The sequence below is a fragment of the Natator depressus genome, chromosome 1 (assembly GCF_965152275.1).
Source record: "Natator depressus isolate rNatDep1 chromosome 1, rNatDep2.hap1, whole genome shotgun sequence".
NCBI classification, from domain to species: Eukaryota; Metazoa; Chordata; order Testudines; family Cheloniidae; genus Natator; species Natator depressus.
Window position 1 is genome coordinate 179,337,470 of NC_134234.1, and position 72,089 is coordinate 179,409,558.

The window sequence follows — 72,089 nt, forward strand, 5'->3', positions numbered from 1 at the left end:
GTTATTAGTGTTAGCCAATACATGCATGTTAAGCAGAGCATATACCTTATTCGTGGCTATTACGCACTCAGTATATATATGTAATATATATATATATAACTATATATAAAATGTTGGGAAGTTGTGTTAACTAATGCATTATGCTCTCCCAACAATTCTGTTCACTCATGTCAAGTATCCCACAACACTTTTCAAAGCTTTGGCATTAGAAAGTAGGAAGCCTGGCAAAGACAAGCTACATGAATGATGTGTCCTACCGCAGGTTGGGATGTACCTCTACACCCAACTGGCTTGGAATGTAGAATCCAAAACAGAGATGAGCAAAGTACACAGCAAAACAAAAAGTTAAAAGAACTGATATGAACTAGTGCGTTGGATTTTAGTGACATGTAAAGAGTTGTGTAACTTATAAAGTCCTATTTTAAATACAATTATCAAATACATATCTTGAAGCATTCCTTGTGTAAGGTGAACATGCTGCAGGATAAGAATTGCTTCCTGGAATAAGGGAACATATGTCTCCTTTTTGTATTGCACTGTTTTATCTTTAGATAATATATTTGGCTACGTTTAATTATTTTGTCTCTTAAACATCTTTAAGAATGAACTGAGAGTGCAGTCAAACAATTGGCTATACCTTTTAGTCAATACAGGATAGAGTTTAAGGCTTTGATCTATGAAGATGCTTAACAGGAGGAAATAGGAGGAAATTAACAGGAGGAAATTAAAATAATTTCTGAATGGCATTTTAAAAGTGACCAGCTTGACATTGCCAGAGCGAAGAACCATCTGCCGGAATGAACTAATTACACCTGGTGAGAACTTTGTTTCACCAAAGATTAGGAGCTTTGTTATGCTCTGCACCTGCTGAGAGATACAACCTAAACAGCACAGCCTTGAGGGGGTGGGAGGGAAAATTGACTTTTTTACATCACTTTGTGCTCTATGGAGGCAGTTAGAGAAAAAAGACATTTTTTTTAAAAAATGGGAAGTCAAATCCTGCTGAGGAAAATAGAAAGCAGCAGAAACAAGTGTAGAAGCAAGTCAAGTGTAAAAGTATAATTAGGCAGGCCAAAAAAGAATTTGAAGAGCAACTAGTGAATGACATAAAAACTAATAGCAAACTTTTAACTTCATCAGAAACAGGAAGCCCACCACACAATCAGTGGAGCACTTGGATGATTGAGATGGTAAAGGTGCACTCAAGGAAGATAAGGTCATTGTGAAGAAGCTAAATGATATTTTTTTCATTGGTCTTCACTACAGAGGATGTGAGGGAGGTTCCCACACGTAAGACATTCTTTTTAGATGACAAATCTGACTACCTGCCCCAGACTGAGGTGTCAATAGAAGAGGTTTTGAAACAAAATTTATAAATTAAACAGTAGTAAGTGATCAGGAACACATGATATTTATTCAAGAGTTCTGAAGGTACTGAAATATGAAATTGCAGAACTCTTAACTGTGGTATATAATCCAGTGCTTGAATCAGCCTTTGTACCAGATGACTGGTGGATCACTAATGTAATGCAATTTTTTTAAAAGGTTTCTGAGGTGACCCTGGCAATTACAGCTCAGTAAGTCTAATTTCAGTACCAGGTAAATTGGTTGAAACTATAGAAAAGAACAGGATTATCTGACACCTACATTAACGTGATATGTTGTAGAAGATTCAACATCACTTTTGTAAAGAGAAATCATGCTTCACCAATCTATTAGAGTTCTTCGAGGGGGTAGGGATCAAACAAACATGTAGACACATGTGATCCAGTGGATACAGTGCACTTGATCTTTCAGAAAGCCTTTGACAAGGTCCCTCATTAAAAGCTCTTAGCAAAATAATTAGGGATGTCATGGGAATCAGGAAGGTCCACTACTGGATTAGTATCTGGTTATATGATAGGAAACAAGGGTAGGCATAAATGGTCAGTTTTCACAGGGGAAAGAGGTAAACAGTGGGATCTCCCAAGGATCTGAACTATGACCAGTGCTATTCAACTTCTTCATAAATGATCTGGAAAAAGGGGTAAACTGTGAAGTGGTGAAGTTTGCAGATGGTACACTCAAGAAATATTTTGAAATCATTGTGATTAGTTCTCTGAAAACTTCTGCTCAATATGCAGCAGCAGTCAAAAAAGTGAACAGAATGTTATGAACCATTAGGAAAGGAATTGATGAGACCGAAAATATCATAATGCCACTATAAAAATCTATGGTATTCCCACACCTTGAATACCGCATGAAGTTCTGGTCACCCTATCCCACAAAAAAGTTATATCAGAATTGGAAAAAATAAAGAGAAAAGCAACAAAAATGATTAGGGGCATGGAACAGCTTCCATACAAGGAGAAATTAAAAAGACTGGGGCTGTTAATATCATATTAGTAAAGAGATGACTCAGAGGGGATATGATAGAGGCCAATACAATGATGAATGGTGTGGAGAAAGTGTATAAGGAAGTGTTATTTAGCCCTTTCACATAACAGAACCAGGGGGCACCCAATGAAATTAATAGCAACAGTTTTAAAGCAAAAAAAAAAGGAAGTACTTCTTCATACAACACACAGTCAACTTGTTGCCAGGGGATTTTGCGAACGGCAAAAATATAACAGGGTTAACAAAAGAATTAGACAAGTTCATGGAGGGGTTGGATCACAGAAGCCTGTGAGGGGTTGGATCACAGAAACCTGCCACCTGATGTGCCTAGACGACCTCTGAGCCTGTTTTCCCTGCCAGCTTGGGACTTCAGTCCCTTGCCCGGTTCGAGTCAGACATGCTTGCCTGCTGCAAACACAGACCCAAGTCTGAACCACGTCCCCCACAAGCTGCAGGCTTAACTGAAAACAGCTTAAGAAGTGCTCCTGTCTCCAGCACTCAGATACCCAACTCCCAATGGGGTCCAAACCCTAAATAAATCCATTTTACCCTATATAAAGTGTATACAGGGTAACCTCATAAATTGTCCACCCTCTATAAACACTGATAGAGATATGCACAGCTGTTTGCGCCCCTCCCCGCCAGGTATTAATACATACTCTGAGTTAATTAATAAGTAAAAAGTGATTTTATTAAATACAAAAAGTAGGATTTAAGTGGTTCCAGGTAATAACAGACAGAACAAAGTGAATTACCACGCAAAATAAAATAAAACACATAAGTCTAAGCCTAATATAGTAAGAAAACTGAATAAAGATAAAATCTCACCCTCAGAGATGTTTTAATAAGCTTCTTTCACAGACTGGACACCTTCCTAGTCTGGGCACACTCCTTTCCTCTGATACAGTCCTTGATCCAGCTCAGGTGGTAACTAGGGCATGTCTCATGACTGCAGCCCCCTTTGTTCTGTTCCACCCCCTTATATATCTGTTGCATAAGGCAGGAATAATTTGTCCCTTTCTGTGTTCCCACCCCTCCTTCTAAATGGAAAAGCACCAGGTTAAAGATGGATTCCAGTCCAGGTGACATGATCACATGTCACTGTAAGACTTCATTACCCACTTGCCAGCACACAGGTATACAGGAAGACTTACAAGTAAACAGAGCCATCTACAACCAATTGTCCTAGTTAATCGGAGCCATTAAGATTCCAAGCCACCATTAATGGCCCACACTTTGCATAATTACAATAGGACCTCAGAGTTATATTTCATATTTCTAGTTTTAGATACAAGAATGATACATTTATACAAATAGGATGACCACACTCAGTAGATTATAAGCTTTGTAATGATATCTTACAAGAGACCTTTTGCATGGAGCATATTCCAATTACATTATATTCACTCTCATGAGCATATTTTCATAAAATCATATAGAGTGCAACGTCACAAAGACCATTAATGACTATTAGCCAAGATGATCAGGGAAAGAGCTGACTGCTAGAAGCTGGGACTGGACAACAGGGGATGGATCACTCAATGAATTGCCCTGTTCTGTTCTTTCCCTCTGAAACATCTGACACCAGCCACTTTCAGAAGAGAGGATTATTGGGCTAGATGGACCATTGGCCTGACACACAAAGGCCATTCTTATATTTGTATGGATGTTGGGCTGCTGTAAGGGTCAAAATTAACCCTAATTAGAGAACCCCTAGGGACTTCTCTACTATATGGCAACCTCTTCATAGCTAACTACAGGATTCTCTGCAACCCAGAAGCTCTGTTGCACTGAGCACTATGAGCATGCACCCTCCTGCCCCTACATTTGAGTCTGCAAGCTGGAGTAATACAGAGCAACTTATGTCAGCCCTATGTTACTCCTACACTGTGGCCCCTTTATGGTCCATATTTGCCACCGGAGTCCAACCTTCCATCTTTCACAGTGGACAGGATATAGCATTCCCTTATTACTGCTTCACTGAGTCTCTTTAAATACTGGCATGCCCATTTCTTTTCACAACACACCAGTCTGTTGGTTCAGCTATGTGCTCTTTTATATCCTATTCTCTATTCTAATACAGATCTTCCTTCATTTTGGGAAGCAGAGAGATTGCCACTCTTCTGGCAGGTCTGTGTACATAGGCTCTGACCTTCACTTTCAATAAAATCCACAGAGGCACTCCTTAAAGCAGGTCATTTTTCTGAACACCATCTCAGCTTTCTCTGTGTCTTTTTGGGTTCAATCCAAAATCCACTGAAGTCAATGAAAAGACAGGCCCAAATCAATGGCTGTGGTTTTGTATCAGAGGTTGCTTGCCAAGGCCCCATTATTGACAGAAGTGTTAAGCATATACTCCTGGTTTCTGATGCTGGTATTGTCTTTAACTGATCCAGATAAATTATCTGCATCAATTTTGAGCTTAACAAGAGTGTTGAAAATCCTGAGATTAACGCTCCAAGCTTGTTCACAAGTGTTGTCTTTGACACAGATTCCAGGTGATAGGAATTTCTCCACCTTGACTGGGCTACATCTCTGAATCGTTTGCTGCAACAAAGGCATTTCAGAGTCACGTCCCACTCTGGCTCCTCTGTGTACTCAATAAAAAGACCAGGTCAGCATAAAGGGGCTCCAAACATATTGGTTCAGGCCAGGGGAGAACTAAACTGGTGCAAATCTGTGTGACCAACCACAACAGTAAACCAAACTTTTATTCAAATACAATATAATCTTTAAAGTTAATTAGTCTCTCACTGCTTCTGTCTAGAAAACCCTCCAGCCAAGCTTCCTACTCCAGCTTTCAAGTATCATTCCATGTATTCTCACAACTGCTAGATGCACCACTGCAATCCCCCAAAAAACTGGAGCAAAGAAAATTCAGCATTGCACTCTAAGGTAAATTGCCTCACTTAAAACAGAGGCTGGAGAGAGAATTAACTGCCATAATGGACAGTCCTCAATGTTTTTATAGTCCATCATCCAGTTATTACAATTATAGACACTACAAAAATGTTTGTAGTAGAATAAATGCACCATGTGAAACAAATGCAGAGTAATCTGTGCATTGCCCTTAGCAGTGTCATGTCAACACATGTCAGTGTCTATGTCTTACAGTTTGCTCAAACTAAATCTGATATTGTTAATTTAGCATCATATGAAAAAATAAGTCATATAAAACACCATAAACAGGACTGAGGTCAAAACAATGCATAACAATTCAAAACAGTTCTGTTAAAGAAGTTTTTTTAGGAGTTTTGTGAGTGCTTTTCCAAGAACCTTTGAAAGAGGGCACAATCAAATGTGACTAAGTACATTCGGAAGAGCCTATCTCAAGAGTCTTTACCAACTCCTCAGGTGAAGAAAACTTTCCTTCCTGATCCCACCCATGGTTGGCTGATTTTTTCACTCCTGCTGAGACTGGTTAACTCCTTCCCACAAAATAAAGCCAATCTGGGACCCTGGCATTTTTCTCATGCCCCAAAGATGGCAGCTCTAACACATGAGAAAAAAGGCTCATGGCTGTGCCTCTTTGGGCCAACCCTGCATTAGCTGTGGTGTGCTGGAATTCATTCTTCACCCATCTTACACTGACTGCTTTCAAGACCTTAAAAGGTAGGCACATAATATCTGTATATTTACCAAAATAATAGGAGTACTTGTGGCACCTTAGAGACTAACAAATTTATTTGAGCATAAGCTTTTGTGAGCTACAGCTCACTTCATCGGATGCATTCAGTGGAAAATACAGTGGGGGGATTTATATACACAGAGAACATGAAACAATGCGTATTATCATACACACTATAAGGAGAGTGATCACTTAAGATGAGCTAATACCAGCAGAGAGCGGGGCAGGGGCGGGGGGAAGAAAACCTTTTGTAGTGATAATCAAGGTGGGCCATTTCCAGCAGTTGACAAGAACGTCTGAGGAACAGTGGGGGGGGGGAGGGGAGGGAAATAAACATGGGGAAATAGTTTTACTTTGTGTAATGACCCATCCACTCCCAGTCCCTATTCAAGCCTAAGTTAATTGTATCCAGTTTGCAAATTAATTCCAATTCAGCAGTCTCTTGTTGGAGTCTGTTTTTGTAGTCTTTTTGCTGTAATAATGAGACTTTTAGGTCTGTAATCAAGTGACCAGAGAGATTGAAGTGTTCTCCAACTGGTTTATGAATGTTATAATTCTTGACATCTGATTTGTGTCCATTTATTCTTTTACGTAGAGACTGTCCAGTTTGACCAATGTACATGGCAGAGGGGCATTGCTGGCACATGATGGCATATATCACATTGGTAGATGTGCCGGTGAACGAGCCTCTGATAGTGTGGCTGATGTGATGAGGTTGGTATTATTAGCTCATCTTAAGTGATCACTCTCCTTACAGTGTGTATGATACCCATTGTTTCATGTTCTCTGGGTATATAAATCTCCCCACTGTATTTTTCACTGAATGCATCTGATGAAGTAAGCTGTAGCTCACAAAAGCTTATGCTCAAATAAATTGGTTAGTCTCTAAGGTGCCACAAGTACTCCTTTTCTTTTTGCGAATACAGACTAACACGGCTGCTACTCTGAAACTTACCAAAATAATGTAATTTGCTGACACAATAAAATAGACAAGTTATTAAAATTTGAAAAAGCTTCATCTATTTTTCATAACCATTTAAATATGCATTGTGTTCCCTTCTGTGTCTCATACTCTACACTGATTGTAAACAGGCATTCTCTACTGGAGCTTATACTGTAACTCTCTCCTCGGAGCTGTTCCAGTGTGTCATCTGGCTGAATCCCCTACTCCAGGTTGTGGCCTGGGCTTCTTTTATAGCTAGTGTGTTGAAGACAGAGTTGTTTCTCTTGCTATAAGGCTGCAATATGAATTTGCTGCTGCTGCTGCAGTTATTGTTCTGTCAGCCGTTTCAGGATTTCTTCCATTTTCCCCCTTGGTGCAGCGGGTGCTTGGAAATTCCACTTCTGGTGCTAATGTGAATGGGATAAGTCCCTACCTTGGTCTCAATGGAGCACAGAGACCTTGAGTTAATGTCCAAATTTACTGCTCAACCTGGGGTCTGGCTTCATTGGTATCTCAAAACCACCACACCCAAACACCCACACATGCTATAAACCTCAGATGAAGCAGTCTCTCTAAGCTTGACTATGCCAACTGTAATGGGACCAGCTTTTGTTGGTGAAAGAGACAAGGTTTTGAACTCATACGGTGCTCCTCTTCAGATCTGGGAAAGATATTCAGAGTGTCAGAACCAAATACAAGGTGCAGCAGATTGTTAAGCATAAGGCGTTAACACATGGTCAGAGGAGGAGTTGGAGCTGGAAGTCAAGCCAGGGGTCGGAGCTGGAGTCAAAACCAGGGGTCAGGCCTAAGGTCAGAGCCGGAATCAGGAGGCTAGCCAAAATCAAAGCTGGTGTCAAAGTGCAGGCATCAAGCCAAGGGTCAGATTTAGTCAGGGGTCAAGTCAGGAATCAGAGTCAGAGATGAGATCTGGAGCCCAAAGGAGAGAATGAGAGTGGGGTCTATTGTAATGACAGGCTGCATACTGCTGGGTTGCCCAGACAATTTACTGGAACTCCCTCCATGCTTAAATAGTACACCTAGACCAAGTAAAGGTCACAGGTGGTGTTGCTTGTCATGTCTTCCATAGGCAGCACTTTCCTGTGCTGCTTGGTCCCCCCAGGGTTTACACACATGGATTGCAGCTCTATCATGGGTGCCAGGTGACAATGTGGAATCCTGTAAATGTGGGTTCTAGTGCTCCCGGATCCGTACACTAAGGAAGGAAGGCAAAGCAGGCCTGCTTAGACAGTCTGACCTGCTGGGGGAATTCTCAGTGCAGGCAGGAAACTGTGTAGCCTAGAAATTCTCGCATGTCTCCACCTAAGAGCGGTAATGGCTTGGAGCCAGAAGCTTGACAAAGGGTGCACTTGCTAGCCTATATAGGGTGACTACAGGTACAGTTGCCCTGAACTGTGACACCATTGTGTCACTCTAGGATCCATAGAGACACTCCCATCCTCATGGTATTAGATCCTAGTTGTAACTGAACCCTCTTACTTAGGGTTGGCACTTGTCCAGGTTTTCCCAGGATCAATCTTTTAGTCGTAGCTGTCTCAGGAAATCTGTAAGGGTGCTCAGTACGCACTGCCATCTGTCCAGTTTATGGGCTCAGGATCATCCATGATGTCCCATTTTTTGGCAACCCTTCACTTACCACTGTGACTTAGCAGTAGAGTTAGACAGAAAAATTGAAATTTCGAAATTGTTTATTTTCAAAATGTCAATGAAAAAAAAATGTGAAATTTTCATTAAAAATGTTTTGCTTTATCCACCTCTGCTCTGCAGTAAATTATTATCCTGAATCTTAATGTAGCAGCACGTAACTTAACTGAATATCTCTGCATTCCAGTAAAGAGCTTTGAGTTTGCAGCTCTGTTATATAATAGAAGACCTTTCACTGGAATTCTGAGAAACAAGAATTTCAAGTATTGCCAAAGAAAGGGCTATTTAAAAAGAAAACAAATGACAACCAAAATGATGATTTAATACAAAATTAGGAGCCTCCTGACAGAAAATGCCCAAGGACTGCTTTCTCCAAGGCTTGTAAATGCTCTTCCTCTACCCTGAAGTATCAGGAATAGCATTATTGTTTCAGCTGTTCAATGAAACCATTATCTGTAATAACTTATTTGTGCCCCATCCCCCCTACTTCTCTTTCTTCCAGTAGTTCAGAATTTTTGTATCTTTACCTAACGATCTTATCTACGTTATCTTGGTGAATTGATAAACTGTACATTTCTTTTGCTCTATTAAGTTCCTTTCTCATATTCTGCTGTTTAAAGGGAAACTCAAATGAAAGCTCTATGAACAAGAAGAGCTTAACTCAAACAACTGATGGCAGTAACATTCCCATTTATGGCTGCCAATCCAATCTTAACTAACTGTCTTATCTAGCTACTTCAGTATATCTATAGCCAAATTATATGTTCTATCCCAAGACCCCTGTCATAAATGGAGTAGAAACAGGCCCTAAAGAATATTTCCTGATGTAGGAGCAGAACCCTGGCTGGCACAGAACTGTCAGTACAGGTTTATGCCAGCTCTCTCCCAGCATAGGTGGTGTGACTGGAGCACACAGCACTGCAGTAATCTCAAGTGGCAGACTGCCCCAAGGAAGTCACTGCAGCCTAGGCTGTACTGCGAGATTTAGACAGGACCCTTCCATGGCCAAGAATTTGAGAGGTCAGTGTGATTCCACCTCTAGTCCAGGAATAGTGGAACAGAGATTCATAGTCTTAGAATTTTAACTCATTAATTGCTGATCTTCAGGCTTGTCAATAACATCATATAATGGAAGTCTTAATTAGGAGCGATTTTCCCTTTATCTGTTCAATGCATTATTTTCTATTTACTGGTCTACAGTTGAGCTAGACTGGCAATGCTCCTTGCTGTGGACAACACTGATAAAGTAACATATTACCTGCATTCCCCTCAGAACTGTGCTTGTTTCTCTCCAGTTTTATTTAGGCCAAATTAAGTATCTACAAGGACTAGTTCAAAATGACTTTCACCTTTCCTATTCCCACACATCTCTGAGGGATATCTTTTTATAAGTCAAGTCCTGCTTGCTTTTCTCATGAAAGTCCTCAGAATTACTGCAATGGAAGTTTTGTATGACTATGACAATCCCAGTTTGGTCCTGCAAGGGAATGGGGTGAGCGAAATAATGTAACAGACAGTTGAAGGAAGTCATGAAGGTCACTAAGGCCCTGAGTCAGCAAAGTTAAGTATGTGCACAAATGCTTTTCTAAATGAGGGCCTAAATGCAACAAACAATATATAAACAGAACATCTTGACCCATAACTACAACCTTTGTGTAACAATCAATAAAATATACAAGAAAGTATTCAAACACCTCAAACTGAAAGCAAACATCACAAAGATGATTTATTTGGGGATTGTCCTGCTTTGAGCAGGGGGTTGGACTAGATGACCTCCTGAGGTCCCTTCCAACCCTGATATTCTATGATTTTATGAAAGATTTAATTTATTGCCTACAAGAAATGGAGAAAATTTTAGTGAGCAAAAAGCAAAATTATGCCCATGCTGGCACTTCCACTAGCTGTCAGTGTTAATCAGATCCAGTTTCAGTGCCAATTATAATGTGGATTTATAAAAATAATTCAGCACATCATATGACATTCAATTCTACAACTAACTTCAGTGCACAAGGAAGGTCTGAAAAGTGGTAATGTGATTTCTGTGTCAAGCAAGCTTTGATTAGTAACACCCAATGAAAAAAGAACCAAGATCTGAAAACATAAGCATGTCAATCACACCACAACTCAAATCACTCTGAAGCAGCTAAAAGTACATAGTAAGAGGGGAAATAAATGAATAGGAGGAAAAACAGGTAAATAAATTAAGTTTGATGGTAAATAAAATGATCAAACTTAAGAAAACAGAAACGGACAGGTAGAAACTAGCAGAAATAAGATAAGCAATTGCTCCTGACTAAAAGTGTACCATTTAACATATAAATATAACCCTAAACACAAGATGAACATCACATGTTATTAATGACATGTGATAATGTCAATTAACAGGAGACGGTGTCTATAATAAATGAGAGCCACACAGGAGTGTTGATAAAATACTGGTCTTCATTTTCTGGCCCCCCGCCATCTGATGTGGGTAAGGAATACAAAAGGTCACAGGAAGGTGTGAGTATCCATTGACTCCTGGGGCTATTGTACCAGTAACACTGGTGGGTTCAATCAATCAAGAAGCACTGGTACACTAGAGCTTGAACTGTTAAGTAACAGCAGAAAGGTCAAAATTTATAAGGAGCAAGGAGAGAGGATTTTTATATCTAGCAGTCAGAAATCCCAGTCTATTTAGCTAAGGATTAAGGTAATAACCTGAAACATCTTGGGAAAATTTCTATCAAGCATAATACCAGTATGGAAAGGGCATGTATCTATTCATATACCTATTGAATTTATAATTGCCCAAAAGAAATCATTTGTATTTTAATCTGATTATCTTGATTCATTGCTGATACATTTTTTAGAATAGCTCTTTTAAAAAAAATACAACCCTGTTGCAGACAGAGTGGAATAAGTGTTAACTTGGAAAAATCAGTGCCAGTGTTGCTGCATGTTGTGCACTGCATTACAGATTCAAGTCGGGCAAGTTCCTTCAGATGGTTTCAGCACTGCTTGATTCCTGGGTGTAGTGGAGACTGTATTTCATTAGCCTCTTACCTTGCCTTTCAGAGTAGCAGCCGTGTTAGTCTGTATCCGTAAAAAGAAAAGGAGGACTTGTGGCACCGTAGACACTAACAAATTTATTTGAGCATAAGCTTTCATGAGCATGCATCGGATGCACTGAGCTGTAGCCCATGAAAGCTTGTGCTCAAATAAATTTGTTAGTCTCTAAGGTGCCACAAGTCCTCCTGTTCTTTTTACCTTGCCTTGTATACTGTCAGCACACTTATTCTTTTGACTAAAGTCAACCATGCAATTTTATACTGGGTTTAAAAGGCCTCAAGGGATGTGCATGTTTATGGAGGAGGGGAAGAGAGGGAGGACTAGTCAGAACAGAAGAAATCAGAACTGTAAAGGGTAAATTTTCTAAGTAGGGCATGGTAGGTATGAACACTTAGTGTGAAATCTCAGCCTTTTTAAAATCAATGGGAGTTTTGCCATTGACTTCAATGGGGTCAGGATTCCACCCCTTTTTAGGTAAAGTGTTGTCAAATAAAAATAGATGTGAGAAACAGAAACACATTCAACTAGTCTAAAGAACAGAGGAAAAGAAAAGGTGTCAAGCAGCTAAGATCATGAAAGGTGATGCAGTGCACAACATGTGGTTAACATTACAAACTCTTTAGCAATGCAGAGCAATTCAAAAGAACATATGTAGATTCCTGTTAAATAATTCATTCTGAGTGAACATCAGCCCAACTCAGGCTGGCTAATTCCTTTGCTATAGTTCTCTGGCTAGGAACAAAGGCAGCTCTGCGTTCCAATGTCTGGCCCCTTCAGACCTGTACACTTGATTTTCACTACTTATTTATAGAGGGGGACTTGAGCTAATATCCAGGTAGGGACTGCAGTAAACATGCTCTTCAGATTTTTCCCTGCAATATTTCAGTTGGCTTACTATAGTGATTTGGTGGTTTGGTTTTTTTCCAAAAGGTCTAGATTGTGACTTGAACTACGTACCCATGCAAAGGTGTTAGGGGGAATAAGAACTACATTTATACCCCTGTATGAGTTACCTTGTCCTTGGGCCCAAACATGCAGATATAAGCAGATGTGGTGTTCTTCCTAATCCTCCCACAGAGCACAAGAGCAAAGAGGGGTGGGGGGTTGCCAGCGCCTTAGCTCATCTCACTCAGCAGCCCAAGTGGCACACTACAGCTGGTTTGTGTGAGTTGTAGTTTGCAGGGGCTATATACCAGGAGCATATTATTAGCCATCAATCCCTTGGAGCAGGGGAGCAACTGTGCCTCAGGGACAGTGCCACACTGCCTCCTGGGGCTACATTCTGGGGTACTGGGGTTTACATGGCTGTAATCAAAGGCACAGTCTAGCCCTTCACTGTTACCTATTGGGATATTAGAGGAGTGGCGGCAGACAGCTCGCACAGGTGTGACTGAGGGCAGAATGTGGCCGAGTATTTTTATGATACTGGTTAACATTGCTGTATCTACTATGAGATGTGGTTTTGAAACAAGTGGGATTCCAAAAAATATGGCTGCCACCTAGCACTGGCTTCTATATGCCATTCCTTCCAAAACATACTGCAGCTGTACTTTTAGTTATGTTTCTATACACAAATCAGTGCAACACTTTTCTGTTACTACATGTTTATCTAAAGTATTTGCAGTTCTCTTGACTAATGAATGCATTCATTTGAATATCTGCAAACTGGGCTGAGCCCCAATTTATTTGAACTGTTTTACCTTTTTCCAACTAGCTTTCAGCATTTGCCATATGTACTAATATCTTCCATATTTAGGGAGGAAGTTCTTTAATGCTCTGCTCCCCTGAAGTGCAACTCACTTACCCTATCATAGCTGCTGAGTGCCAAGGTCTAAAACCAGCCTTAAAATGGATTGAAGTCTTGCTAGTGAATAATGGATTATGTTAAAGTGTGCCATGAACCTCAATGCTTGCCTGAGGGGAAATATACATGTGGAAGAGTGAGATAGTTGCAAAACTATTTCTGGGCAGTCATTCAGAATTTACAGTATGTCAGTAGGTCACTAATAAAAAAATGTATAGCATACCATGACTATGCTTTTTTTATCCACTTGATATAAGAAAGGGAGCCAGGAAGTGTGCTGGCTTTTAATGCAAGTCATCCTTAGGCTATGTCTACACTGTAGATTTTAGCTATGTTTTAACATATTAATTAGCACATGGTAGCTAATAAATGCTATACAAACTTTTGTTCCAGGACACATGAGTTTTCTGGGTTAATCACAACAAGCAACAAATGTTTGTGCCTGTCACAGCCCTAGTTGAGCTCCCCCTTCTGGATGCTCACCAGGCTGGTGTGTTTGAGTCCCCTACTCTGGACTCATGCGCTTTTAAGGTTTCCTTCCCTTGGGTAGGCTCCAGCCTGGCTCTTTCTTTCGCCTCTCTGGCATAGTTCCTAGGCACACACTGTCTGTCTGTTACCTCTCCATGGAAGGAGAACGTCACAGTCCAGTTACCATAAACCCTCAGGGCAAGTGCTGATGCTCCCAACCTCCATCACCCCTTCCAAGAAAAAACTCAGGTAGCTTAAACACAGCCTTTTCAGAGCACCAACCCTTGTGGACATTTTGTTTTACAGCTTACCTCTCCAGGGACATGTGATAGTTGAAACACATAACACACAAACTTTGCAAATAGGGTTGCCAACTTTCTACTGGCACAAAACCAAACATGCTTGCCCCTCCCCCTGCCCCACACCTCCACTGTTTCCAAGAGCTATCCGGAGCCATGGCAGGCAGGGAGCCTGCCTTAGCCCCACGATGCCGCCAACCGGACTTTCAATGGCCCAGTCAGCAGTGCTGACCAGAGCCTGACCGGGTGCTGACCGGGCATTCCAGTCAAAAACCAGACACCTGGCAACTCTATTTGGAAAAAGGAATTATAAATTAAATGTTGCTTACTGTAGACAGTACAAGAGACATATAGATCCAGACAAAACAATAAAACACCTAAACACTATTCCCTGTCTTGGTTTCCTCCCTACTGTGAGGTGTTCTTTGGGCTGAGGTCAGAATCCTCCAAGACATCCAGGATCCACCCTCTTTTCCTCCTTCACAGCCTTCCCTCTGCTTCTGATTACTTTTCCCTTTCTCTAAAATGCATGATAAGAGAGTCCTCCTTTATAAAGCTGTAGTTCCCTCTGTCATATGTTCCACAATCAGTCTGGTCAGGTGTTCAAAGTCTCCCACCAGGTATTTTGTTGGCTGGTTTCTAGTTCATCTGTCAGAACCAGTTTTCTTGGTTTGGCAACCTTTTTTATCTAAGGGTGTTTCCATTTGAATCAAGGCTAAACCACAGAAGGCAGACTAGCTTTAGAGTCAATACGCAGTTTGTACTTTGATAAATATATATATATATATATATAGGGAGTTCATTATCTCAAACAGAATTAATAAATTGTACATAAGAAAGATTATGTGAATCCTCATATCACCCTGTTTTGTTCATTAGGAAATTTTGCAATCTGACTTTTCATTCCAAATCAGACTAAAAAGAAATTTTGAAATGTCAGAATTTCCCACAGAATGGAAATTCTATTTCCTGGCCACCTCTACTTATTCTACAAATATAAATGCATACCCAAAAGAATTTTTTTAAGAGGAGTAAGCCAGCCAGCATCAGTAGTGGATTACCCACCCACCATGCTATAAATATTTTATTAAAAGGCTGGAAATTATACTTAACATCCTTTGCAAAATGCTTTGAGCTCTGTGAAAGAAAAATGGTACATAGCCCTGATTCAGCATTTGAACATGTGCTTAATGTCAAGCAGGTGACAATACCATTGATTTCAGTTAGACTATTTTTGTGCTTAAAGTTAAGCACATGGAAAAGTGCTACTCCTGAGTGCATTCTGCACCAAAAAATTAAAAATTCTCCACACAATATTTTAAAATTCTGCAAATTTTATTTGTCGAATAAATGTGGAGGCTCCAGCATGGCATTGGGGAGTACGGAGGTGGGAGATCACTGTGCAGCTTCCCCCCTCCACCCCCAGGACACTGACTCAGTGGTGAGGCTGCACCCAACCCTGACACAGCGCAAGGACCAAGCCTGCCCCTAAACACGCCAGGGCCCCACTCCTCCATGCCAGGTGCACCGGATGTGGGGAGGCAGGCTCAGCAAGGCAGTATCCAAGTGTGAAGGGGCTTAGTGTGGGGGGTTCAGGGTGTGGTGGAGGGGGTTCTGTGAGGGGCAATCTGGGTGTGGGCAGTTTAGTGAGGGATCCAGTTGTGGGGAGGATCTGGATTCACAGGGGCTTGATGGGTGCAACAGTAATGGGATTCTGCGGGGGGGTCCAGGTGAGGGTGGTGGGGCTCAGCAGGGTAGGTATGGATGTGGAGGGGATAGAGCTCAGCAGGAGAGTCTGGGTGTGGGTGTCTCAGTGTGGGGTCCAGTGCTGGGGGAGTGGGACTCAGTGGGGTGGGGATCAGTGGGTAGGGATCCGGGTATGGGTGTCTCGTTGGGGTGGTCCAGGGGGAAGAGGAGCTCATCAGGGGGTGGGGTTTCTGAGTGTGTAGGGGTGAGGCTTGGTGGGACAGTCTGAGTATGAGGGAGTCTGGATGCATGGGGGTTGGGTGGATGGGGGAACTGCTTCCTGTAGAGGCATTCCTCCCCCTATACCTGAGGAGTGATGTGTGCAAGGGGCGGCGGGGGGGAGTTTGCAGAGCTTTCTGCAGCCAGGGGAGAAATCTGGGGGTGCCGTGAAAATGAAGAGGAAGTTCCATCCTCCCCAGCCCAGCCAGACTAGCAGCTGAGCCTGGCACAAGGTAGGAGCCACCAGCCAGGTCTTCCCCAGTCCTGCCTCCTGCCCCACAGTGATTTATCTCTCTGCTGGATGCCCTGGGCACCCAAAACATAATGCTGGGGAGGGTCACATGACTGCTCTTGTGGCTTCCCTTTGCTTCCCTGTGAGAAAGTCATTTTTTCTGCAGGAAAGCGAAGAAATCTGTGGGGGACATAAATTCTGCACCTATGCAGAGGTGCAGAATTCCCCCAGGAGTAACTAAGTGCTCTGCTGAATTAGGGCCTATTAAAGTATTATTGTTATTTATTTATTATGAGAAGGCAATTAGCCATAGTTGTTTGAAACAGGTACTTCTACTTATGGACAGAAGTAAAAACTACTGTTTGCTGGACAATGAATAGTCTTCAAATATATATTTTTATATACAACATGGCACTGTAAAATTCTCCTGCCTCTTTTCTCCAGCTGTCATATCATTCCCTTTTTTGAAAATTTCTTATATATTAGTCATGTACTCTATTCAGTCACCTTGGCAACAAGAATTATTCCCTTATGGAACATATTATATTTTCAAAATTTGTATAATAATAATGTGTAGCTATTATTATTATCTGGAAACTGAAAGTGAAGCAGAAGTTGTTTTGTGTTGGAGATTTTCATGTTGCATGGAAGATTAAAATTTCTAATGATTATAGTGAGTTTACTTACATTTATATAGCTCTTTTCATCCAGAAACATCTCAAGGCACTTTACAAACAAATTTTCAGACTACAGTGCACCTATGCATGTTTGCAGATATGCTTGGGGTAAAACAAAATCCATTTAGCAGTGGGTATGAACAGTAAACAACAGTTTAGACCAGGAAATGAAGAATAATATTTTATACAATGAAAATGACAGGTGGACTTTAGGAGAAAGAATATAATTATATAAACTAGAATTTAGCAAAAAAAAAAAAATAGGGTTAAATGCCCTTACTCCAGTGAAAAATACCAAAGAGTCTTTAATGACCTCAAGTGACCAGGCCCTCAGTCTTTTGTCTCATTCAGAAGATAGCATGGCATACACATGATATTTATATAATCAGTGACAGGAATTACGGTATTTGCTTGCCAGTCATGCAAGCAGAATTGCTAATGTTTTATGAGATAAAATAGATTTCAGGAGAGACTGGGGAGTCCAGACTCCTGGGTGAGTGCCAGAGGGTGCCACTTCTAATGAGACTGGATTAGATAGGTAGTAAACAGAAAAATAGGAAAAGAAAAACAAGGTGTGGAAAACAAACAAAATAAACAAGGCGTGACCAAGAAAGGGGAATAGATGGTAACAAGAGCCTTTGTCCCCTCCCTTTTCTTCGCCAAATCTTTAAATTACTTCAGGAATTCATTTTCTATTTAATGGGGGAAATTTTATTAATAGAAATGAGCCCTGCTATCCAAAAACAAGAAACCAAAATAAAAATTTAAATGCATTTAAAATAGAGTTAACACCCAAAGTAATAAGATTGTGGAGATGATAAGCCTACCTCATTTTATTCATATTACTGAACCGCCACATATAATTTGGCAATTTCAGCTGTCTTTGATCATCAGAGGATGAAGATTTATCTATCATAGAAGCTAATTACTGTTATCGTCTTCCATACACAGTGGTCTCTATAGGCCCTGCTTGTACTTTTTGATGGAAAGAAGAGGGCCAGCCTTTGATTATATTAGACCTGCCTCATCAAAGAGTCAGTGGGGCACAACTCTTATTGCTTTCACTTCTGAAGAGACACAAGAAACACAGTCATCTGCTTTACACCATAAAACTCCAGCAACAATGCTTTGTTAAATGAAGACATCTCATCCTTCATTAGGACTGTGGACACTGACTCCTGAACATTTAAGAAAAAACAATTAATAAGGGAATAAGCAAAGGAGGTTATGAATATTGCCTTTGTGCCCTTATAGCAGAATCTATCCTGTCTAACCCTTCTGACATCTGTATGTTTGTACTAATTGCAGCATTTTCAGTTTGGAAGTATTAAGATTTTATATATATATAATCATATATATAAAGCATGGTGCATTTAACTGCAAAAATAAAAAAGCAGTTTTCTAATTAAATATAGAAATAACAGTGTATCATTGATTGGATTTACATTTTGCAGCTGAAAAGAAATTAGTGAACAAACAACCTGAACCAAGCTGTTATAAACAAAACACTCAAATACTCACAAAAGTAGTTTCTGAAACCTAAATTACCTCTAATTCCTAAATAAATTAAATAACTCATTTCATCTTGTTTGTGTTATTTAATTATCTGATGGAAATAAGAAAGCAGGGAGCAAGACTGAATCAGAGAAAAGAAAGATTGGCTTTTTGTCTCACAGTGAGACATTCAGCTTAGTTGTTAACAATAAAATGCTATAAGCCATATGCTTTGTGTGGTTTTCTTTTAATCCTGAAATTAGAATGTGCTAATTAGAGTGTAGGCCACATATAAAAATATAGCACTCCATTGCAATTGTGCCTGTATGAGGACTACATTGTTGATGACTGGAAGAATGGTGCTATAATTATCTTACAATCCAAGAAGTAATGCACCTTAGTAATTTTTGAATATGTCAAGAGTCTGGTTCACAAAACACTTAATCACTTTTTATGCACTCTTTGTGCTGCAATTTACTGTATATGAGAAAAGTGACTTGCGTACCAATATCATATAATTTGCTTCAAATTCACTAACCCTCCAACTCTCAGCGTGGAAACTAACTGTATTTAATTTCAGCTCCATTTCTCAGGGCGCACTAAAGGCCCACAGAGATGTGAAGCTGTCAATGTTTCCAGCTGCAGGCAAGTTACATGTATTCATAAAGGGAGTTATACAAAATTTCCCAGAATGCCAATGGATAAAATAGTCTTGCTAGCTTGAATAGCATTCCCCAAAATTGCAGATTTCTTCAGTTTTTATTAGCGCATAATCTTTGTTTTCCCACTGGGAAAATTGCAAGAAAGCTAGGAAGTTTACTGAGCAAAGATTGCTGATTTTACTAAATTATATAGTGCTTTTCTGATGTGTTCTTTTCTAAGCCCCTTGTATACTGGACTTAGAGCATCAAACTCATACTATTAATGACCTACAGTACACTAAACCAACTTGTTTCTACTGCATTAGTCAAATTATCCAGCAGATATGGTTGGGAATTTTCTGCTGAAATGTTTTGTCACAGAAAATGTGCTTTCTGCAAAATCAACATTTTTCCTGCAGTAAATGTCTATTTTGCAGAAATGAAATTTTATGTTTCACGTCAGCCCAAATTGAAATATTTTGGTTTGTTGAAGCAAACCAAAAAGTTTTGTTTTGGCTTTGTTTGAATTTAAAGCCTGTCCTGTTTAGTGTCAGCTGGGTTGGTGTGTTTTGTGATGTATTTTTTGAAAGGACCCCTTGGGAGATTTATTTCTAATGATATCGCCCCCATCTCAGCATAGTGCCAAATCCACCTGCCAAAGATTATGTCTTTGGGGCTCATAAAGATACTTCTGAAGAGTAAATAAATTGCCTTGGAAATGGACCAGGCTGTACAGGATTTCAATTATTTTTCTTTGAATTTGTCCGGTAAGATACTCTCTCTGCCTACAAGGTCTTCCTACACATACACATAATAAACCCCCATTCCAAATTACATAAGATGAATGCTGTGCTTCACATTCAATATAATCAATATAATTCCAGCTACAAAATACATAGATTTCCAGAAAAGTGCAGTTAAAATGAACATATTTTTCAGTTGGTGTTGCCTCACTCTTGGGTTATAGCGAAGTTTTTTTGCTTAAATTAGTAAAAAATGAATAGGTTCCCTGATGCCTCATCTCTTCTCTCTGCAAACCACCATGGAGTTTATCACAGACTAAGGGGTCAATTTTTTTTTAATCCTTTGTTAAAACATCGACAACTCATCACTGCTTATGTAGTCACCTCTCCCCTGGGATCTGGGTTGACCACCAAACCCAAGACTTAATCTGAAATCCATTGAAATCAATGCAGATATTTCCATTCACTTCATTAGGTGTTGGTGTGATGGGCTCCCCGGGGTGCAGTCTGGAACTGGGGTACTGCTAAGCCCTCTGTCTCACCAGCCTGCGCTCCCTCACTCACTGTATTGTTATGACAAGCTGCAGACCTCTCCTGGTCCTGCACTCACACAAACATTTACAGGCAGGGACACACCCAGCTGAGTTACATGAATGTTTTTGCCAGCCACTCATGAACCAACAATAGAGAGGCTTCAGCCAATTCCCCACAGCTCCCCAGCCTAGGATCCCAGAGCTGTACTATCTTGCCCTGGTCAGAGGCCTGAACAGTGTAAATTTGTTACACCATCTGGCCCTCTCAATGTGAAGAGGACAATGCACCAGCCCCTGTTCCTGAGCAGATTTACCTTTGCACGTCAAACAACATACTGTTTTAGGTAAAAATATGAAACAGATTTATTAACTACAAGAAGATAGATTTTAAGTGATTATAAGTAATAAGTGTACAGCTCAAAGTAGATTACCTAAGAAATATAACAAAATCCCAATCTGAGTTCTATTAACTAGACAGGATTTGACTCAAGCAGTGTCTTACCCTGGTGGTACAAAAGTTTACCAATCTTCCATACATAGGCTGGGATTCCTTCTTTCCTACTGGGACCACCTCTCCTGTTCAGTCTTTGCTTCTGACATGTTTCCAGGTATTGAGTTGTGGGGGGAGTGAGGCCAAGTAGTGATGTCACTTCTCTCTTTTATAGTTCTTCCATGTGGAGGGAACTTCATTGTTCCAAGCAAAGTCCTCAGCACAGTGTGTGAAAAAGTACAGGCACAAGATGAAGTCCAGTATCACATGCTCTAGTCACATGCCTGTGCATGCTTTGATGAGTCATAGCAGCCATTATCCATATACTGGCTGCAGTGCCACAGGAAAGCCCAACATGTGGGGATAAGCTTCTTCTAAGGTCTATTGTGTTTCTTAATGGGCTATTACCTTCAATGGTTCAGCCACAATGTGCTGGCTAGATGATTTAAACTGACATGTGGGTGTTACCCAGGAGCAAACACATTTAAAATACTGGTACAAAGTGAATATTCGTAACTTTATATACAAAAATGATACATGCATACAGATAGGGTAATCATATTCAGAAAATCATAACTATTCCATTGATATCTTACATGACATACTTTGTATAAAACATGTCATAATCATATCACCATGGTATACATTGGGGTCCTAGGATACAGAATGTCGCAGTTGGATTAAGCCTATATTGGATATACAATAGCCATCTGATGATAACTTTCAGTTACTACCTATCTGGGCTGGCTTTGAACCAACAACCTTCCATCTAAGTACCCCATTACCAAACTTAAGTCACTGAGACTTTCTTCCAGAGGTTGGTCACCAGATATATTGATTTGTGAAGATGATGACGATACACAGCATAATAATTAATACATTTTTATTTGTAAATAAAAGTGAGAGGTGACTATTTGACACTCTAGGTGCCCTTATCAGTTGAGTAATACTAAAATAAGTCAGTATATCAAAAAGAAAAACAAACAGCAACCATGCAAAAATATGAAACATGATTAATAGCTATGTATCAAAATGGAAGTCAAATAAATTCCGCATTTTGCTTACACATCCCCTTCAAATAACATTTGTTTCTTCAGCAGCATTCATCTCAACATCTTGCAGCCCACCCTGCTAGTCTACAGATTAGGGCTATTACATCTTGAGATACCATATTGGGACTCAGGAGATCTGCATATAATTCCTGGCTGTCCCACATTGTCCCTGTGTAACCATGGACAAGTCACATAACCTATGTGTGCCTCAGTTCCCTATCAGTAATGTAGCAATAATACTTTCCTGACCAACTTGAGGTGTTGTGAAGATACCTTACAAAAATTATGAATGTTGTGTAAATACTGTAGTGATGGAGGCCACATAAGATGATAGATAGTAATAGATAAACTATGGGTCAAGGTTTATGGCAAAAGGGAATTTTATGACAAAAGAAAGGAACCCTCACAGTGAACATCCTCTGCCAGCAGTCCTTTCAAATCATACTGAGCAGGGCCTAATTCCAAAACATGCAGATGTCAAAAACTGCAATATGGCACAGGGGAGAGATATTGTCCACAAGGGAAGCTGATCCTAAGGATATGTCTACACTAATATGTTGTGCACTAACTGGCCCGTGTAGACCCTGCAGATGAGCACTAAAAGTTCCCTAATGTGATTTATCATTGTAGAACATTAAAGAACACTAGGGAACTTTTAGTGTTCACCAGCAGGGTCTACACAGACCAATTAGTGTGCAACACAGTGCACTTTAGAAATCACACCCCTGTATCTATTTTCCAGAGTGTTTGTCGTTGAGCAGTTGTTTGTGTATATATGTCTCATCCATTCACAGAAGTGACTAATTCTCCAACATTGATTCTTCATCACCTTTGCTGAAAGGCTGGGAAGACCTGCAAGCTCCAGTACAAATTTGGCTATTTTACTTTGCTACTTTGCACCTCATTTTTACTCATAAAAATGTTTAATGAGAAAGTTATCTGGGACTTGTACATTGTGATAAAAGCAGGTCCATGGCTTGGCATCATATTGTGGAGTGATAAGCAGGACTCCATTATATTATCTCTGTACGAAGGCCAAGAGCATGTTGATTCCACACAGTTTTGTAGGTAGCGACATGAAACATTAGTTTTTTCTACACAAAGCTTAATATCTTCACCTACTAGAGTGTTTTTAGTAAGAACACTAAGGTAGGTGAATTTTTTTACTGTGTATTTATTATTGATCTTGATGTTTGTTTCAACATAATGGCACTGTTTGTTTGAGGCTGGTTGATACATAACCTTATACTTTGAAATGCTAATTGTTAAGACAAAGTTTACCATGGCAGCTGCATAATGAGGTATCATTATTTCCAGGTTTTCATCTGAGTGAGGCACAAGTGCACAGCCATCCAGAAAGAGTAATTTTCTAATAAGGTTTCTGACAGCATTGCTGAGGCACACAAAGGAGCTAGATTAAAAACTTTGCCTTAGTGGAATCTATTCCTTATTTGTTTTGGTCGATTATGAGTTGCCGCATCTTCTCTTGCTGTGGAAGTAAATCCAAACAGCAGTGTGAAACTGACACATCACTTAACAGCATTTCTGATGCTAGAAGGAACAGATATCATTTCATTCACAGAGTCTAGTCCACCTATAATATCATGGTGTTGAGGCATGATGTTGGCATTTTTTGTGAGCATCTATATTTTCTCAGAAACATTCAAAGTCCAGGAAGGCTGAATGAAGCAAAGATTTTGTCAGGCTGATAAAGATTATGTAGCTATCTCCATTTTGATCCCTGGACATTTTCTTTCATGTCAATAACTCTGTGTTGTAATCAAAACTTCACTGTGTCTCTAGGAGTCTGGGGTGTGTTAAATTGTCCAGTAGTCAGTTGAGAAGAGGGCCTGTCAATATTTTGCCTGCAACTGACAGTTAAGGGATACCTCTTTAATTACAACAGTCAGTTTTTTGAGTCATTTTGCTTGTAACAGTGACAAAGTTGAAATCTTGTAACTTTTATGGTATTATTTCTTACACCCAGATAGCCCAAAGAAATGAGGTTATATTGTCCTGTCAGTGTATCACATCTGTATATAAAGATCTTGAAAGGTATTCCACTGGGCCTGAGTGTGTTACCATTTTTTCTCCAGTGCTGCCAAGCCTTTGTAAACTCCTTAGCAAGTAAAAGCTACATTGAGGTTATAATTCTGCACGTGCCAGCGCCTTCTTTGTGTTGACATTTATGATTAAAGTCAGTTAATGTTCATGGTATCAGTGATGGGTGCTTGCTTGGTAAGCAATTCAGTGCCCCTGTTCCATGCAGTGCTGGAGTCATAATATCATCCTTGTATAGAAGACAAGGTGTGCTTCCTCCCATATCAGATATAAAATCAGAATTTAGTTACAATGTTGCTTCAAAATGATCTGTTCAGAAATCTTCTGATATGGAGATTGTCAGTCAATTGTAGAAGATTTGTATTCTTTTTTTCCCCGTACAACCTTCTAACAGCTAAACCATTTCTATGGTGAAATTCAGGGAGTTTTGTTATTGACCTCAGTGGATCCAGGACTTCACCCTGTCTAAGCAATCTTGATTTTGTTTATTCTTCAATCCAAAATGTCTCATCTGCTACCAAGGACATTTGTTCATCAAACATAGTTCAATTTTTCTGCAACATCTTCTGGAACACTGTTAGTCAAGGTATATTTTGTTCCCAGTGAGACCAAAAAAATTAAGTGAATTCAATTCAGGACTGAAGGCCTATCAATGTCACACTTCATATGTATGATTTTGAAGGTCAATATGTGCACCAATAGGCACCATGAATAGTTCCTGTTATATGAATATCTGAGGCTCTCTCTGGTTTGGAGCTTGGGACAAACACTTAATCTAGTGTACACGAAAGAAATGTTTCAAGTGCGGGTTTATCAAGTTTTATACTTGGTGAAATTTAGCATATATTACTAAACTGTGTACAACATATTTTGAGGTTAATAGCAAAGCACTAAAATTTTCACTTCCAGATCCATGGTACTCAATAACATTTTTCCTTGTGCTGCTAAAGAATCCAAATTGTACAGTGGTCACACTTTAAGTTTCTTCCATTTTTGAAAGATTCTGCTTGTTTGAGAGATATTCCCTATATAAGAGAGAGCTCCCCTATGACTCCCACGGTCATAAAATGGGTCAATGATAGAGCTGGGAAGAGTACCCACAATAACTAACTCCTAGTCCCACCCTGCATCTTTAAGAAACTACCTGTGGGTCAGAGAGGAAAAAGAGGGATTAACTGTCCTCCCTTCCATTGACAATTTAAAAAAAAATATTCGTATGGGCTAGCTAGACGGAAGAAGGTATAGGTCTATGGGCTATGACTGGTAGTTATTAATGATAGATGTACATGACAAGTAAAGGTAAAATGTGCTAAGCAAAATTTGATTTTTTGTCGTAAAAATCTTATATTGTTAAATCAAGAGTCAATGCAATATAGAACAGTAAATACACAACTAGCAGAGAGTGAGATGTAGGCTTTATAGATGGAATGCTTTCCTCTCCCAGGACAGGTTTTCCAATAATTATGGTAAAGACAGCAGATGGAAAAGCATAATTGGCAAAAAAGGCAATAGGGGTTGAGATGTTATAAACAGAACAGCATTAATAGCAGGCATATACAGAGAAATACAAGTCAATTCTTACGTTAATTAAAAATAATGGTGAAGCAACCGAAAAAGCATGTGTTAGTTTGGTGTAAATTGGCACTGTTCAGGAAGCAGTTCATATCAAAGTGAATTATACTGGTTTAATGTGAAATTTCAATGAAATTCTCTTTAAGAGGATCTGGAACAATGTTTATTTACTCGTATTATCCATGATACTCATACACTATTCTTGTTGTACACATAGTAACAGTTTAAAGATAGATTCATCTACAGGACAACTAACTATGAAAGAACAGAGAAAACAGTTCATCCAAAACAAAACACTTTTAAATGAATGTACCTGTCTTGTAGGATGTGGAAGAAAGGGAGGGCAGGTGAAGGTGTGTGATGGATATTCCTTTCAACAACTTAAATAAAAAGAAAATTTGGAGGACATAGATACAACAATTCCCATTAAAATGGAGCAGATACTACAGAAAAAATAGTATCTGATTATTTTATGTCATCTCACCATGAATCAAAAGGCAATTAGATACATTATTCAGAAAGAATCTGTTAAGGTTCCCATATACACTAAAATATCATAATGGATCCAGCTCATTATAATCAAAACCTGAGCTGGATCTTGTTGACACTGTTCCACTGTGTATAAATACCTATCCACTGAACCAGAGAGGGAGTGAGCATGACTCTGTAGCCTTGTGATTAGGGCATTATCTAAGAGGTGGAAGACCCAGGATCCAGTTCCCCAGATCCAATAAATATATAAATATTTATACACAGCAGAACAGCTTCAACAGGAGAGGTTGAAAGAGACCTGCCCCAGAATACCCCATAACCCAGGGGTTTGGCCACTCTCCTGGGACAGGGGAGACCTAGATTCAAGCCTCTGCTCCACAACAGGCAGAGTGGGCACTTGAACAGGGTCTCACATCCTGGGTGAATGCTCCAATCCCTATGCTGAAGGTTATAATGGGGCCAGTTCCTCCACTTGTGTCTTTTGCATGGGTTCACGTGTGCCCAGACACCTACTGGATTGGGCCCATAGGTGGAGCAACACCTAATTTGAGAATCTTGCTAGGGCCTAGGCGTGAGTTAGGCAATGAGCTGCTGGGCAGTGTCAGGACTGATGCAGCTGTGCACATACCCAGCCACTGAAATGTAGGCACCTAGGGGACTTGAACAGCAGGAACTTAGCCCTGGTCTACATTAGGACTTTACGTCGAATTTAGCAGTGTTAAATCGATGTAAACCTGCACCTGTCCACACGATGAAGCCCTTTATTTTGACTTAAAAGACTCTTAAAATCGATTTCCTTACTCCACCCCTGACAAGTGGATTAGCGCTTAAATCGGCCTTGCCGGGTCGAATTTGGGGTACTGTGGACACAATTCGATGGTATTGGCCTCTGGGAGCTATCCCAGAGTGCCCCATTGTGACTGCTCTGGACAGCACTCTCAACTCAGATGCACGATTGTCTGTGGTTGCTCTGACGCAGGGAGGGGCAACTGATGACATGGCTTACAGGGTTGGCTTACAGGGAGTTAAAATCAACAAAGGGGGTGGCTTTACATCAAGGAGTATTTCAGGCAGGACTTCACGGAGGGTTCCAATAAGAAATGGTGCACCTAAGTTATTGTTCTTATTGGAACAAGCAGGTTGGTCTGGCCTCTGATTGATACATGGCTAGATTTACCTCACTGCACCTTCTCTGTGAGTGACTGCAGTGTGACCTAGAGGAATGAGTCCCCTAGATGGGGGGCGGGGGGGTTGCAAATGAGTACAAAACAAATCTGGTCTATTTCTTGTTTTGATACACTCCATCTATCTTTTACATCTTTGGCTGGCAGCAGATGGTGCAGAAGGACTGCATGCCATCCACATCTCATGGCTGCTCGGCAGAAGATGGTACAATAGGACTGCTAGCCATCCTCATCTCTTGCCTGCCCAGTAGAAGATGGTACAAGAGGACTGCTAGCAATCCGTATCGCCTGCCTGCTCACCATAAGATGGTTCAATAGGACTGACTGCAGGACTAAAGAGAATGACCTGATCAAGTCACTCCAAATTTAGTCCCTGCGCCCATGTCTGCCCAGGTGCTCCTGATTGACCTCACAGAGGCGACCAGGAGCACCTCGGACATGACGATGACAGCTACCAGTCCTACTGTACTGTCTGCTGCCATAAGGCAATGGGTTGCTGCTGCTGTGTAGCAATGCAGTACCGCGTCTGCCAGCACCCAGGAGACATACGGTGACGGTGAGCTGAGTGGGCTCCATGCTTGCCGTGGTATGGCGTCTGCACAGGTAACCCAGGAAAAAAGGTGCAAAACGATTGTCTGCCCTTTCTTTCATGGAGGGAGGGAGGGAGGGAAGGGGGGCCTGATGACATGTACCCAGAACCACCCGTGACAAGGTTTTAGCCCCATCAGGCATTGGGATCTCAACCCAGAATTCCAATGGGCAGCAGAGACTGCGGGAACTGTGGGATAGCTACCCACAGTGCAACACTCCGGAAGTCGACGCTTGCCTCGGTACTGTGGAAGCACTCCGCTGAGTTAATGCACTTAATGCACTTAGAGCATTTTCTGTGGGGACACACACACTCGAATATATAAAACCGATTTCTAAAAAAACGACTTCTATACATGTGACCCAATTTCGAGGTGTAGACATACCCTTAGGTGCTTACCTAGTTAGGCAGCAGCTGAGCAGGGGTTTTATGAATACCAGTGCTGCCTAAATGTTGGTCTTACACGCCAAAAGTGGCAGTTAGATGCCTAAGGGTATGTCTTCGGATCGACCCCCGAGTGCTCTCCCATTGACTCCTGTACTCCAGGGCCATGAGGGGGGCAGGCAGAGTCGACAGGGGAGCAGCAGAAGTCGACTCACTGCGGTGAAGACACCACGGTAAGTCGATCTAAGTACGTCAACTTCAGCTATGTTATTCACATAGCTGAAGTTGCATAACTTAGATCGATCCCCCGCCACCCCCCAGTGTAGACCAGGGCTAAGTCTCTTTGTGAATCTGGACCTTGGTAGACATTCACACCTGAGCCAAGTGCACTACTTTAATGATGTTTCACACTCACTTTGCACAGATGTAAATTATTACACGAAGTACAAGGCATTGGGGAATCAGAGTCTGGCTCTTTGGCTAGTCTCCAAGACGATGACAACCCTCCTGTGTTTGACCTCATTTATTAGTGTGCCATACCAGCTATTTTTCAACTTTCCTCTGATATTTTCATTTGGGAATTTTGCCCACTGCACATTTAGTGCACCTAATTCAAAACTGAAAACTACAAAATAACAAAATGGGTCAACTGAAAGATGGAGTCAAGTGTCACAAAATCAAATAGGACACATGAAATACTCCCCTTTGAGGTAATTTCTACTGGTGCATTTTTAATGTGTAGTCAAATGAAGAACAAACCAACTACTGTGTTCACTACTATGTTTGTATGTACCATTTGACATACAAAATGGCCACCTAGAGATGTATATCTCTTCAGTAATTGATATCAAACAAATATTATTCTGTCAAGGATTTAGCACAGTGATGGGCAACCTGCGGCCTGCGGGCTTCATGCAGTCCATCAGGATAATCTGATTGCGGGCCACGAGATATTTTGCTGATGTTGATCTTCTGCAGGCATGGGCCCCCTCAGCTCTCAGTGGCTGCGGTTTGCTGTTCCCAGCCAATGGGAACTGCGGGAAGTGGTGGGCCATAAGGGCCACTTCCCGCAGCTCTCATTGGCCGTGAACGGTGAACCATGGCCACTGGGAGCTGCAGGGGCCATGCCTGCGGATGGTCAACGTCAGCAAAATGTCTCATGGCCCGCAATCAGATTACCTTGATGGGCTGCAGGTTGCCCACCACTGATTTAGCATGACATTTGATGGAAAACCATGCCAACAAATGCCCATCAAATGCCACATATCTTCTCAACAGGACAATGAGTTATGTCCACTGGCAATCATAAGCATCCAAAATATTGAGAAAAGCATGGTTATGTGTTGGAGGTAAAAATAAAAGTAAATATTTGTGATGAGAAGGAGAAGTATCATACAACAGTATATATCTGATGCCAAGCAATTCAACACCAAGAAGCAAATACGATACACAGCATTTTAGTCAGTTATTGAGCAAGAAAAAAATGAAACAAATAGTTTTTGTTTTGCAAAGTAAAAAGCACATTTTTCCATGGCTCTAAATGGAGCAGATACTTCTGAGTTGAGAATAGGAGAATTAAAAGGTAGCGAATAGTAAATTTAAAGCCTCGGCCAGGGCAAAGTCATCAGCTGCAAAAACAGCAATACCATCCGCACTTTCATGAGTTATGTATCTGAATATAATCCTCAGCATCAGTTCTTACTCAGAAGCTCTACTTCTGCAAATCACCTTTGGGGATGATGTCAGGTGCTGAGTCGAATAGCACATCCACTGATTAGCACCTGATAATGAGCAAGATTAGTCATCAGTACTTTTGGTGGCAAACTTCCAGAGTGTCATGATTAAGGCTACGTTTTAGTCATGGGTATTTTTTGTAAAAGTCATGGCCAGGTCATGGACTGTGAATTTTTATTTACTGCCCATGACCCGTCTATGACTTGTACTATATATCCCTAACTAAAACTTGGGTTGGGGGGTTGCGGATGCTCTGGGGGGACAGTCCAGGGGTGCTGCAGGTGCTGGGGGGTGGCCGAGGACCTCCGCTGGTGCTGTGGGGCAGGCAGCGCATGGCCCGGGACCCCTACTGGTGCTGGGCGGGGGGAGGGTTGGCGGGGCTGGCAGGTTCCCTACCTGGCTTCGCATGTCCCTGCATCTCCAAGGGAGAGGGAAGGCTAGCGGTTCTCCATGCACAGCCCCTGCCACAAGCTCCAGCTCTGCAGCTTCCATTGGCTGGGAACCGCAGTCAATGGGCACTTCAGGGGCAATGCCTGTGGGCAGGGGCAGTACACAGAGCCTCTCCACCTAGAAGCTACAGGGACATGCTGGCCACTTCTGGGAACTCTTTCCCCCCACCACTGAGGTAAGACCCACCCCACACCCCAACCCACTGCCCCAGCCCTGAGCCCCCTCCCACACCAAAGCTGCCATTGTGCCTGGCCTAGGGCTGCCTGATCTGCTCGGGTAGCCCTGGAACCAGCCGCACCGATCACTGCGGAAGTCACAGAGGTCACAGAAAATCACAGAATCCGTGACTTCCGTGACAGACACACAGCCTTAGTCATGACCGTTGCTCTCCCAAAGAAAATCCTACTGCTGAAGAGCCCCTGTATACAGACAACCATTCTAAATGCTGTGGCTTAACACTATTAATTATTATTAACTACACGGTAACTGCCTTTCCAGATTTCAGTAAGCATCCCCTAGGCAGCTGCCACTACAGCAACTACCCCTTTGCTGATCAAAATAAGTGAAGATGGTTTCTGCCTTCTCAAGGAGATTCAGTACCAAAAATTAACTGATTCTAGGAGCTTATAATTATTTTAAGGAAGTATACTTTCCTCTATAGAGAGAGATGCAGAATTTGTTGTCTGTCTAGAATAGAGCTGGGCAGAGCCCAATAATTCCATTCTGTGGAGGATTTCAAGATTGCAAAAATTGGTTTCACTCAAACTTGGAACACCTCCCCCCCCAAAACAAACAAACAAACAAACACAAACATTTTTTTTAATTTCTCTCCAAGATATTATTGGTCTCTGCCCAGCTCTACTGGGCACTCTGGCTCTCGGACAGCCTTCTTGCATGGGCATAATCTGAAGACATAAACTGAGGGCATAATCTGAAGACCACAGGGTTGCACAGACATACAGTAACTAAGGACTTACTTTGCCCCACAGAACATTTGTCATTGGTAATGATGCACAATAATTTTAATGGCTAGTCTTTCCATTGCCAGAACTGCCTTTTTGTTTCTTTTATATTTTTGAAAAATGTGATTTAGAAATTATGAAGTTATATCTGTTAAAAACTACCTACTGCATATAATGTATTTATTTCACAGTGTGATCCTACTGTAAGAAAGGCTATTGGAGCAGAAAAGGATTTTGCTTGTTTGGATGGAATGTAAAACACTTTAGTGGCATGCTTTAATGTATACCAGAACATTAAATTAAAAGAATGTCCTGCACCTTTAAGCGTAAAAGACAAATATATATTAGGGCTATCCTCAGCCCAAATACAAAGTAAAGGAACTGTAACTTGTGGCCTTCTTTAGCCAAGACCAGAATGAAAGTCTAAAGTGTGTCTTATTTCAAAACATATCCAAAACCATCCTTTCCTCTGCTGTTCTTCTATTTACTGTACCCCCTCATACATTTCTCTCTCATAATCCTTCTTCTGCCAGGTTTATCCTACTCTCCAGATCTCCCTCCACATAAACTTCTTAGCTTATTAGCCTTTTCTTTCTTTACTTCCTCACAGTCTCCCATCTTCTTCGTTCTTTTCCTGTTCTCTCTTAGGCCAAGTCAGCTTTTCGTACACATTGCAATGCTCCTCCTGCTGATTTAACTCTCCTGCTATGCCCACATAATAAAATCACCTGGATGAGAGGCATAGAGCTTTTTGCATTGTAGCTAGAGCGACACATTGTCAGTGTCGACACTGCATTGCTTGTCACCCTGAGAGACCTCCAGGAGGTGTCCCACAATGCCCATCATGACCACTCTGGTCACCAGTTTGAACTCCACTGCCCTGCAGCCAGGTACACAGGCATGCACCCCTCTTCCTTTAAAGGCCCGGAGATTTTTGAAATTCTACTTCCTGTTTGTTCAGCATGGACAGCTCACTTTGCATCTTCCCAGCTGTCCATGCTGGCTCCCCGCAGCAAACGTGTTCCCGACTGAAGTACACCGGACTTGTTGGATCTGCTGAGTCTGTGGGGAGAGGAGGTTGTGCAGTCGCAACTCTGCTCCAGACATACGAACTTGGATACCTATGGGCAGATTGCTCATAGCATGGAGGAGAAGGGGCACAAAAGGGACACACAGCAGCGCCATGCTAAATTCAAGGAGCTGAGTCAGGCATACCAGAAGGCATGGGAGGCCAATCGTCAGACTGGTGCATTGCCAAAGACATGCTGCTTCTACAAGGAGCTGCCTGTCATCCTCGGCAGTGACCCGCCTCCACCACCCAGAGTCCCATGGATACTTTGGGGGTGGGAGGCTGGAGGCAGTGGCCAGTGGAGTGAATGCCTAAAGCAATCTTGAACTGTTTCTTTCCATGGCACACAGCAGGCAGACAGCACAGTGTCATTATCAGATTTGCAGCTCATGAAATACTATAGGATCAGCTGTGATGTGTTCATAATGCTCATCACAAGACTAAAGAGCAGTGCAGGATCCATGCTTTCCGACAGAGATGGCGGGTGCACAGTTTACAGAGGCCACTGAAAAGTAGCATGAAATATAGTCAGAAGCCGACAGAATGATGGGACAGAGAAAACTGCATCATGGGATAGTGAGCCCACCCATTGGGGCACTGAGAACTCTTCCCAGAACGGCCAGTGGCAGACGGTGGTGCGTTGCACAGTGGGATAGCTACCATAGCTACCCATAGCTCTCTCTGTCAATGCAAGAGTACGAATAGTGGACATGGTCAATCATCACAAGATGCATGCAAAGGCAATTTAATTACAGCAGTAGACGACTGATGTACCTTAAGTCAACAAAACTGTGTAGTATAGACATGCCTTTATTAACAACTCATCCCCCTCTTATCTTCTGACCCCATCCCCTAGTGTATTAAAAATAAGATAACTCACACAATATGTGACAACCATCATTCTGGCCACTTTGCTTGTACATTGTATCCCTTTCCCCCTCACATTGCCTTTTTTTAGTTTTCTAAATGTTCTATTTACATTGTACAGTCTTCAGAACTGGGTGTGTCTTCATGTTATGTTTGCTCTAGACCTAGCATGATAAGACCCTAATCTTGACTGGACTCTTTCAGCACAACTTGAATAAAGTGAAAGACAGAAAGCCCTCTGGGTCAACCTTCAGGTTCCATGTCTTTCTCCTAGAACTGGAAGGAAATCTTCCATCTAGATATTTTTTATGAGAAAAGCAGTTTCTATAAAAATCAAAATTTTCCCACAGGAAAATTTCAATTTTGTTGAAGTTTTTTTATTATTATTATTGTTTTCCATCAGGAAAATCAAAATAATATTTTGTTTCATTCTGAGTCATTCCAAATGAAAACATTCTAGTTTGTCAGTGTTTTGTTTCAGGTAAATTCAGCATTAATCTGTGTCTGCTTGCGTTGCCATGGTGCCTCATGGGAGTTGTAGTTTGGGTGCCTTCTGCCCCTATTCTCATCACTCATTTTTGCAGCCTCCCTTCTGGTTGAATAGATCTGGTGCTTCATGGGAGATTTAGTCCAGCCAGGGAGCTTGACCCATAGAGGAGATGGGAGAATGAGACAATTCACATGAAGTACCATGGCAGCACAGTGGGCCACAGCTTAATGTTGAACCAAGTTGAAATGAAACATTTCAATTTGAGGAATGTTTCAAAGTTTCATTTTTTATCAGAAATGGCAAAAACAAAATGCTCAGAATATATTTGTTTCAGAACTTTCAAGTCTGTGAAAAACTATCCCAGCATTTGACTCCAGGTTAACAAATCTGATCCTGAAAAGCAAATTTCAAAATATCTGAATTTTCCTGAAGACATACATTCCAATTTTTGACCAGCTCTACCTTCAAGAGAACCTACCTCCTTTATTCTTTTTGCAAGACTGAGCCTCCATTATCTCACAAAGCATCACTCTTTTATTCTAGTTGTGACAGTCTGTACTCTTATGCAGTGATGAGCTGCCAAAATCTTAACAATCTGTTCCCTCCTCACCCCATGAGGGGGTTGCGGACCACCCCCGCCCCCTGGGACTCCTGCCCCATCCAACCCCCGCATTCCTTGATGTCCCGTGGGACCCGTGCCCCATCCACCCCCTCCCCTGTCCCCTGACTGTCCCCGGAACTGGGCACGAGGGTCTCGTGGGCCACCGTAGTGGGTGTCCACCGCATCCCGCCTCTAAGAGCCAGAGGGACCTGCCAGGGGGCGAGGTGGGGAGTCCCAGCAGTGCTTACCTGGGGTGGCTCCCAGGAAGCATCCGGCAGGTCCCTCTGTCTCCTAGAGGCAGGGTAGCATAGCTAGGGAGGGAGCGGGGGAGCGACTGCCCCCCCACCGATCACATCAAAAGTGGCGCCTTAGGCACCAACTCCCTGGGTGCTCCGGGGCTGGAGCACCCAAGGGGAAAATTTGACGGTGGCTTCACGCTCAGGCCCAGGGAGGCGGAGGCGAGCTGGGGTGGGGAGCAGTTCCCCTGCATGCCCCCCGAGTTACCTGCTGTGGCGCGGGCGGCCCTCCTCGTGCCCCAGCTCACCTCCGCCTCCCCCTCCCTGGACCTGAGCACGAAGCCACCGCTTGCTTCTCAGCCCTCCCAGGCTTCCCGTGCAAACAGCTGATTTGCGGGAAACCTGGGGGGACGTGGAGAAGCAGGGTGGGGCGGTGCATTCAGGGGAGGAGGCGGAGTGGAGGTGAGGTGAGCTGGGGCCGGGCGAGGAGCTGCTGGTGGGTGCTCTGCACCCACCAAATTTTCCCCGTGGGTGCTCCAGCCCCGGAGCACCCATGGAGTCAGCGCCTAAGGCACCACTTTTGGCAGGTTGTTAGGGGCTTCTAAATTTAACACCTGGTTCCAGCGAACCTTATGCCCTTATGTTTACTCTTGTTACAAGATTATGATAAATTTTGTACAAAGTATGCCTTGTGAGGTATCATTTGAAAACTCATATTTTACAAGGACAATAGTGATCAGCACATCATGTGTGGCAACATTGTATGTGAAGTTATGAAATGCTACTGTATAAAGAAAACGAGGACTTGTGGCACCTTAGAGACTAACAAATTTATTTGAGCACAAGCTTTTGTGAGCTACAGTTCACTTCATCAGATGCAAGACATGTTCCAAGTCTAAGGAAACAGCTTCAAATCACTTCCCAGAAACAAAAGGCCAGCCAGCACCTCAGCCAGGTGTCAGCATAATCAAATGGACTATTACCTGATTAAGTGCCATTCTTTGGCAGGAAGAAGGGTGTGAGTGAGAAATTTACATCTTGGCAATGGAATAGTTGGAAATTCCCATGGAAACAGACTCCCTGTCTCCTGAACCTCGGCTGAAGATGATTATCAAAGAAAAACAGAGCTATAAGAAAGGAGAACAGAGTCCCCCAAACATTCCTCCTTTCTCTCTATCCACGGCAACCACACCACCTGAGGACCAAAAACAGCTTTGAACTGAGAGGGGAAAATCCCGCCTGAAAGGAGTTCAGCCAATAAGACTTCAAAAGCATGTGGTGAGAGAAATCTTTGCTTTGAATTCAATAGCTTGATAAGTTAGGTATTAGTTTGCATTTTACCTTTTATTTCTTTGTAACCAATTCTGACTTTTATGCCTCATTACTTGTGATCACTTAAATCTCTCTTTCTGAAGTTAATAAACGTGTTTTATTCTTTTAGCTCAACCAGTGTGTGTTTGGATTGAAGTGTTTGGGAAACTCTATTTGCGATAACAAGGTTTGTTCATATCATTTTTCTATTAATGAAATGACAGACTTTCTATAAGCTTCTGTTGTCCAGGAAGATACTGGGCAGTACAAGACGTATATTTCTGGGGACAAGTCTGGGACTGGAAATTTGCTGGTGTCACTCTCCAATATAATTCAGGAGTCGCTGGGTAAGAGCACTCATGTAATTCATCTGGGGGTAATTTACATGCTAGAGGCTGTGTGTGATCAGGCCAGGGAGTGGTTGCTTTCACAGACAAGTAGTGTAAAAGGTGCCCCATGTTGGAGAATTGAGGAGACATAGCTGTCCATCAGTCCAGATTGTACCCTGAGTAATCTCACACTAGTATTCTGAGATTAACTAGCCATATATGACCTAGTGTTAGTACCATGTAAATCCCATCATTCGTAACAGCTATCAGTGGTATTTTCTACTAGCCAGAGGGTTCACACATTTCCTGCCAATCTGTGCAATGGGTCAATAGTACAGCATATCATAGGACACCATTTAAATCTTGGCGTGAAATCCTGGCTTCATTCAATTCCATGAGAATTTTGCTATTGGCTTAAATAGAGCTAGGAATTCACCCTTTATATTTACTACACCACAATAATTCCTTACCTAATTTGTAGTATACCCTATATTAAAAGAGGAATTCCATAAATACTGCAGTAAATTTGCATGCTCTGAAAGTTAAGTATTAAGATAATAATGCAACTCACTATACATGTAAGAAAATTCCACAAAATGCATTTCTTGTCTTTATTTGAATCTTACATCTCATATTCAAGAAAACTAAGTGTAGTTTATTGGAATATGCAGTGGCACGGACACTGAAATAAATACACACTCATGCACATTAAAATATGTACATGTACTGTAAATTCATCTGAATCTTACATTGTATCTTAAACCTGTTTAATTTGAATGTGTAATCAATCACAGGTGTATCCGCCTCGCCCACTCAAACCATGCTTGGAAATTGAATATAAAAAAACAATTTTAATACAACATTATGGATGAGAAGTTGAACACCTGAAAATTATGAAATTCAAAGATTTTCCTCAGCAACAATATTTTAGCCATATTACAAGCTTATAGAAGCATAAAGCTGAACAGCAAATAGAACAATATAATAATATACTATGTATGTGAAGGGAATTGAGTTATAGTATTCTGTGGAATATAATTTTTGCAACTTTTAAAATTCTTCTTCTTAACATTCTATTAATGCAGATTTTTTGCATTGAAGTGTAAATTAGTTTACAATGAGGAATGACTCAGTTATCCCTATTTGTGCTACATTGTCTTCTGTGGGATAGGAGAATGGGTTGTCATATATAGACATATGGAAATATATAATTATATCACTGTCCAGTGCTTCTGTTCGTTTTTTTTTAAACTAATTGGTTTTGATTTTTTAAAAATATTATTAACTTGAAGTTGCCAAGGTAGAATTTCTATCACATAGAGCAAATTCACCCCCTGCAGAAGATTAGCACAAAGCAAATGCACCATCTTGCCCCTATTTAGAGGACTTATGTGAGATTTAAATAGGACATGGGCCTTGTACTGATTATCTACATAGGGGTGAATTTCACCCATAGTGCAGATGGCAATAAGTACACGAAGTTAACTACTTAGGTGAAAAATAATTGATGGATTCTTTGCTTTTTAGGTTGAAACTATACATTGGTGGGTAGGAACATCTTATATTTTTCTCCTCTCTTCAGTGCTGGCTTCAGTGTCAGGTCCAGGTCATGTGTGGACAGTTTAATGAGTAGAGACAGAGTCAGACATCTGGAATCAGAGTCTTGGGTTGATCCAGGATCAGGAACCAGGGGTCAGAGTCAGGTGTTGAGGCCAAGTAAGGAGATGGATGATAAGGCCTAGGAACCGGACAAAGCTGAGACAGGTATCAGAGCCAGGAGTTAAAGCCAAGGCCAGGAACCAGGGAGCAGAAGGAGAACGAGGAAGTACAATCTGTAGCAGCAGCTAACTGGGATTCCACCTAATTGAACAAACTTCCTGTATCCTCCCCAGGCTTAAGTAGTATGTGCAGACCAATCAGTTATTGGGAATGTCTTGTCAATCTGGCCCTCTGTTGGTGGCACATCCTGTGGTGCATGGGAGTCCCTGAGGCTCATGACCTGCCAAGTGTGTCTGTTGCTAGAGCTATTAGTTGGTAGTATGGAGGTGATTGCAACCCTGGTACGATACAAACCCAGGTTCTAGACCTCCTGCTCCTTACATTCAAACAGCTTTTATAAAAAGGTGTCTTCATTGTGCAGATGGAAAGCCAAACACTCTTCTTACTCTTTTCCATCCCATGTGCTCCATTCTATATGACCTACATTTTCCTTTTACAAGTACTGGGTGAAACTCATTCCTGTGCAAAGTGTCAGCCCAAGACCAAGGCTTAATTTATATCCTACTTATATAAGTAAAATGAATATTATATACAGACAAGGACAGCCAACAGCACCATTATAGTATGCAGTCTCATAATCTTTGTTTTCTTTCTATTTCAGAGACTCAGACATTTTACCCAACTCTGTGTTGACTCTTTGTTGTGCTATAATGCAAGCTAGAATCCAGTGATCGCTAGCACATGAACATGTTACAATATGTCATATATGGTAAGTGAATACATAAGCCCTTTGGCTGCATTGGATTGAACACAATGGAATTCATTGTCCACTTAAACTGTTTTTTTCCATCTTTTTATGTTACAGAACAGCTTTTATTTAAAAAAGGAAAAAGCAAAAAAAGGTGATGATAAGCAGGCAGAGTACTCACTGATAAATGTTAGAAAACTACAACTCTCTCAGTTCTCAAGATTTCTAGAGAAGACATTCACACTCCCGTTACAAAGTTAAGACATATTCTTGCACCCATTTACTTCAGTGATCATAGGATCAGGTTCTAAATAAATGAATGTTTCATAAGGTCATAAAAATAGCTTATTCTATATTGTCACTTCAATATGCAGAGTTTCATTAGGACAAATGTGAGTGCAGCATGTGTGCACATCACCACTGCAGCTTGCTGAGATACATTCTCTGGTTTATGAAAAAGCAGAGATAATAGTTGTGCGAAATCCCACATCAGATGCACAGAGCACAAATTAGCTCTGCCTCTGGGAAAGTCTAAGATGTACATGGATGTTTTTGAAAGATATTCATAATTAGGATTTTTTTAATAGACATTCTTTCTTTTCTGCAGGCAGGACATGTATCTTTCCCTGCAAATCAAATACACCATTATAAATCCACAATAAAACTTCTATAGTTTAACTGTTACGTTACATTGCTTTAAAACAAAGTAGAATGGCCATGCAATGGGTTTATGGGGAAAAAATCACTGCTCATAACAGGCAAGAAGTGAAAATAAATGTCTGGCTCTGCAGTGTGCTGAATGGCCATTGCAAGGCCCTGGGTGCCCTCAACTTCCATTGAAGTCACTCACCAACTTGCAAGAGATGCTCAGGACCTTGCAGACTCAGGCCCTACATTACCTGCAATAGCACTTTTTACTTAAACAGCAACAGCCTCTGATATCCCCAGTTCACGTTCATCATTCAACTGTTCTCTGACAAGTGCATATTCAGCATTCGGCTACCCATACCCTACTCCCAATCCTCCCTGCGGCTTCTGCCTACACCAGTATAAACAGAGATAAAAGCAAAGGGGAGCAGGGACTGGGGGGGTTCAGAAGAGTATAGCTCCCCATCCTCCTCAGAGTAGAGAGAGTTCTCTCTCCTCCTTGGACGGTGTGATGAGATCTCACTTTTCTCTTTCAATTTATGTTAGCCAAGGGAGTGTGTCCCCCTCTGCTCTCCAAAACTCCACCCAAGAGATCAGCCTCTAGCAGAGACACACTCCACAGGATTATATCATTCCAGAATATCACCTTCTCACCTGGGGAGTGACAGACTCCTCTTTTCTTCTGTAATAAAGGAATCACTTTGGTAATCTCCCTGCTTCCCCTGGTCATGGCAACACAGGACTGCTCTGGTCAATATAACGTATTCTCATTTCAAATACAATCTATTTCAGGTACTTACATAACCTCTATTACTTTAGTATCTAAATGCCTAAAATAAATCCACAATAGATAATACATACAAAACAGGTTTCATGTTACAATATGTGAATTAAGCTGCCACTTAGCAAAATCAGCTTCCTCTGATAAATCTCATTACCAAAAGTCCCCAAGCTAGGGTGAACCAGCATTAACACCAGTTAGAACCTTGGCCACACCACCAAACAAACAAACGATGCTCCTGTGACCAGGGGTCCAGGTAGGGGCCAGACAAGGTCACTCAATTAGGTTGAACTGCAAAGAATGGGGCAGACAAACCCCAAAGCTGGTGGATAGTCCAATACTTAGATTTACCAAGCCAGCATAAAACAGCTGCTTTCTTACCTCACTGGTTATTCAGAAGGCCAAAACAACACAGTTCCTTTAACGTGATCCAGTCTCAGGCCTCCATCCAGGTACCCAAGTCAAATATGATGAAGATTTCTGAAAATCTTATTTCACCATAAATATATAAATAAATATAAATATTTATATATAAATAAAGGTTCTACCAATCCCAAAGGATGGACACATTACCTCCCAGGTTATTGTATATTCCAGATCTTATCCAATTACATGCTACAGTCAATTCTTATTAACTAAACTAAAATTTATTTTAAAAGAAAAGAGAGAGTTTGGTTAAGAGATCAATATACATAAAGACATGAGTTTAATTCTTGAGGTTCAGAGACATAGCAGAGATGGTGAGCTTTGTAGTTGCAAAGAGTTCTTTTAGAATTTAGTTCATAGGTTATAGTCCAATATTACCTTCAGGGAGTACTAGCATAACTTGCAACTCAAACTTCCCCTGATGAAGCTTAAGCAGATCTGAGATGACAGAATCAGGACCCAATAGTCTTTTATAGTGTTCTAGCATCCACTTGACCACTAGTCCTGGGTAAGGAATAGACTTTTGATGTAACCTTCTGCTTCCTAAACACCACCAGTAATTAGTTACACAAATTAACATAGGACAATTTATCCATTAGGAAGTCTATCACGAATAGACCGTTCACATACCTTTCCAACTTTTATTTTTAAGGAGGGCTCTGGGTCATTCAGCCTGCAAGCTGTTTTACCCTTTCTGGCCAGGAGTTATATTTTGTATAAGATTTGTTGCAATTATATAACAGTGGTAGCAATACTGATTTGCATGGTTATATTTTAATCAGACAACATCACAGCTGCTGATTGCTCAGTTTAATTATTATGGAATGAGAGAAGTCACTCCACTTGAAACTGCTAAGAATTGCCCACCAATCTATGTGTAGTGCTTACACTTCTGCCCAAAAATTTCCCAGGGGATACCACAGAGACATGTCGGACAATATTTTCAAAAATGGGTGCCTCCAGTTAGGTTCCTATGGGTGGGATTTTCAAGAATGATACAGTGATTTAGAAGAACAAATCCTATTGACTTTCAGTGGGACTTTTGCTCCTAATCACTCGGGCTGTTTTGGAAATCTCATCCTATTTCCATATTTATGCACGTAAATAAATGGACTGGTTTTCAAAAGTGATAAGGGCTTACCAGCTTTCATTGACTTCACTGAAAAGCAAGTCACTAATTTTTGCACCTAAATATGGATGTAGAAACGTAATTATGAACAACTATTTTTTAAACAAAACTTCACTCTCATGTTTGGTTATGTGTTTTTTACATAAGAACAGTCATACTGGCTCAGACCAAAGGTCCATCTAGCCTAGTATGCTGTCTTCAGACAGTGGCCAATGCCAGGTACTTCAGAGGAAATGAATAGAACAGGTAATCATGAAGTGATCCATTTCCTGTTTCCCATTCCCAGCTTCTGGCTTTTGTTTTTGTTTTTCTTTGCACGCTGTGATACAGCATGGCCAGAAGGTAGCAGGAGAGTGATCTAGGAGATATATGTAAGTCCCAGGATGAGGAGAAGCCCTTATTCCCTGTAGAGGGAAGAAAGGTTTCTATAGATTAGTTAAAAGCACCTGAAGCCAATTAGAGCACCTGAAGCTAGTCACCTGATAAAACCCCCCTGCTTCAATCAGCCAGGGGAATGAGTTGAAGCAGAGGAGAGTTTGGAGAAGTGCTGTGACTGGCTAGAAGACCAAGACCAAGACCAAGACCAAGACCAAGACCAAGACCAAGACCAAGACCAAGACCAAGACCAAGACCAAGACCCTAGGTAAATAGACACCCGGCTTGTGCAGAGAGAGAGGGCAGGAAGCCCCACAAGCTGAAGAGCAGGAGAGGGAAGTAGCCCAGGGGAAGAAAACACTAGTTCAAGTGGGTTACCACTATCCCTAGGGCCCCTGGGCTGGGACCCGGAATAGAGGGTGGGCCTGGGTCCCTCCCTCTCCACTACCCTTCTCTGGGTTACTAGTGGGACAGTAAATACCCTAGTATTCAGGGGCAGGAAACTGTGCCCTGAACCCCCCCACAAGAAGAGGAAGCATGGGACCCATCATAATTGTACTGGCAATTTGCCACAACACCCACACTTTTCACTCTCAGGAAAACTGCACAGCTCCTCTGTGGAACCACACTTTGATGAGACAATATGTCATGCTACAGAGCAATGAAGTGGCAAATAATCAATTAAGTAAAATGCATCACATTATTTTGTGGAAAATGCACAGCATCCATTACACACACACACACACACACAACATTACAAGAATTTTTAGTATTGTACTGCAGGGGTTCTCAAACTGGGGGTTGGGACCCCTCAGGGGGTTGCAAGGTTATTACATGGGGGGGTTGTGAGCTGTCAGCCTCCACCCCAAACCCCACTTTGCATCCAGCATTTATAATGGTGTTAAATATATAAAAAAGTGTTTTTAATTTATAAGGGGGGTCACACTCAGAGGCTTGCTATTTGAAAGGGGTCACCAGTACAAACGTTTGAGAATCACTATTGTACTGTAAACCTTATGGAGAAAAGAGTCTGTATTTATGATTTCCCTTTCTGTAAAACAAATACTCTTTTTAAATCTCTCTGATTTTTTTTATTAACACTATGGGTTTGAACACTACCACACATTTTTCTTTCTTTTGAATCCTTTCAGTATAATTTCTTCTGTATCAAAGGAAATAATCTAAATCAAACGTAGAAAGCAACATTTTAATTTGACGGGTGTCAGTTTTACTTCGGTCTTCTCTCTTATCCCTGTTTCAACGTATCTTTAAAATATATATATGCAACTCATCTATTGCATTCTCAACCTACTACAGATTGAATTGCTATCACAATTTTATGCAATTATCATCATTCTTTAAGTTTGCTATTTCTGAAATGGTATTTGAAAAATTACCCAGTTTTGATAAGCAATTGCTTAGAAATTTGAATATTCATTAGGTAATTATATCAGATTCCATCAGATTATGGTTTAGAATAGTAATTTTCATTTTTATATAGGATGTATAAAGCATTTTTTTTATAGCTAAGTATAGTAAATTTGAGCAATGGGACATTTCTATAATAGGATCTACAATACTATGTGCCAAATTCAGCTCTCATAATTCTGTAGGAGTTGCAGTCACATAAATTTTTGTGACTTGTCAGTGGACATTCTGTTAACTTATAGGATCCAATTCTGTAGCCTCTACTCAGGAAAAACTCCTTATTTAGGTTAATAAATAATTTTGCTTGAGTAAGGTCTGCATATTCATTACTGGTCCAATGTTAATAGAAAATTTATTTTATGATTGATGCTGTCATGGTATATGATTCATAGTACATTTTGAGCAAGAGAAAGTTAACCACACTTACAGACACAAGAAATCAGGCTTTAACACAGCTTGAGTTCCAACTTTGCCTTTTTGTTTACCGAGAACCAGGCCCTGTCTGCAATTCTATGTAGTCCACAGAGACATCTAGTGCCTGAATAATTCATTACAAGTAAACGTATCATTACAGACATTGTCCTTACTTAGGCAAAACTCTAACTGAATTCAGCCGGAGTTTTTCAGAGTGAGATCTGAGCAAGGATTTTAGGATTTGGCCCATATTTATCTAATTACCATGAGAAGAATTCCCATGAGAAATGTGGGTAGCTGGTGGGAACAGTGAAGCTAGAGTGCAATTCCCTGTCATGACCACATTGTATTAGCATGTCTAATAGGCCTTATTTCCTTTTCCTGAATGTCCAAGCTGTATGCTGATCTCTGAAGTATCATTTCTGTTACATATTGAGATTCTGTGCCTTGTTGACTTTTTTGCTTTTTTTTAATTTCTGCTTCTTTGAATGATTGCATTCAAGAACCCAGATAGACTATGCATTTAGGACCCAATCTTAGTGCCTGGGGCAATGCAACTCTGTACTACTTCTCATAGTCAACTATGGCTAAATGAAACAACTGAGAACAAAATAAATCAATAGAAACTTTAAAAAATGAAGTAAAATTAATGTGAAATAGCTCTGCTTTTAGATATGTAAGGACAAAACAGGTAACATGAAAGCTATATGGACAAATGCACAAGGCATGCTTGCTGATTTATTTTAATCTGGAGACAAAAATCCCTCAAAAAATCCCTTGTCAGATTTAGGTTGTGATGTGAGAAACCCAAATAATTGTCTCACCACCGACAAGATGTATTTTCAGGGTGGAGGGGGGAGTGATAAGATTCTATCTCATGCTTTCAAAACACCAGAAAGAAGTTGGAATTAAGACTCTTACAGAGAAAACTATTAGAAATCCAGTCTATGGTTTACATTGGATTATACACTATTTGGAATAGCTTTTTTCATATTTTTTCTTGAACAATTCATAATTAGGAAGTATAATAATTCCAGCTCTTAATCAGGACTTTTAATGAGGAAAAAATGCCATTAGACTTATGTCATAAATATAAAGAGAAGGGTAAATATCTTTAAATCCCTCCTGGCCAGAGGAAAAATCCTCTCACCTGTAAAGGGTTAAGAAGCTAGGATAACCTCGCTGGCACCTGACCAAAATGACCAATGAGGAGACAAGATACTTTCAAAGCTGGATGGGTGGGGGGAACAAAGGGTCTGTCTGTCTGTCTGTGTGATGCTTTTGCTGGGAACAGATCAGGAATGGAGCTCAGAATTCCTGTAAAAAGTTAGTAAGTAATCTAGCTAGAAATGGGTTAGATTTCCTTTTGTTTAATGGCTGGTAAAATACCTTTGCTGAATGGAATGTATAGTCTTGTTTTTGTGTCTTTTTGTAATTTCAGGTTTTGCCTAGAGGGATTCTCTATGTTTTGAATCTGATTACCCTGTAAGGTATTTACCATCCTGATTTTACAGAGGTGACTATTTTACTTTTTCTTTAATTAAAATTCTTCTTTTAAGAACCTGATTGTTTTTCATTGTTCTTAAGATCCAAGGGTTTGGGTCTGTGTTCACCTGTACAAATTGGTGAGGATTTTTATCAAGCCTTCCCCAGGAAAGGTGGTGTAGGGCTTGGGGGGATATTTTGGGAGGAAGACGTCTCCAAGTGGGCTCTTTCCCTGTTCTTTGTTTAACACGCTTCGTGGTGGCAGCATAGGGTTCAAGGACAAGGCAAAGTTTGTATCTTGAGGAAGTTTTTAACCTAAGCTGGTAAGAATAAACTTAGGGGGGTCTTTTATGCAGGTCCCCACATCTGTACCCTAGAGTTCAGAGTGGGGAAGGTACCTTGACAACTTATATCAATGAAAAATGGAGAACTATTTTCTGATTTTTGTCCCCATTTCTGTCCAACCCTACTGGCCATAATGTTTCCTCTTTAGTAGCTAATTTGGATTAATTATGAGCAGCAAAGCCAGAATCCACTATTCTTACTCAGTGGGACTTCTCCAATAGTGAAGTATAACACAGCGTGAGCAAGGGTGGCAAAATCTATCCCTTAAGGACAGGATTTTGAGAAGCCCTCTCAATTATTACAGTTATAACTATGTAAAATGAAAATGAATTCATTCCCATACTAGGCAATTCAAATACTACACAATACTCATACATTCTAATATTCATGCTAAAGAGCACCTTACTCTCCAAATATTCCCCATTAAAATCAATGAGTCTACTTTCAGAATAAGACACTAATCAGCGTAAGGGTGGCAAAGATTTTTCCTGTATACTATTATATTTTCTTGCAGACATTTGAGCCACAATAAAAGCATTATGACAATGTCTAAGTAATTCTCCAGAAAGAAAATCTATAATTAATGAAAATGAGGCAGAAGAATGCTTAGTGCTATATAACTAATCAAGCCATAAATGACTTTTTAAACAGAATAGAAAGTGAACATTTGAAGCTATTTTTATGACAGCATTGAAAGTCATGGAGAGAATGTAAGAAACAAATGTAAGATATGTAAACTGTGCCTTAAGGGAGGCAAATATGTATTGTTGTTACAAGGGAAACCACTCAAGTTATCTGAATTCCCAAACAATATATCCTCACAGAAGAAAAAAAAATGAAACACTTCCCCAATAAAATATCATGATACAATGTAATAAAATAAATGATGTAACAAGAAAGACACAAACATGTTATTCCTCAAATCTCCTGTGAAAATGCATTCTGAATAATATTAAAATTAAGTCAGCCGTAATAATGCCTAATATTAATATAATTTACAAAACTACAGTCCTGTATACTTGGGCATGCTGTAGTTGCATCTTTAACTTGATTATTGCTTTGGGGAGTGGATTAAATATTTATGTAGGGCACCAAATTTTGTTTTATTTCTTTTACAATCCATTCAGAGCATGCCTACATGAACTGGTGCTTGGGGGAGATACAGAGTTGGAAATCAAACATGAGCATCAACAAATATTCTTTTTACTCAGAAAACATGTTACCACCTAGATTATACAGAGATTCTTCTGTGAACTAAAGTAACAGAAGCCACTTTCTTTTTGACTTTCCTATTTCAGCATCAAAAATAGCGAGAGTGTTTGTTTCCAGATCTCTTATGTTTTATCTGAAAATAGATAATGCTTCGATTCACAGTGCAATTATGTCCTATAACTACTATTTATTTGCACTCCTGCAAACATGGCACATTGAAAAGTCATGGACCAAATTCACCCCTGGTGCAATTGCAATATATTCAAAGGACCTACGCATGGGATGAATTCAACAAGATGGACCCATTCCTGCAATTTGGTGTGATGCCATTCCTTGCTATGTCACCAGGTTGTAGGTAGCTTTAACTTCAGGGGTGATTTGAGCTAGGAAATACCTGCTTACTGAATGGGAGAGAATTGTTTGTAATTAGCATTAGGCTGTGTCTACACTGGCAATTAAACAACACAACTTTTGTCTTTCAGAGGTGTTGAAAACCCGCCCCCTGAAAGACAAAAGTGTTGGCAACAACAAGTGCCAGTGTGAAGAGCACGTTGTCAGCAGGAGCATTTGGGGTGGAAGTTTTTTGTCAGCAGGAGAGCCAACCAACAGCAGCTATACTGAGTGACTTTTAGCGGCACGGCTATAGCAACATAGCTGCGTCACTAAAAGCTGTGTAGTGTAGACATAGCCTTAGAGCATGGCTACATTTGCAGATGTCGAGCGCTGTGAGTTAAACCAGCCCTCAGACAGCGCAGTCGGGAAAGCACTGCAGTGTGTTCACACTGTCAGCAGCAAGCGCACTGGCATGGCCACATTTGCAGCACTTGCAGCGGCATTGGGAGCGGTGCATTATGGGCAGCTATTCCACAGAGCACCTCTTCCCATTCTGGAGCTGTGGCTCATGGGAAGGGGGCGGGGCGGGGAGGGTGGGGCATTGTGGGTCCTGTCCCAATGCCCCATGATGCATCGCTTTGCCTCCCAGCAATCCCTATGCTTCCATCCACATTTGGCACCATCTTTCAATGTTTTTTGTATTGCGTGCTCTGTCTTCCCTTTCGGTCTGTGAGAATGGAGCCCAAAGTGCTGAGGAATATGCTGATGAGTCTTGCCAGCACGTCACGTTTGGCAGTCGAGTTACTCCTTAAGATCCAGACTGACAGTGAGGACTCCAACGATGATGTCGACTTGCATAACGCATATGACATGAGATTGCTTGTGGCATTCACAGACATGCTCACCACCGTGGAATGCCGCTTTTGGGCTTGGGAAACAAGCACTGGGTGGTGGGATCACATCGTCATGCAAGTCTGGGAGGACGAGCAGTGGCTGCAGAACTTTTGGATGAAAAAGCCACTTCCATGGGACTGTGTGAGGAGCTCATCCCAGCCCTGCGGAGCAAAGACACGAGATTGAGAGCTGCCCTGCCGGTGGAGAAGCGGGTGGCTATTGCAATCTGGAAGTTGGCAACTTCAGACAGTTACCAATCAGTTGCTAACCAGTTTGGAGTGGGAAAGTCGACCGTTGGAATCGTGTTGATGCAAGTTTGCAGGGCCATTAATCACATCCTGCTCAGAAGAACCGTGACTCTGTGTAACGTGCATGACGTAGCTGGCTTTGCACAAATCGGTTTCCCTAACTCCAGAGGGGCGATAGATGGGACACATTCCAATTCTGGCAACAGACCCCCTAGCCTCTGAGTACGTTAATCGGGAGGGGTATTTCTCTATGGTTCTCCAGGCGTTTGTGGATCACCATGGACATTTCATGGACATTAATGCAGGCTGGCCCAGAAAGGTGCATGACACATGCATCTTTCGGAACACAGGCCTGTTCAGGAAGTTGCAAGCTGGGACTTTCTTCCCAGACCAGAAGATCACCGTAGGGGAAGTCGAAATGCCCATTGTGATTCTTGGAGACCCCGCTTACACTTTAATGCTGTGGCTCATGAAACACTACACAGAGAGCCCTGACAGCAGCAAGGACCGGTTCAACAACAGGCTGAGTCGGTGCAGAATGACTGGAGTGTGCTTTTGGCCATTTAAAGCTGGTGCTGTCTGTATGGGAAGCTGGCCCTGGTCGTTGGCAACATCCCCACAGTTACATCTGCATGCTGTACCCTCCATAACATTTGTGAAAGGAAGGGTGAAAAGATTCACTCAGGCATGGAACTTGGAGGTTCCATACCTGGAGGCTGAATTTGAACAGCCAGAGAGCAGGGCTATTAGAGGGATCCAGTGCGGGGCTGCAAGGATTAGGGATGCTTTGAGGGAGCAATTTGAGGCTGAAAGCCACTAGTGTTGTTTGGTGCCCTGCACGGGAGTGAAGTGCAGTGGTTCCAATGTTAGTAGGAATCTGTGTTTGCGACACTGACTTTCAGTGCCTGTTGCTTTCTTGGGCTAAGGTATCTTTTACTTAATGCAATAATAAAGAATGCTTTCAAAGCCAAAAAATCCATTTATTTAAAAGAAAATGCATTTATTGAAAAGAAACAACTGCTTGGGAAACAGAACGGGCAATGGTTCAATCACAGATTTGCATATGTCCTGTTATCATACTCTGCCTTGCTGTCTGGAGTGCTGTGCAATGAGTGCTGCACTTCTGGCTGGCTAAAATGCCTGGTGATGGGGGTTGAGTCCAATGGGTGAGGGGCGTAGTTTGCAGGACTGGGTGGTGAAGCTACAGGTGTTGGAGGCAGCTGGTGGTGATAAGAACCTGGATGGGGGGGAAAGTGGTTTGGAGGTGACATGGGGGCACAAGGGAAAGAGTTTTGGGACAAGGGCTGCAGGGTGGGGGGGGCAGTAGTGCTCTGCCTGCATGGCTATGAGCGCCTGTATCGAGTCTGCTTGGCGCTCCATAATGCTTAGCAGCAACTCCATGCTTTGGTGCTGGTGATCTGCATTCTGCTGGCGGACCCTCCTTTCACTCTCCCGCCACTCCTGTGCTTTTTGATTTTCATTAAGGGACTGCTGCATTACTGCATGCAGCATGTTCTCTTTGCTTCTACGTGGCCTCGTCCTAATTCTTTGGAGTCTTTCAGCTGGTGGTAACAAAGACAGCTGAGATCTCAAGGTTCCATCTGTAAAGGCAAAATGCAACACTTAACAGAGGCAGCATTGTTCACACCAGACAGAGCAATGATTCAACCGTACTTAAAGACAAGCACAGTCTACACCAGGGGTCAGCAACCTTTCAGAAGTGGTGTGCCGAGTCTTCATTTATTCACTTTAAGGTTTCACATACCAGTAATACATTTTAATGTTTTTTAGACAGTCTCTCTCTAAGTCTATATATTATATAACTAAACTATTGTCAAAAAGAAAAGGAGTACTTGTGGCACCTTAGAGACTAACCAACTTATTTGAGCATAAGCATCCGATGAAGTGAGCTATAGCTCACGAAAGCTTATGCTCAAATAAATTGGTTAGTCTCTAAGGTGCCACAAGTACTCCTTTCTTTTTGCGAATACAGACTAACACGGCTGCTACTCTGAAACCTGTCACTAAACTATTGTCGTATGTAAAGTAAACAAGGTTTTCAAAATGTTTAAGAAGCTTCATTTAAAATTAAATTAAAATGCTGATCTTACGCCACTGGCCCGCTCAGCCTGCTGCCGGCCTGGGGTTCCATTCACATAGGCCTACAGCAGGCTGAGCGGGGCCTGCGGCCGAGACCCTGGCTGGCAAGGGGCTGGCAGCCAGAACCCCAGACCGGCAGTGGGCTGAGCGGCTCAGCCCGCTGGCACTCAGCTTGCTGCCGGTCTGGGGTTCCGTCCGGCTGCCAGCCCCGCTCAGCCAGCTGCCAGTCTGGGATCCCAGCCCTGCTCACACCGAGTGGGTACCTACCTTCTCCCTGGTTCTAGCCCATTGTCTTCCCCTCTCTCTCTGCACTGAGCTGAGGGTAGGAGTGCACTGAGCACAGGGCTGTAGGAGCAGGATTTTTAACGGCACGCTGCTGCCTGCCGGGGTTCCGGCCGCTGGCCCCGCTCAGAATTTGCCCATCCCAAAGTGCGTGCGCACAACCCACAGGAGCCCCAAAATTGTGAGTAAGCACAGGGGTAAGGGGGACTGATTGTTTCAGGGCCATACTGTCCTCTGTGTTTCTGTGCCTTGTAGAGAGCTAACAGCTGCAGGGGACCCCTATACTGAACACTGTCCCCACATTTTCCACAGAAGTTTGTCGTGGAAGATATGTCACTGCTGAGGGTGACCTGGGAAGCGTCTTCTACTACAATGTGGCTTCTGCCCTGGCCCATATGCGGCTTGCCTGTGTGCAGCAATGGTCCCTCTGCCCCACACAGCACAGTGGCACAGACATGTTAGTCTGACTGGGACACGGAGCACAGTAGCTCTCCCAAGGAACCTGCACAAGTGCATTGCCCAGCGTCTGCATGAGACCTTTGAAGAGATCACTGAGGCAGATTAATGCAATGTGAGAGAGCACATCAACGGCCTATTCCGCATCTAGGCATGCATGCAGCCCTAACCATCCTCTTCCCCAAGAGCCCGCACCAAACAACTTCCTTCCTAAAATAAAAGCTGCTTACCAGGCACCTCTTCTGGTGTTTGTCCTTCCCCAAGCACCAGCCACTGCGATTGGCTACCTTCCTCCTGGCTTGAGAACGCTCCTGGCTGCATGCATCTAGGGATGCCGGGGTATCTCCCTCGTCCGCAGCACCCTCACTCCTGCTTTCCTCCTCCTCCTGCCCTGTTGAACTGGGCTATGAAGTGTCTGTGGTGGTACTCAGAGTGGAAGTGGGGTCGCCCCCAAGTTTCACGTCCAGCTCTTTGTGGAAATGCGAGGTTGAGGGGGCAGCACTGGAGCGGCCGTTTGCCTCGGGCTTTCTGGTAGGCATTCTGCAGCTCCTTCACTTTAACCCTGCACTGCTGTCCCAGTCATGGTCCCTTTCCATCATGTCCCTTGATATCTGCCTGAAGGTATTGTAATTCCTATGGCTGGAGCACAGCTGAGACTGGACAGCTTCCTCCCCCCAAACACTGATGAGGTCCAGCACCTTGCCATTGCTCCATACTGGAGATCACCTGGCATGTGGAGGCATCGTCACCTGGAAAGATTTGCTGAGATCACTCCATGCCTGGCTGAACAAACAGGAAGGGGAGTTTCAAAATTCCCAGAGAATTTAAAGGGCGCGTCTGATGGTTGGTCACCTGAGGGCAGGGCAGTAGAGTTCAAAGTGATGACCAGAGTGCTAGAACAGACATTGTGGGACACTTCTTGAGGCCGATCAGAGCACATTAACAGACCAGGGCATCCACACTGGCACCGCGGCGCTCCAGCCGGGGCTCAGCAAGCGTTATGCCTCTCGTCAAGGTGGATTATCAGGAGCGCTCCAGCCGTGGAGTCTGGGTGCTCTATGTGCCTTTTCATTGTGGACATGTCATGAGTTAGGGTGCCCGGGGCTACTTTAATGTGCTCTAACTCACAAGTGTAGTCAAGCCCTTAAGTCTGTTTCCATCTATTTTTCTTTTGTTATCTGACTTGAAAAGATGCCACAAGAGCAAAAGAAATTTAAGTAACCCACACCCTTACTTTAAAGTATCAATGAATAGACTTCAAACGATTCAGCTGAGTTCTCAAAGACTGGATGCTTACACGAACTTTCTCCAAACCATTTGGTCTTAAAACTGGGTTGGAGAACAGGCTGCTGTATTGTCAACCCCAAGCATCCAAAAATCACGAGCCAGGCCAGACCGAAGAAAGTCATACCAGCGCCTGAAGGCCCCAGCCAAGTTTGGCCCTGTTGTGCTAGGCATTGTACATACAGAGTAAGAGGCAGTCCCCTGCCCTGAAATGCTGACAAGTGAAATTTTACCTGAGAGAGCTCCCAGGTGCACCCTTTTGGAAGCATGGCTTACTAGGTTGTAGTGTCCAACCTGTGAAGGGGTGGAGCCACGACCTTCCATTCCTCCCCCCTCCCTTCTTTGGGGCATGACACATTCCCTCCAGGGAGCAGGGGGTGGAAGAATGCCTGTGCTTCCAAGGTACAGGAACTGCAGTTCTGCAACATACCCTCTTCCTGCTGGTCTCAATATGGACCCAAGTAAGAACCAGATGGAATCTGGCTCTGAGAGAACTTGAACAAATTGCCTAAATTCAGCTCTGTGTGACAGTTTACTTTTATGCCAAATATGCATAATAATGGGTACCTCTCAAGTATTTCAAACCTTCATTCCACCCTTATCCTTGGTCAAGTTCCATGGATGCATAATGGAGAAATGAACTTTGAAGGGGAAGAAAACAAGTTAAAAGTAATTGGCAAAATACATAATTTCCACTTAAAATTTTAAATAAATAAATAAAATAACCAACCTTACTGCAATTTCTCTGATTTCTCATTCTCTCTTTTTTCCCCGTAAAGAGCTTCTACTGGAGACACCAGGAGTTTTCCTGCTGACATCAGTGGAAGCAGGATCAGGCCTAGAACATAGACCTTTAAGGGCTTGGGAGAGCGACTGTGGCAAACTAGGTTACTTTATTATTATTATTAAGCAGCTCAACACTCTCATGAGCCTAGGGAGAATTTAATTAATTAAAGTCAATGGCTAATTTAACACTGGAAAAAAATGAGACAGCTAGAAATAAATTCATTACAATTAAATATTGAAAACATTCCAGGAAGAGTTAAAGGGCTTAGAAACCAGTCAGTTATGTTCTGAGGAAATGTCATGTCACAGATAGGGAATATCATGTAGGTATTGCAGGTGTAATGAGAAGGTAGGATGGCAGGCCCTCCCTGGAATAACAAAGCTGTACCTCTCTATTATTCTGCATTCTGAGGGATATCACTCACTCATTTTAATTCTGAAGCGACCTACGCCTCACAGAAATTTGTTTCCACATTTTAAAGTTAAAAATATTTACATCAGAAATAACCGTAAAGCTAAAATTTGGAAAGAGTCATTAGCACTGAGTGCATTAAGGTTTTATAGATGTAGTGCACTGGGGATGAAATTCGACCCCAGCTAAAGTCAATGGATGTTTGCCAGGATTTCACCCAGGTTCTTGAACCGTCATCTACAAATGACATGGTTTATGGAGTTGCTTCTGCAACAAAAGTGAAACAACTGAGTCTTTAAGCAATGGCGCATCCTCCTAGCTGTAACCCAGAAAAATTATTATTTTGGGGATTTAGAGGCTGTTTTAACCATCTGCTTGTCTCTGACCACCTACATGACTGCTTCCTCTCTTTTTTTGCAGGGGGTGGGGTCTGGCTTTTTCAGCCATTGAAGGGGATGACTAGAGTTTTGAATAGAAGTGGAGTAGCGGAGGTTTTTTAGTGCTGCTGAGTTGAACATTTTCTAATTTATAGTCTCTTACACATTTGAAGAAATGAACACAATAGACAGTTACTGAATTTGGCGATTAAATTGTCCTGTGAAGCAGAGGACAGGACATGTGCTCAATTTTGAGAGTCCTTAACTGCCAATAAAGTCAATGTGAGTTCAGAGAGCTGAGCATTGCACTAGAATTACTCAGCAAGTTATAGTTTTAGGCCCTCAGTGCCACCACTAGAGAGGCTATGGCCAATTTTCTTATCCATTGATTTTCTGTTTGATGACATTCGGCCATTTTGAGGTGGAGATGCTTTATCATTTTGTTCGCTTTTTTTACATGCAGTCACAGGTCAGGGTTACTGCACCTATATTGTCATTCTGTGGTCGAGCAAGCGGACCCAGTCTAGACTCCCAGCTCCTCAGCCATCACATATTGGGTGTACACCTGCCCTGCTTGGATGGTTCTCAGAGACTGATGGTCACTTTATTAACCTCTATTAAACTGCCTCTAGCAAGAGGGAATCAGTGTGCTGGCTAGGGATAAGCTCCCTAACGCCACCAGTCTATGTCACTCAAGCACTTTCCTTCTGATTAGACAAGGGCTGTTTATGCCTTGCAGGTTGAGGGGTCACCTCTGCCCCTGAGGCCCCTTGAAGCATTGCTGCTATATCCATCCCCTTACACTGGCTACTCCCAGAAATACCAGCTCTTCTGCTGTCAAAGGAACAGCGTACTGTAGTTTACCACTTTTACCTTAAACCTCCTAGATAACACACAGCACTTGCGATGAAACAAAAGGTTTATTTAAGAAAGAACAGAGATTCCACTAGAATCAAAAGAGAGCGATAGCAACAAATGGTTACAAAACAAAAATATAATCATAAAATATAAATTAGGGCCTATACTTATTAATAGTTACTTTTCCTATCTAATAAAGTAGGTTCTCTCTCCCCAAAGTGCAGTCTGTTGCAGAGCCAGCTGTTTTCACAGGAACCAGGATCCAATCTTACATCAAAAAGAAGTTGTCTCCTCACTGAATAGATCCAGAGTGCCTCTCCCTACTGTGTTAAAAAACCACCTGTTTCAGTGTAATCTTTATTCATACACAGGGCTATTCCCTATGTTGTAATGTTCTTTTTTTTAATCTCCAAGTGGTTTTGATTGCTTTGATAGATTTCCTTTAACTGTTCTGGGATGGAGGAAAAGTAGGCAATTGAGCAAAACATTACATAAATGGCAAGCCAGAGAGGGGTGACAACTCCCTCCTGCTTGAATGGGTGATCACTGAGACGTATGAGTCCCTGGTGACTCACTTTCACTCCAACACCATAAGGACATACTTTTCAATATAATTACATTATTTCTTAAATATTTTCCATACACATATCTCACATGATTAGGAGTTTTGGTAAGTCACAACCTTTCAGCAGATACCTCATAAGCGACACATCATGGATAAATACCATGAAAATGGTGTACTGGGTGTAGTGAGTTTGTGAAATCTAAGACAGGAGTCCCCAGCTGGCACCAATATACCTCTGTCACACCTGCAATTCTCTTCCTCCTGAGAAGCATTTTCCCAGGCTGCACTGTTCCCTGACTAACCTGTGAATTCCACAGCAAGTCAGCCTGCCTAAGAAGGCCTGCTTTGCTTTATCCCTCAGAGTCTATAAACAGTATTATGACCCACAGTTTTAAGTTACCACACAGCTTGTTCTAAGATGAAAGCATCAGAGAGAAAAATCTATTAAAAACAATAAAAGAACCTATCTGTATGCTAATAAGCTTACCAGAGGTCACCCCCCACCCCGCTTCCCAAGAGCTCTGGTCAGTGCCAATCCACCTAACCCTTCTGTCACTGACTTTTAGGGTAGTCTTTCTAGGTTCTTCAGATTCTCCTAACTGACACTTCTTAGCTTGTTCTCAGTCAGTTCAGTTCCTGGACCCTCACCTCCAACTGAGCTATCAGCCCTTCAATTTTAGGGCTTGCAATCTCCTGGATCAGTGGTTCTCAACTGTGGTCCACCGCTTGTTCAGGGAAAGCCCCTGGCAGGCCGGGCTGCTTTGTTTACCTGCTACGTCCGCAGGTTCGACCGATCGCGGCTCCCACTGGCCGCGGTTCACCACTCCAGGCCAATGGGAGCTGTGGGAAGCAGCAGCTAGCACATCCCTCGGCCTGCACCACTTCCCGCAGCCCTCATTGGCCTGGAGCGGCAAACTGAGGTCAGTGGGAGCCGCGATCGGGCGAATGTGTGGACACGGCAGGTAAACAAACTGTCCTGAAGTGCCAGGGGCTTTCCCTGAACAAGAGGTGGACCACAGTTGAGAACCACTGTCCTGAATGTTTTCTTAGCAGCAGCATGGTACAGATCTGTGACTCCTTTGCTATCTCAGGACTTTCTACCTCCTTTTCCTTCTGTGTGCTCTCCCCTTTATAACAGATCTTATGTTCCCTATTGGTTGCAGCTGTGGTGTCTGCCTCCATGATTGGCAGCTCTGGCAGCTGCATGGGGGTGTGATCAAGCTGCTTGCTTGTAAACAGGAGAGACTCTTCCCACTCTGTCTATGCTAAGAAAGGGATTTGTAAACTCCATTGCTCCTTCCCTAAGGACTGGGGTCCTCCCTTTGGCCAGAAGGTCCTGTCCATTTGCTAGATCAGAAAGAAGGCCCTGAGCCAGTTTAAACTATCCAAAAGATCTTTCTTGGTCTGTTGGCCTATGGAAAATCCAGTTTGAACTAGTATATGTGAGCCTCCACAGGAGGTGGTACCTTTCTGGAGGTGTTACAACCTGAGTGAATTTTCCTAATCACCCCTCCACCCCCAACCCCCTTTTTTAGTTGCTGGAGGGGCTGAGGTTACCCTACTTCATAGAATGACATATGATCCTTGGCCCACAATGAAACATAAGCTTAATACAACAAGATCTCCCCAAGATATTGCAGGAAATTGCCAGATCAGTCACACAGATTATTTCCCTACGGTAGCAGACTGGTGTGATGAGACTTTATCAAGATATAGAACGCACACCAAAAAACAAAAAAGGATGAAAAATTGAATGCTGACAAGATTGCTGAGGTAGTGCTAAAGCGGTTATAGATCTTGAGCTAGAGCAATTGAGGCATATAGTTTGTTGTGATGCAGTGAAATGAAATTAGTAGCAGACAGTGACCAGTATGCCCAGTTGCTCAATATGCCTAGGCTGCACACTACAATCTTTCCTACACAAATATTCTTCTTCTGAATTAATTCAGAGACAAATGATAGGGCTGTCACAGCAATGCAATGCACAAACATAACATCAGTTGTACACTATAACTGCAAATGCTAAAAAGACTACAAACACATTTGTCTTGTTTACTTTTTATTTATTAATATTATACACTATTATATAGTGCCTTTTATAATCCCTACAAGTGGAGGGCTCAGGTCTGAAGATCCTTAGTAATTCAAGTAGCACAGCTGACTTCAACCAGACTACAAATGTGCATAGGGTTGTAGGATCAGGCCTTGAATGCAAAAAAATACAGAAATCTCTTTAGTCGTTCCTGCAATGCTTCGGGGTGAAACACAGCAACTGTTTAATTTCACAGGTGTCCTTTAAGATCACCCACTGAAATACGGACCTGATCAGAACCTGCTTAGTTTACAAAAGCTGCCAATGAAATCACAGCACAGGGTACTGTGTCCGACCTGAATGGTGATTTTATGTAGATTGGTATCTTGGGGACCTTTCTGGTTGCTTGCTGTACAATGTGAATGTACTGTAGGTTGGTTTTCTTGGTGCTCTATAGGAAATAGAACAAAGGTTAGCAACCTATGGCACGGTTCCAAAGGCGGCACACGAACTGATTTTCAGTGGCACTCTGCTGCCAGCCTGGGAGTCCGTCTGCTGGCCCCCTGCCATCCAGGGTCCCGGCCACTGGTCCGGGGGCTCCGCTGCCCACCTGGGGTACCGTCTGCTGGCCCCTCTCAGCCTGCTGCTGGTCTGGGGTTCCGGCACTACCCCTTGCCAGCTGGGGCCCCGGCTGCCTGCCTGGATGGATGGAACCTCAGGCCAGCAGCGGGCTGAGTGGGGCCAGCAGCCAGAATCCTGGCTGGCAGGGGCCGGCGGGCGGAACCGCAGACTGGCAGAGGGCTGAGCCGCTCAGCCCACTGATGGTCTGGGTTTCTGTCCGCCCGCCCCACTCAGCCCGCTGCCAGTCTGGGGTTCTAGCTGCTGCCCCCTTGCCAGGCAGGGTCCTGGCCACCGGCCCCGCTCAGCCTGCTGCCGGCCTGGTATACCAGCTGCTGGCCCCTGCCAGCCGGGATTGGCCTGGAGTTCTGGCCGCCGGCCCCCTGCCAGCCGGGGTTTCAGGCGCCGGCCCCGCTCAGCCCGCTGCCTAAAAATGTTACAATGTATTACTGGCATGCAAAACCTTAAATTACAGTGAATAAATGAAGAATTGGCACACCACTTCTGAAAGGTTGCCGACCCCTGCAATAAAAGAACCCCTATTTTATTTGAATAGCTAAAACTGCACCATGTTTTCAAATTAGCTTACTGCCCTGGTGTAATAGTTTGTGGTATCTTGAGGAAGTATATAGTTCCTTGAGGTGTTTGGACTGGGGGGAAGCATAGAAATAAGAAAAGAAAAGCTAATGGGGTAAGAGTAGAGAAGGAATATCAGGCGTCACATTTGGAGAAAGACGCAGCAGGCCGATTCAAAATTACCACATTAATGGGGAAAGAAAACCTTCACATAGGTTTCTTCCTCTGTTAGTTCCATCAATGCTTCTTTTGGAATGTATTATGTATTACCCAACAGTATAGGGTAGGTAGTGATTAGTAGTAAAATATATATTCCCACATCTCTGGCTATATGTATGTGAGAACCTCAACATTCAGAGGTACCCAAAGTATTCTGCAGTAGGCAGACTTATCTCTATGAGAAGCTACAAACATATCTAAAAAAAAAATTATATTTTAAATCTTATTTAAATGTATATTTTCTGTTTAAAAATTTGGAGGAAACCTGTACAATTCATTGGAAAATATAATGGAAAAGGACATTAGTACCATGGAAAAGCTTTACTGTTCAATTTTGTTTCAGAGCCAACAAACCTATAATGTCAGATTAGATATACTGAGTGTTTTGAGTTTGAATAAATTGGCTTTTTCACCTATAGTTTCATGTTTGAAAGGCACAGGGAAAATAAATAAAATAGGCTAGAAATTATTAAAATTATCTGTGACATTTTAGGGGTGTCTACACTTTGCTCTTGGGATAAATGTAAACAAAACCCTCTCATTAATTCAGGATAGTTTAAGTGAGTAAGAAGAGCAACATGCTGAATTATCTCATCAAAATACGTTGCCATTTAGACATTAGGAGAGCTATTTAGTAGGAAGCACATTTAAACAACCAGATTGTAGATTATTAATTCAGTAGTAGGGTCAATTATCTTAATAAGGACTGGAGATGACGTAGCATTTTGTGAATTAAATCTGCAACAGGTAATTGTGAAATTGCCTGAGGGTGAACATAATCAATTTGGAGCATCTAAGCAACATTTACTTTGGTACTAAAACTGACAAACACAAACATTAAGCTTGTCTATGCTGTCAAATCAGAACAATGACACATGGAATTACATAGGTATTATTCTTTAGAGCTGGGGGAAAGAATTGTTTGGTATGAGAAACCTATGGATTATGTTACAGATGTTGTGTACCTGTATTAAGTTCCAGGAAGAGGAACTTTTACCTCCTGTTCAATAAACAGATAAGTATCTAAAGTTTTATGGAGAGAAGGAAGAATAATGCTTGCCCAAATTTATGATTTTATATAAAACATCAGCCTGTGCATTTAGACCAGATATGACAATATTATATAAAAGTATTCAGCCGTATTATTTATTAAACTTCTATGCTGAGTGTCTGCAAATCCTTATTCTTCTGGATAAATTATGTATTACTCGGAACCACTTAAAGAAGCTGTTGAGAGGTCACTTCTCTGAATTCCTTATGCCTCATGGAAAGCAATTCACATCATTAAAATACAAGGAAGTACTGAAAGCACAAAGCTCCCTTTTTGTCATTGGTGTAGATGGATAGTTGACAAAAACATCCTGACTGGGTTTGAACGTATGCAATACTTCCACTTTTTAAACAGGAAAGGAAATATATGTTAGTATTTGGGGCCTAAAGAGAATGAATGCTGTAACTTGATCTTTATGTCTACATTGTTCAAATATATTCAAAAATGTTCTGAATATTGACTTACAGAAACCTCAGATCTTAGATTGTGTAATAAGCTTGGTTTGTAGCCATCAAACCATACTCGAGATTCTTGTCATTAAAGGTGCTAGAGAAGCAAAGCGTGTCATAGATGTAGTAACAGAGAAAGAGAGCTTTTTCATGCAGTTCTTTGATTTTTATGTTGAAAAACAGATAAATAGGCCTTTTTCTTTTCAGCACAGAATCAATAAATTGTGCAATGTTGCGAGCATTGGCAGACTGGCTAATATCAATGTGTCTCCTGTGGTGATCCAAGCCAGCCTCATTCCCAAACATGCAGCTCCATGGTTATTTTATAGCTATTAGTGCAGCATGGTTTTAATGAGAAATATTTCATAAGCTCTGCCTGTACTCACATAGAGATGACATATTGTTTATCCCAATAATGAAACAATTAGAACTCTTAGCAGGTGTAAGAAGGATATGCTCTAAATATCTTCTAAATCTATCATTCTCTGTTGGATGCCTGAAGACTTTCCAATCTGCAGTAAACAATTATAAAAACCTTTTCTTTGCTTTTTCTTCTCTAAATTCAGATGTTTACTTATTAGAGCTGTGACATAATCCCACATTAAATTCACATGCCGTATGCTTCAAGAAAAGTTTTAACTTTGAATCTGTTATGCCCTTCAGAAATGGGGAGATAAATAATACTCTGAGTATGGCTTCATTCTGGGAACTCAGAAATGACTGGACATGGACCAGGAATCTGACTGGACAGTGGATGGCATCATGCCATAGAAATTGAGAGAAGGGAATATCATGTCAGTTTAGCTGTTGACTGGATTAAAAAAGCAGGAGGGATTCAGGAAAATAAAAAAGTTTCACAGGGTCCATTTCTATTACAGGAGGTATGCTTTAAAGAAACCCTACTGAGAGTCTGATTCAAAACCCATTGAAATCAATGGGGGGGGGGAGGTGTCTTTGTTCAAGACCTTGTTGTGCTACTGATTTGATGCTTTTCAATTGTGACACTAGAAGATCTGTAATGAACAGAAAAAAGGAGGACACCAGCACAGCACACTGTAATGAGACACAACACAAGTATGGCTAATAAGATGGGAGTCCTAACTGAGGAGCTGAAGAGAGAAAATATCATCGTTGCTAAGTTTAATTGAGTGAAGCATCTAGGGCAAGGATCTGAAATCCTGAATAAGTACAAGGCCTGGCACAGTGTTGTGAAGACAATGAAAATGGGTGTGGAAATGACAGAATGGTGACAGGAGTGTTAAGATGGTACTAAAAATGGTTGTGAGAATAAATAGAGAGCATAGAAAGTACAGTCAGTAGATCAGCAACCTAGAACACCAATGACGAAAAAAAAAAAACCTAAGGAGGAAGATGAACCTGAATGATGTTGAAAGGTAGCTGAAAATGAAGCTGTGTGGATGAGAGAAGATGATACAAAGCAAATAGAGAGTATTACCTGAATACCTGGTGTACATGATCAGTAAGTATAAATTAAGAAGAGGTCAACAGAAAGATAGCATCTAATCCCCAGTTAATTTGCCTTATGCAAACAGCTTCTAAACATTTGAATGAAGGAATATCACTAAAAATCAAACTCAGGATATTCTCAGTTGTAACCCAACAAGTGCTAATGTGGATACAAATCTGAGCCTAGCACAAAAAGCAAAATTATTAAAGGAATTCTGGTTAATTTTGAAACAGATGTCTGAGGAATATCAAAATGAACAGACTGAAAAAAAAAGCCATGGAGAGAAGACAAAGGAGTCAAAATTGTCAATCCCAGTCATTGAGGCACAGACTAGAAGGAAGGAAAGAAAATACCAATGTTTGTTCAAGTTTAAAAGGAAGGCTAAAGGTCCGAAGATGACATTCTCTAGACTTGGAACTGAGGGAAAAGAGATGAAGATGAACCTTCATGAGTGCCAGAAGTGAACAAGATAGAAGAACTCTGCTTCAGGTTTCTGCACAGTTTAACTCCTGCCTCACCATTTTTGACCAGTCCTACTTCTCAGGTTAATAACAGAAGGATTCTGTTGCATCTTCAGCTGCTTCTGTATGTTTAGATTGTAACAATGCCTGCAGCAGTGAATGCTTTTTCCAGCTTCATTTAGCTAGGTGACTATGATCTTTAATTTTGGATGTGGACTTCACCATACATCTTAGCCATCTCCAAATTGGATTGCTACAAAGTGAGCTACAGAGGGCTATTTCTGAAACCCTTTTAGAAACGTTATGTTGTGTGACTGCTTACAGATGACTTCATTCTCAGTGTTTTATGTAGGGAACAAATTACATATCTGTTCCATGGTCTGCAAAGAATTATAATTCCTTCAGAGATGCAACTGAAAGTGTTGGTTTCACCTATAAAATTCTTTAATGTACATAGAGCCCTACCCATAGAGACCAACTCTCTCTCCTCATGCTTTTACTCAAAACTTGATAGTCTGAGGCTGGTGACTTAGCTGGAGTCTTTGTCCTAGTTGTAGGACCCTGGTCTAGTGTATCTTGGGAAAGGACTTTCACAGTAGAGAGCTCTTCACTCTGTCTCTCTTTTCTTCCATTGGGCAAATGGATCCAAGAGTTTCTATTCTCTCTGAATTTTCCTGAGTGGGTGGAAGTTAAGTGAGAAAGGTTCCAGGTTATTTTTTTTAAGGTTTGGTGGTGGTAGAGAGTTTTTTTAAGTAGTGTTAGTATTACATTAATCTAGATGGGATATGGAGTGCATTTAAAAAGAAAGATATGAAAAGAACATGACAAAACTGGGACAAAAATAGAGTGGAATCCTGGCTGCGCTGACATCAAGAAGCGTTTTACCATTGACTTCAGTGGGGCCAGGATTTCATCCAGGAATGTTTTCTATGCCCTTCTGTTTCAGTCATATGCTCCCCTGGATTGGTGTTTTAAAGTTCCCAGGTGGGATTGGAGTAGTGGTTTGACTGTAGTATGTGTACAAGTGTTTGAACAGAACAAGCATTTTTTACTTATTTCAGAAAATCTAATTCAAAACTGGAGGTAGGGATGCAAATACTATGGAATATGGTAACACAGAAAACTAAATAACTCATTAATTGATATTCTGCCTTTATTACATGTGCATATTTCCCATTGGCCTCATTTGTATGTAACTGTAATTCTGGCTTACCAGATTATGGCAAAGTGTATTCAGGTCAATTCACTTCTGTATTAGATCAAAGCAATTGTAAGTTTATAATTGTATTGAGTGTTTAAAATTCATAAAACTAATGAAAGTTTACTTGTATTGTTTTCAGTTATCTATTCCTGTCATAATGTAATAGCAAACAGTCACATCGTAAATACCCTTGCAACTAAATTATCCATCAAAGAAATATTGTGAAATGCTAATGAAGGGCTTAAGCACTTTAATAGGAAATGCAACTTTCAAAGCAAGTGATCATTGTGTATGACATTCAAGGTCAAGGACTGAGTGCAATCTTCATTCTCTATAATAAAAAGAAAAGCCCAAGTGATTAGAAAGACTCTCCATTTGTCTTCTATGAGAAGAAGATATAAATATGGATTCAAAGAAAGATCCTGAATCTCTGGACTGTTTGGATTCTAATAGTACAGAATAACTGAAAGAGAAGACTGAGTTCCCCAGAGTTATTCTGGGTAGCCCTAAAAGACTTTTGGGAAATTGGCAGTCTATTATATCGATGCCATCATCTGGAGTTAAACTGACATTTATCTATTATTATATTTTACGTGCCTTAGCCTCTCAGTAACTCTCATACTTTTTTCTTAGCTAATGAACCTATAGTTAGTTTACTATAGAATTGACTGCCAGTGTTGTCTTTGGTGTAAGATCTGGAGTACCAATTGATTTGGTGTAAGTGACTGGTCTTTTGGGATTGGGAGAAACCTAACGTGGTGTGATTTTTGGTTTTAAATAACCTTTTATCATAAACTTCAGTTTTTTCTGGGTGACAAGATAGGCTGGAGATGCTAAGGGGACTGTCTGTGACTCCATGCTGATACTGGTTCAGTGATCCAGGAGTTCACATTTCTTACTAGCTTGGTGAAATCTAATTATAGAACATACCACCAGTTTGGGTTGTCTGCCCTTGTTTTCTGACAGTTTGCCCTGAGATAGTCACTCACAGTGGTGAGCCACTCAAGACAGCATGACAGGAACAAAGCACATAGTTTGGCCCATCTAAAAAGTAATCACTGTAAATCTTATATTTGATAGCCTTTTCTGATATAAAAAGGAATGTGCCGTATCTCATAGAATCATAGAATATCAGGGCTGGAAGGGACCTCAGCAGGTCATCTAGTCCAACCCCCTGCTCAAAGCAGGACCAATCCTCAACTAAATCATCTGTGTTAAAGATACTTGCCATGTTTTGCAAGGTTTCAAATACATAGTGTATAAACAATTTAATAGCTCATATTTATATTTTTATATAAAAAACCCTCAAAAAGCAACATCAGCTCATCTGTAGTCAGACTCCCCATCCTGTAAAATTCTTAATGAAAAAGCTATAAAGGAAACTTCTTCTTCTGGAGACCTGAACATTCCAAGCTATATCCACAGCTATGCCAAAGATGTATGTGCCTGAGTGAAAGTCAGAGGCTGGTGTGTAAAGGAGGCTTCAAAGTTTCCCTTTGCCTGCCCCCTATTCTGGTGCTATTCTATGCCCCATCTTAGAGCAGTCTGAGAGCTGCTTTAACTTATACCAAATTGCAGTAGCTACAGAGGGCCAAAACCAGAGCCAATGATTGATGAAGCAAAAGAGCACTCTGGCCACATGTCATTTCTCCTGCTATTCTGGCAGCAGGGAAGGGGAATGTCATAAAGGCCACTATGCTGACAATACGCCACCAGATGATCACCCTTACACTGGGGGTTACCAGAGGAACTGTTAATTTTTTAACCTGATTATACTGGGGGTTTGGCACAAAGTGTCTGCACTGACCCACTAAGCTTTTCGTACAGCGATTAGCTTTATCATCAATATTAACCTTTCAAAAATGTAAACCACAAATGTTCTCCTGAATCATCATGTAAAAGATTTGTATTTTTTCACTTTCACTCTTGATGGGTCAGTCAAGTGAATGCTAAAAAAAAGCTCCTTTTGGAAGTCTGAGTACTTTCTACCTCTCTTTGTAGGCATTACATCTCATATTTGACGGAATTTTTTTATTTTAAATGGAAACCAGCAGTTTCTACAAGTTTAATAATTTATTTAGTATTTGGTTTGAAACATTAGGACACATGGTTGAGGTGTCACAGTATACGCCTTGGAACTAAACGGTTTAGTAGGTCTTAAAATGCAGCTATTTCAACAGTCGCTGTAAGCCAAATTGATTCTTCTCAGCCTGTGCCTCTGAATGGGGCAGTTATAAACTAGAACTTGTGGCTAAATATACATTAATATTTTAAATGCAGCTTTAACACAAGTCTAAAATATGTAAAGCATGAAAGAAGTAAGTTAACTTTCTCCCTCAGTGGCTGCACCATTTCCTAATGAAAGAGTCTCTCCTTTAACGGCCAGAGGCTAATGGGTCAGTTCTCCCACTTACCTTACTAAGAGCAGGCATGCAAGGCATAGCTATAGTTGAGTGGGGACATGACTGGATTCTCCTATCAAGCTCCAAAACCAGTAGAAGAAAGCAGAGCTGTGTTAATTGCTTGTTGTGATTAGAAGGAAAAACAAGTAGCTCAAAGAACACTGCTAGGGAGGTGAATGCTTTGACATTAAAAAGAATCAGCATCACAAAGTAGAATCAGAAAACTGCAAATCAAAACAGCAGGATAGCAGGGGGATATGCAGCTTTTCCAGAAGCTGGTTCAGAAGGTTGAGTTGGTGCTGTTCTCCCAAAAGAAAATGTGATGGAAGCTTTCCAAACAGCACAAAGGTGACTTTGTGGGAGATATATCATAGTATATTTGATCATAGCATTGCACAACCAAATGTGCTGTGAGTTTAGCCATAGTTCAACAGAGAGATCAGTTTTGGAGGATGATTTTTGCCCAGCTATGCTACCCTGAGAGCAGGGGCCAGAGCTGAACACTCACAAGGAACAGAAACAGATTTGAAATGGGTATTAAAATGATCTTGGGAAATGTTACTAACAGAGCCTTCTAACTCAAAACAGGAAGCTTATCAAGTTGTTAGTGATCATCCCCCTGTTAATGCATGGCTGAGCTGATTAAACAGGGTGGTCACAGTGACAGATGTCTTGTGAAAATTCCCTGTTCTTCAGAAGACCAGTAATTAAAATTGTAACAGTGGAAACATGATCTCAGATGTCACTTATAGTATAGGTGTAGGAAAAATGGGTGCCCTTTGTCACGTGGCATAAACAAGAAAACTGGAAAGCAAAACCAAATAGTTCAGGCACCCATCCATCAACTGAGACAAAACCTTTGTGGACCAGGGGAGAAGATGGCAAAGGCTGGTCTCTAGTCCTTCTCAAAGTTGATTCTCCACTGCCCTACACCCTTTGTAATCAAATCAGAATGGTAGTATTTTATATTTGTTTTGCATGAACTTTCCAAAGGAGTAAGGTATTAGGCACTTAACTTCCATGGAAATCAATGGGAATTAGATACCTAAATACCTTTGAGGATCTGGACCTAAGTATCTGCATAAGAGGCAAGACACGGGAGAACCAGGCCTGTCACCTTGCTGGTATCGGAGGGAGCAAGAAATACTGCCCAATGCACTCCTGCTTGAAAAACAACCACCACTGGGGTCCATTTTACAATAAGTGCTTTTTTTGCAAATAGTGAAGATTACTCACATCATACACTTTTTGAAGACCTGTCTGTAGCCTGATTTATTGATGATCTAAGAATTCCCAGTTATCATTTGGAGTGTTAACAAGTTCTTGTCCCAAGATTAGGCCCTGTATTATTCAAATGACGATATAGTTGGGAAACCTGATGCGCACAGCTGCAACACTCACACGATAGGAACTCTTCCATATTTACAAATAGTTTATTAATTATATTAATAATGGGTGACATTTGTGGACCTGAATAGGAAAAAGGGAGGTTGTAGGAGCTTGATGGAAGAAAGAACCTTATCAGAACAGAGCTGAAGCTGTGAAAAGATTAGTATTCAATTGGTTTGGCTCAAGCATTTGGGCAGGGTCATCATATCCCATCTGGTTCTCCTATACCTAGAAATAAATCTACAGCCCCTGATTTACTCAACAAAGTTATTTTACTTGCATACCAAATTGCTTTCCCAGCTCGCTCTCCTCCTGAATATAATGGTACTCTAATCCAATACTTCTGGCATCAGGGAAAGCTCAAAAATCCAGATTTTTTTTCTTCCCACAAGCAATAAAGTATGTCAGGTGTTCCTCAGTGATAAATTTTATTTGCTTTAGTGACAAAATGACATAATTAGTGGATGAAGGGAACACAGTAGATATAATAGATTTGGAGTCTAGTAAAGCATTTGAAACAGTGACTCAAAATCTTACTCAAAAGTATTTCCAGTTGACTTGAATAAAAACACTGTCATGTGGATTGAGAGCTGGCTGTAGAACAAAGGGTCATAATGTATTGAATTGGGAGTGGGGGAATATTTAGCAGGATACTGAAGAGATTCATCTTATTAAACATCTTTATTAATAATCTGGAAGTAGAAGTTAAAAACATGTTAATGAAATTTGCAGATGATACTAAATTAGGTGAGGTGAACACTGGTGAGGACAAAGGAATAAAATAAATGGGACAGAGTGAGATGAGAGAAACAGGCAGAAAATTACAAAATGAGGTTCAAGTTGCAATAATATAAACTAATATGTTTGAGGAAAACAATCTAAAACACAGATATGCATTACGGTTGGAAAAAATTTTGATGCAGTGGAATGCTAAAAAACACCTGAGGGTGATAGTGTATAGCAAATTGGGCAGAAAATAACCACTTTACTTTAGATTAAAAGCAACTCTACTTATTAAGGGACTGGAAGTGTGACCCTCTCCCTTACCTGCCCTCTCCTCCCAGGGTTGCTGGATCTATAATGAAAAGACTATCAGTACTTGGCTCCTTATCTCCATCCAGAAATGATAGAAGCAGGACCCAGCTATTTTGGTAGAGCTGGCAGATCTGACAGCCTCTCTACTGGATTTCTGTTGTCTTTAAATTATAATATTCATAGAATCATAGGACTGGAAGGGACCTTGAGAGGTCATCTAGTCCAGTCCCCTGCACTCATGGCAGGACTAAATATTATCTAGACCATCCCTGACAGGTGTTGGTCTAACCTGCTCTTAAAAATCTACAATAATGGAGATTCCACAACCTTCCTAGGCAATTTATTCCAGTGCTTGACCACCCTGACAGTTAGGAATTTTTTCCTAGTGTCCAACCTGAACCTCCCTTGCTGCAATTTAAACCCATTGCTTCTTGTCCTATCCTCAGAGGTTAAGAAAAACATTTTTTTCTCCCTCCTCCTTGTAACAACCTCTTATGTATTTGAAAACCGTTATGTCCCCTCTCAGTCTTCTCTTTTCCAGACTAAACAAACCCAGTTTTTTCAATCTTCCCTCCTAGGTCATGTTTTCTAGACCTTTAATCATTTTTGTTGCTCTTCTCTGGACTTTCTCCAATTTGTCTTTCCTGAAATGTGGCACCCAGAACTTGACACTGGACTGGATTATGGAGCATTTAAAATTTTATTCAGCTGCAAGTCCATAGCCTTTCAGAGATATGGGACTCCACAATGAGCACTTCAACAGTCTGAGAGGAGGTTCTATAGATAAAGCCACCTACCTTGCTTGGGGAATTGGAGAGGGAAGACAGTGGGGTCACCTTTAACCAAAATATGGATGAAATTTGGGCTGCTGGTGTTATTTTAAAAATGTGAATAATTTTTTCCAGTTCTAGATTTACACTCTCCTCAAAATGAGCTTCATTTCATTTCCTCCCTCTCCCACCAAAATTAATAATGATAAACAGCACCAGCTATTTTTTCAGGTACAATTATTAGCTCTTTTAAAGACCTTCAGTGGCTCGGAGCTCTGTATCACTAAAATTATTAAACAAATCTTTCACTTACCTTCTGGTTATTTTTCAATTTATTTGAAGTGGGCTACAATTAAGTCTATTTCTTAAAATACAAATTCTTCTAATAAGGAATACTTTGTAGGTCAGACTACTGAGTATGCTCTCAGTGCTCCTGAAACGTCTTCTGTGTGGTAGCAGGTTTCCATTCAGCTGCTGTTGCAGTGCTCAGTGTTCCCCTGTTTTATCTAAAGTTCCTTTTGGTCTCTTTGGTGCTGTTTGGAATTTATTTGGGTCCAGTGCCTGGACAATCACAGAATGGCTCACAGAATCAGAGCGTCATAAGTCTCACTTATGACCCACCCACGCTTCTGTGCTGCACAGAACTTAGATGCAGGACAGACTCAAACCCATTATGTTTTAGAGTTACATGTTTCTGTTCAGTGCGTGTCCCCCAATAAGCCAAGATCCAAGGATGCAATGGGTGACAAAGAACCAAAATGAGGGGCCAAAACAAAAATACAAATATTCAGGCAAAGTAGTTAAAATGCCAAGGGAATAATTCTTTTCATGTAAATAACACTTTCTATTACATTATCGCTCAGTTACATGTGTACCTCTGACGTAAATACTTTTCAGCAGTAAAAGTGAGAACACAGCAAATTTGTGTGGAACATGGTAATGTCGGTGTTAAAATGAGGAACATTTGAGAGATTTTGTTCAGTGACATCTGAGCTCATCATGTTTATGGTAGAGTATACATATTGGTGATGAACAAAGTCTCTTCAGACTCCGTGAAAGAGATTGTTGCTTTGTATAATCATCCTACTGATATTCAGTCATAAACAGTTTGATATGAGTCACACATCAACACTACTAAAACACAACCCAGAACATGCTAAGTTGTTACTGTTTGGTTTACTGATACCAATGTCACTGTCCCCCATGCAGTTCTTTTAAATGGTATCTCCCCATCTTTCAAATATTGCATATAACCTTGGAATGAATAATGTTTTATCTAGACTCAGCATTCATCACATGCATGAAACTTGATATTATCTGAGTAATGAAGTTGTTTGGAAAAGCCTATATATAGTTGTTGGAATGAAGTTGTTTGGAAAAGGCATATACAGTATGCCTACTGTACAGGGGTGTTGTGAGAATTACTGAACATAAAATTACTCTATAAAATGTTAAACATTTATTCTGTCTACCACCATATTTGGATGCCATGTCAAGATCTACCTTGATGCTTATGTATGGTGTTAGTTTTATTTATGTGTCACACACACACACACACACGAGCAGTATTTAAGATATACATAAGGGCTATCTATTTTGGACTTGATCGTGGACTCTGCTCATCGCGTTTCCTGGGCTCAGCAACTATTACCACAGTAGTGTGTGTTTTCATTGGTGTTTGAGTACTGTTTTCTCTGCCATGACTTTCACACAATAGAACATTGACAAGACTCAAGACAGAGCACGTTTGTAGATATGCAAACTTTACAAAGCATTCTGGTTTAAAACACTTGCATTACCTTATTTTACACACTAATGAAATAATCAGTCTTAGAATGCATAGAAGTGACACTTGCAAAGTTGTTCAAATGCTTCTTAGAAGTTGCTGATGATTTAATACAGTACTTTTTAATGGGCTGATTTTCATGTTTACTTTTATTCTGCCTTGTAACAAAATATAGTAGCCTTCTACCGAAATGTCCCAAACATTATACCTTTAGAGTAAAAAGAAAAGGAGGATACATCCGATGAAGTGAGCTGTAGATCATGAAAGCTTATGCTCAAATAAATCGGTTAGTCTCTAAGGTGCCACAAGTACTCCTTTTCTTTTTGCGAATACAGACTAACACGGCTGCCACTCTGAAACCTTTAGAGTAATATGACTGCAGCATACTAGAACATTCCACAGGATACTATCATTTTCTCTTCTCCCAAGTATAGCCTAAGCATTCGTCCTAGACTGAATATCAGTTCCTACTGCTTTTGGTCCAAGATAAACTGTACTCATCACATTTTAATTCGCTTATACCATATACATTTAATTGCAGATTAAAGTCAATACATATTACTATGTTCAATATGGGAGCATTTCTATTTCATTTCCTATGGTGCTTGGAATGAAGGCTGTTAGTGAGCCAAATATTTTCTACCAGTTATGTCAACATGTTTTCTTTTACCAGAATATCTAAGCAGCATTTGAATTAAACTGAGAATATTTTACATCCACAATAATATAGTTGGCTCACACTGTAAAGGTTTTATACGTCTCTCTCTTTTTCTGAATAGCTTTTCTATACATTTTAGCACTCTGATCAAAACTAGATATTCCCTTCTTTTCAGTAACAAAACAAAAAGTGTCTGTATGAAATTGAAACCATTAGTTTCAATTAGTATTTCAGTAACTGATCCTCTTTAAGTGTCATCACTATGGCAACACACTCAGAT